The sequence below is a fragment of the Ictalurus furcatus genome, chromosome 29 (genome assembly GCF_023375685.1).
Source record: "Ictalurus furcatus strain D&B chromosome 29, Billie_1.0, whole genome shotgun sequence".
NCBI classification, from domain to species: Eukaryota; Metazoa; Chordata; class Actinopteri; order Siluriformes; family Ictaluridae; genus Ictalurus; species Ictalurus furcatus.
In genome coordinates, this window is record NC_071283.1 from 8,437,179 (window position 1) to 8,509,267 (window position 72,089).

Sequence of the window (72,089 nt, forward strand, 5' to 3'; positions counted from 1 at the left end):
CCAAAATCACACCTGAATACTGCGGCCCATTAATTTCTTCATACAGGAAGCGGCTTGAATCTGTCATTACAAACAAAGGCTTCTCCAGTAAGTATTAAATAAATTTCAGTTAGCGTGTTCAATACTGTGTCAATTCCTGTGTCATTCCCCTTCATTACACATAACTTCATTTGTGGACTTGTTTGGATTTCTTTATATGTGTGGATTTCTTGAGTTAATACCAAAGTCTGGTGAAAATTTCATGTGAATAGCCTCATTGGAAATATATTTACTGAGAACAGTGTTGACACATTAAATACTTATTTTCACCACTGTATAAGCATATTTTGGGGAAAAAAGTGTGATCAAATCTTTCGCAGTTTGATTAAAACAAATAGGATTGACATCTTTACACTTATTTGTGATGTTCATAGGATAACATGACAACTTAATAAGCTATTAATGACAACTGACATAAACCTACACAAGCATGTTTACATGCTTCTTCCAAGAAGTGTGAAGATGACACAATCTGTGCTTTTGCTGATTTTGAAGTTAAATTGATATAACACCGGGTTGATACTTTACAGGCTGACATTCAAACGTCATGATGACAAATGTCAGTAGATTAGTGTACTTCTAGTGTGGCAGTGTTGCATAACTGTGATAACGTGTCATATGAGATTACTAGAAAAATCACTTGCTAAAGATGCTCTGCAGTTTCTCAACTTGAAACTTGGTGAAAACCCGCTGTGTAACACTGCTGGGACAGTGTAATACCTTTTACAATCTTTAAAATGTTTATGCATATTTCCCTTTGCACTTAAGTAAAGTGTTTAATTTTACTATTTATAATATTACTATGAAAACCTATGTTACTGTCATGTCACCTGTTATGTATTTCTCGGACAGTAAATTAGAGTGATGCTGGTTCTGATGTTTGGCATGTCACATCATCACCATCATGTGACTCTGACACATCATCATCATGTGACTTTGACATACCAGAAAAATACTGAGCTACAAAGTCAGGTGCCTGATGTTCTTATATATGTTACTCTGAGAAGTGTACAACCTTATGTACACAAGGATCCGTCACTTTACTCAGATGTTATGTCAATTTAAACATGAACTGGTTGTTATAAATCTTCATAAAAGTTTATTTCAGTTCTCATAAGACATGATAGAATGCCTTTGAAGAAAAAGTGCTTTTTTCCCCCAATTCTGCCCCAGTAATTATTTAAATGGGTATAAATTGATCCATTTAAAAACCTTTACATGAAACTGGCTCTAGGAAAGTTACTGATTCAACAAATCAAATTATGTTCTGTTCTCTGTGTGAGGAAATTGTGGTTAATTATTCTCAAGCACAAAATTGGATGAGCTTCATTATTGTAATGATTAAGTACTTTAATTTGAGAAAAGACATGACATTGGCGAGACTGAATAAACTGAGAAGTTGGCAGTGGAGATGGCATTTACAGAAATGGCTAAATATAATTAAAGAATAATTCACTTCCATTTTGGACCATAACAGCATTTTACAGTGAGGGAAAAAAGTATTTGATCCCCTGCTGATTTTGTACGTTTGCCCACTGACAAAGAAATGATCAGTCTATAATTTTAATGGTAGATTTATTTGAACAGTGAGAGACAGAATAACAACAAGAAAATCCAGAAAAACGCATGTCAAAAATGTTATAAATTGATTTGCATTTTAATGAGGGAAATAAGTATTTGACCCCCTCTCAATCAGAAAGATTTCTGGCTTCCAGGTGTCTTTTATACAGGTAACGAGCTGAGATTAGGAGCACACTCTTAAAGGGAGTGCTCCTAATCTCAGCTTGTTACCTGTATAAAAGACACCTGTCCACAGAAGCAATCAATCAATCAGATTCCAAACTGTCCACCATGGCCAAGACCAAAGAGCTCTCCAAGGATGTCAGTGACAAGATTGTAGACCTACACAAGTCTGGAATGGGCTACAAGACCATTGCCAAGCAGCTTGGTGAGAAGGTGACAACAGTTGGTGCGATTATTCGCAAATGGAAGAAACACAAAAGAACTGTCAATCTCCCTCGGCCTGGGGCTCCATGCAAGATCTCACCTCGTGGAGTTGCAATGATCATGAGAACAGTGAGGAATCAGCCCAGAACTACACGGGAGGATCTTGTCAATGATCTCAAGGCAGCTGGGACCATAGTCACCAAGAAACAATTGGTAACACACTACGCCGTCAAGGACTGAAATCCTGCAGCGCCCGCAAGGTCCCCCTGCTCAAGAAAGCACATATACATGCCGTCTGAAGTTTGCCAATGAACATCTGAATGATTCAGAGGACAACTGGGTGAAAGTGTTGTGGTCAGATGAGACCAAAATGGAACTCTTTGGCATCAACTCAACTCACCATGTTTGGAGGAGGAGGAATGCTGCCTATGACCCCAAGAACATCATCCCCACCGTCAAACATGGAGGTGGAAACATTATGCTTTGGGGGTGTTTTTCTGCTAAGGGGACAGGACAACTTCACTGCATCAAAGTGACGATGGACGGGGCCATGTACCGTCAAATCTTGGGTGAGAACCTCCTTCCCTCAGCCAGGGCATTAAAAATGGGTCGTGGATGGGTATTCCAGCATGACAATGACCCAAAACACACGTCCAAGGCAACAAAGGAGTGGCTCAAGAAGAAGCACATTAAGGTCCTGGAGTGGCCTAGCCAGTCTCCAGACCTTAATCCCATAGAAAATCTGTGGAGGGAGCTGAAGGTTCAAGTTGCCAAACATCAGCCTCGAAACCTTAATGACTTGCAGAAGATCTGCAAAGAGGAGTGGGACAAAATCCCTCCTGAGATGTGTGCAAACCTGGTGGCCAACTACAAGAAACGTCTGACCTCTGTGATTGCCAACAAGGGTTTTGCCACCAAGTACTAAGTCATGTTTTGCAGAGGGGTCAAATACATATTTCCCTCATTAAAATGCAAATCAATTTATAACATTTTTCACATGCGTTTTTCTGATTTTTTTTGTTGTTATTCTGTCTCTCACTGTTCAAATAAATCTACCATTAAAATTATAGAATGATCATTTCTTTGTCAGTGGGCAAATGTACAAAATCAGCAGGGGATCAAATACTTCTTTCCCTCACTGTACCATGACTCATGGCATTCTCATTTGGGCAGAGATTTGGTCGGCTCCATATTATTTTTATTTAGAAGCAGAGAAAAGTGTTTCTCCGTAATAATGACACAGCCCACGTTCTGCTCATTTTAGTGCTTTTCAGGATTCAGCAATTACGTAAAACAGAGATCTCAAACATCTCCATAGTCTCGTGAAAGTTTTTTTTTTTTCTGGTGGTTTATGGCTGATAAGCTGTGGTAACTAGTGATCACACAACAGCAGAGCGAAGTTAAGCATTAACGGAATCTATGCTTATAAACTCCAAACCCTCATGAAAGGACTTCCAGAACCATATACCTGAGAAGCTGTAAGAATCGCGATCAGTTTGCTGCTTACTGGGAGCATCACCTCTATTCATACTGATCATTAGAGGTGAGAGAGGTGAAAATATGTCTGCTGCTCTGGATGAGTACTGTGGGTCAACTTTTTGGGTGAGCTTTGAAACAGTATTTCTATTTATGATAATTTGACCCTTTGGTTGTGTCTTTCTTTATAACTTTGTTTCTATTAAACATCTGTGCTATACTAGAGAAAAATGTATGTATTTACTACAAAAGAAGTGAAGGCCTCTAAATTATCTGCTTCTGTTCTGTTTTTTATTGAATACTTAACCAATGTAATAAGATGAAACCTAAAAAAATGACTAATTAGCAGTCCTGGTTGAGCAGAATGTGAAATGACTGATAAAATAGTGGTTCTTTCTATTGAGCTTCATTAATGCTTAGTTAGTAATTAGTAATTTAACCACATAATACACTTGAGTGTTTATGACTTCCTAGGAAATATCATTCATGTATATACAGATACTGATATCTACTTTAAATGAGAGTTCTGTGCATATATTGTGTTTTAAAGACTGAATATTGTCAATTAGACTAATTCACTGAAAATATGTATGGTTTTCTTGTTATGAGGTAATCTTGATATGAGGGTTGAATATAGTAACATAAGTTTTTATTTTGAAGCCATATTAAAATATATTATATACTATAGTTTATCATTTATGATTTAACACCCACCGATAGGAAGGTTTTTCTTCAATCAGTTAATTAATGTAACATCTTTAAAATGGTACTTTATATAAACATTTAAGTTAATAATCAACACATAATGTTTGCTTATGAAATTAGTTACATTTACAGTCATGAATGACCATGCAGGAGCCATGCTGTGTTACTGGTTATGACTTCACTGACTACCTTTGGACCATGATTTTCTAGTTTAGTGTACAATGAAAGCATACAAATCTCATGGTACTAAAACCACAGATTTTAAACCTACATTTCCTGCTGTATTCTAACTAGAGCCACAACAACTAATCGATAAAATCGATAATAATCGATTATGAAAATTGTTGCCAACGAATCTCATTATTGATTAGTTGTTCTGTGCACAGCACAGAGTACATTTACTCATTACATCAGTGGTTTTCAAAGTGGGGGGCGCCCGGGGGGCCTCAACAATTTGGTGTGCCCATCCCTCACATCCCTTATGTTTTCTCTTTCTCAATCTCAGACACACACACACACAATCAATTCCTAATGTAATGTAATGTAAAGATGTAAGATGTAATTATTAATAAAAAAAAAGGGGGATATATTCAGAAGTCTGTATTTTTAACGTGTTTTAAAGACATCTTGCAAAAGGGGGGCCTCGGTCAAATGTTAATGCCATTTTGGGGGCCCTGCCCTGGAAAAGTTTGGGAACCCCTGCGTTACGTTACTTCTGTTCCGAAAACACGCTTCGGAGAGTAAATACTAAAGTTTCATCCCAAATGAAGTACTATACACTTACTATGCACTATGTACTTTACCGTCTAGTGTATGGATTTTAGAAAGGTAATATCATCTCAAATGGAACACTAGTGCTTTTTTACTAACTGGAAGTATAAGCCAATTTCTAGTCAGTGGCGCATGATGTCATACACACGTAATGTGACGCCGCTAGCTTTAGCCTAATACCCAGCGTTACCGACGATGTCTTTTTTCAGTTTACTGTTTGTCAGCGTTACCTTTTATTCCCAACATGACCTCAGTCCTCATCAGACGGAGGTGAAATTGTCAAGTGACTGAGGAAGAAAGTGTGCGATTTAAATTTTTTTCATAAATCATTGCTATTGGTCACCCTTTACGTCTGCCAGTGGGTTTTACAAATATTTAACCAATGAAAAGCATGAAAAGAGTTTGTGTTCATTCTTGTAACTCCACTGGAAATTATTTTAAAAATACATGGTTTAGTTTCCTGAAAAGTAACAGTTTTGGACACACAAGGTTTCAGTCCGAGAACGATGATATAAAAAGAATTACATATGCAAGGAGTGATATTTTGAGCTCAAACATACATGGATGTATTTATGTTTATTTTAATTTAAGCATGTTTTTAGTAGAGTATTTTTTCCTACAAAAAATTCTTTCAAAATGATCAGCACCCTTACAGGTCCAAGACCCTTCGGGATCCACTCCTCAATATTTTAAGCTCTAGGGACTGAGATTATTAATAATTCATTTCTTTAACCATTTCTGCATTTATAGAAGTAAATTTGGCTCATCATCTTCTAGAAAGCTATGTCTACGTCTATGTCTGAACCTCATCATAATTCATAATGCCAATCTTAAAGATACCCTGAACAACCTGCTACAAAACAGCCACAAAGAATTAGACTAAGAAACACTTTATTGCCTATGAATTGTGCTCAAAGGAATTAGTTTTGGTTTGGTGCCAGTGTGCAACATTATACAGTATGTCAAACATACGTTGCAGCAACAACAACAGACAGTGCAACAAACAAATTGTCAGGTCGAGGAGATATAGCCGGATGCAACTGCAGGTATGTGTGCTAAAAACAGTGTTTATTAAATAATCCAGAGAAAAATCCAAAGGGCAACGCAGACTCATAAACAATGATCAGGCAATGGTCAGGCAATGAACAATCAGCCTAAACTAGACAAGGCACAAAAGAGAATCAAAAGGGCAGAAACAGGGTTCAAAACAGTGAAAGGCAAACATGAGAGAATCAAGGCTTGGTAATGACAGAACACAAGGTAACTGAGCATATATTTCACAAAGTTGTGCCCGATTAGAATGAAGGTGAGAGAACTTTCTGGGAATTATGGTCCAGGGCAGGCATGTTTGTAGCCTGTAGTGCAGGATGAGAAATGTAGTCTCTAGTCCCCTTTTTTCCAGTATTTCCCTGACATAAACAGTACAGCAGGATCACAGTGCAGTCGACAAAAATGATTACACAGAGAGGGGACAAGAGACACAAGACATGCTGTCAGTGTGTGCAAGGCATCACTGATTCACCAGCACATTTTACAGTGGGGTATCAGGTGCTTTCCCTTGTATGCAGTTACTTTTTTCAGCAAAACTGCTGATGATGTGCATAGGCGAGGCACGTTTATTGTATACCACATTTCATACACAGAGGTCATTACATTGGGAAAAAACAGATAAAGAGAAAGGCTGATTTAATACCCAATGCCAAGTAATCATGCTGCATTTTGAGAAATCTCTCTCTCACTCCAAATAGCACGTGAGATGCTCACTTCCAAACAGCTTGTTGCTCTGAAAGTAGTCTTTAACAGTTCATCTTGAATCCTTGACAACTGCAAGAATCAATTAAAATATGCAATCACAAGCTCTTATTTTCATGCCTTCACTATCCTCTTCACTGTCTGGGGTGCCAGTGTGCTCTCAAAACCTGTTTTTACTGTTTCAGATGTGAAATATATGCATAACCAACTCTATTTGCCTATAAAGTTTTGTTTTTACCCTTATGGCAATGATACAAAAGTGATTTTACACGTGTGCAACCACATATTTATACCCCAGGGAACCTTTACGAGGTTAAAGGCAACCATGTTGTTATTCAGATTTGTTAGAATAAAGATTTTTTCAATTGTTTGAGTGCAAACTGTTTACATACGTTTTCTAAGTTTACATATGCCTTGCAGATTCTGCAAATGTTCATAATAAAAAATAATAATACGAGGGATCATAAAAATTGCATCTTGTTGTTTATTTAGTACTGCCCTGAATAAGCTATTTCACATAACAGATGTTTACATATAGTCCACAAGACACAATAATAACTGAATTTACACAAATGCTAAAACTATGAGTACATAGTGAAATTACAGTGGGGTTCTGAGTCACACACTTTAATTATTTACATTTTCACATTCGGCTGATGTTTTTATCCAAAGCTTTTATCACAAGCCACGCAGATGAAAGTTAAAGGCTGCTTTTCAGCAGTTTAGTGGCACTGGGATTTGTGGTCCATAATCCAGAACTTAAATCACTAATCTAATACAGTCACTAATTTGACTAACCACCTACAGAAAATAATAAACACTACTTATAATGCATCATGTTAACGATTCATAATTCATAAAGCTAACTATAAAGTGTAAAGCATTTTCACGAGTAATTATAACAATGTGTATAATGCCATGTGAGGTGTTGCCATTTTTCTCCTTTGTTTTCAGGATGGATACAGCTCTGATCCTAACAGCTAATCTTTTAATGCTCCATGTTAAATTTGTTATTAATTATTGTTAAAAATTATTAATTATTTGACATCATATCATGTTGCCTTCTGTTGTATATTTTTTAATGTTAATATATACTTTAAAATCCAGTATACAAGATGTGTACCAGCAATGACTGGTTTTTACAACATATTTCATTAATCAGTAGTAGGCATTTTATGTACTACAAAATAAAGTGCTACTCTTGGGCTCCCAGTGATGTACAATAAGAAACGTTTAACAAAATCAGCAATTTAGGACTTCCTTTACAGGCTTCTAATGGCTGTGATTATAAATTTGCTTCACTGTAATATTTTGGTATAATTTGAGGAGTGTATTTTGTTCACATTTGTATATTTGCCCACTTTAGAATGACTCGTATCTGGATCGCATGGATCCGGACTTACCGGTGTGTGTGGAGAGAACGGTGTTGGTTTGGGTACCGCTGGGATTTCTGTGGCTTTGTGCTCCCGTACACTTGGTCAGACTCTTCAAGAAAAAAGCTCCCAAATCTCCATTCTCCAAACTCTACATCTGCAAGCAGGTAGAAGTTACCGAGTCTGCATTCATATGAATGAGCATCAGTTCTGCCTCCACAGAGAATATAGTGTGCACAATCACACAGGCCAGATGGGTCCCAGTCTACTGATGAATAATGTGACTTCTTCACAGTGAATTCAAATGATTTGGTCAACCTGAAAATGAAATGATCCTTATTCATTTTATCATTGCTCAAAAATCAAACAAATTCCATAAATATGGCGTGTGAAGACTTGTTTGGTGACATTTTGTTTATTACTCCTTCACTCTCAGGTCTGTGCAGCTACAACAAAAGCAAAAATTCATTTTGAATTATTCAGAAGCCTTTATTTTCGGACTTTACATTTCATTATTGTGAACATAATTTAGCATGACACTTTCTTTTCTGTTAAATGACCTAATCAAATTCCATTTTTTCATCAGGTCATGGCAGGACTTCTGTTCCTGACAGCTATTGCTGGACTTGCTGTCACACTTGCTGAAGATTACAGACCGATGGATAACTCATTGGTTAAAAAAAATCCTGCTGTGCTTTACGTTAATCCTGTCCTGTTTGGAGTCTCTTGGGTAAGCTGATCTTCAAATCCAGAGATTATTGTTGGGAACATTTGCCCCCTCTTCACTGCTGGTGTATTAAATTAGGATTATTACAGGATAAAGTTACTTCAAGATATAAGTTTTCTTTAAAAATTTGTTTTTTCCTTTTTTACTATGTATGACAATTGAATTCATTATTAGTGAGTCCATTATTATTATTATTATTATTATTATTATTATTATTATTATTATTATTATTATTGTTGTTGTTGTTGTTGTTCTTGTAGCAGTAGTATATGCATGACAAATTTCTTCAATCATCTACATTATACTTAGATCATTTTATATTGCTGCAGAAAACTTGCAAATGGTGTACAGTTGAATGCATCTGCAGACAAATGACATATTTTATTGATTTTTTCAAGTGAAAAGAAGTAAACACAACCTCTGCAGCAAAATATTTTAAAACTATTACATTTTCCTGCAAATGTTAATGCACAGTTACTGTCAATTTGGTTAACGTTAAAACAAAATTGGGTGAGGAAGGGGATCATAAGTTTATTTATTTAAATATTTTTTGCAATTTGGTCATGGGTGCCCAAACTGTTGCATAAAACTGTACAATGCACTACATTCTTACTAGGTGCTACAGTGTGTATGTAGCACCTGACAGTAGCACCTGGAAAAACCCTTCACATGTTGAAATATTGATATTTTCTTTTATATATAGTTTGGAAAACTATAGACTTTCCTAAAATGAAATATCTTTCTCTTTTCCATGTATCACAACCACATGTAATGCAGCTGTTTGAAGTCTGCTTACCCCCAAAAGTGAATAGTAAATTGCATTTAAAGATTTCATTTCCAACAGGATTTTGATAGAATTTATTAACATTATGTTTGCTTTGATTTGACATGTATGTATCCATCAACTTTATCAAAGCCTTAGATTCACTATGTGAAGAAATCACATTTAGCTAACAAATCTTTAGACAGCTTTATGCAAATTGACTATTTTTACCTCTGCTTTTGTTCAACTGGCCCCTTAGTAAACATGATCTTTGCAGGAAGATAGTATGGCATTGGCGAGGAGCATGTTTTACAAGGAAGCATCATTTAAATGGTGTATTTACTCTTTCATTAAAACAGTGAACACAAATCAATATTAAACTTTATGCTATTGTAACACCTAACACCTACTAAATACTAAGTCTATCAAATCCAGGATGTTAAATTATTACATTAATGGACACCTGCAGGGGCTCACAGGTATCCAAATTAGCACTCATTCAATGGAATCACAAGGATGCTAAAAATTGCCCATCACAGCCATATGTGGTTCTTCCCCAAATGGTTGCCACAAAATTGGAAGCACACAGTTGTCTAGAATGTCTTTGTGTGCTGTGCCATTAAGATTTCCCTTCACTGGAACTAAGATGCCCAAATCTGTTCCAGCATGTCAATGCCCCTATGCACAAAATGAACTCCATAAGAACATGTTGTGCCATGGTTGGAGTGGAAGAACTCGAGTGGCCTACACAGAGGCCTGACCTCAACCCCACTCAACCCCAGGCCTCCTCACCCAACATCAGTGCCTGACCTCACTAATGCTCTTGTGGCTCAATGATCGCAAATCCCCACAGCCATACTCCAAAATCTAGTGAAAAGACTTCCCAGAATAATGGAGCTTATTATAACAGCAAAGGAGGAACTACATGTGGAATGGGATATAAAGAAAACACTTGAGTGTTAGGGTCAGGTCTAGTCAAACGTTTGCCCATATATTTATAGTTTCTTGTCATATTTGGCTACTTGGCAGAATTCAGCCTCACTAATATCCGATTGATTTTCTCTGACTGCCACACATACAGTACTTTACTTTCACCAGAATAGCTTCTGCAGAAAAAAAAAAAAGATTTAAAAACCCAAAATATCTTGGTGCATTAGACATTTAGCAGCACTGGTCAATGCTAGCTCCTCACCTTCTGGCATATGCAAAATGTTTTTTACATTTTAAATGGTTTTTACACTATGAACACACTACCTGCACTAAAAGTACACTAAGTACACAATGTAAGATGTTAATCTTTGATTAAAGTAAATTGAATTGAAAGGTTATTGAATTTTGAAGTGTGTATGCTCATCATGCATGTGTTCAATTTGTAGGCTTTGGTGATGTTAATCCAGGAAGCTGTTCGACGCAAGGAGAGAACCGTCGATTCTGCAAGCCTCTTTCTGTTCTGGCTGCTGTTGGTCATCTGTGATATCTTTCCTTTCCAGACCCTTCTAAGAGATGCCTTAAAAGAGGTATGTTATAGACCATCAGTGCTTGTTCAAGGCTAAGACAATTTGTTATGGTTTTTGTGGTCACACGTCAATTTCTTTTCGTGTCTATCCTTTCAGGAGAACATAGCAGATCTTCCCAGGTTCTGTCTTTTCTACATAGCCTTTGCACTTCAGCTGGTCGCTTTGGTTTTATCAGCCATTGCTGATGTTCCACCTGAACTTAAGGAGGTGGTAAAAAAGGTAGATACTGCTTTTTATATAATTTGTATAAACTTCATTTTTATAAACATTTTGTGATTTTTATAAATATAGACTTGTTTGATTCATTTACATTTTGGATCTCACACCTGCAGAACGCTGAAGCTGGTGCTGCATTTCTTAGCAGAATCACTTTCAACTGGTTTAACTGGTAGGATTTCATTTCTTAAGATCTGCTTAATTTACGCAACAGCTTTTCTTGGCATGCTTTTGTTCCCCAACACAATGACACATGGCTGTGGTCACAGATAGTCACAGTTTTTTTAGTCAACTTATATGCACATAGTATATGCTTTTAGTATTATGGGAATGCCTAATAAATTTATCACTCACAGCAGAATGAGAAGGTTTCCTCAGGTTGCAGTAAATTAAGGATATTTTAAGGTTCAGTAGTAGGGCTGTAGTCCAAATTTTCTGGATTGACTTGGACATGTCCTGGATTTCTTGCCATTTGTGCTTGGACTTGTCTCTGTCTTGGGCATTGGTCTCACTATAGAGTTTACAGTGGTGCCTGAAAGTTTATGAACCCTTAAAAATTTTCTAGATATCTGCTTAAATATGACCTAAAACATCATCAGACATCATCAGAAGTCCTAAAAGTAGACAAAGCAATCCCAATTAAACAAATGAGACAAAATATTATACTTGGTTAATTTTCTTTGAGGAAAATGATCCAATATTACATATCTGTGAGTGGTAAATGTATGTGAACGTCTAGGATTAGCAGTTAATTTGAAGGTGAAATTAGAGTCAGGTGTTTTCAATCAATAGGATGACAATCATGTGTGAGTGAACACCCTGTTTTATTTAAAGAACAAGGATCTATCAGAGTCTGATCTTTACAACACATGTTTGTAGAAGTGTATAATGGATGAACAAAGGAGTTTTCTGAGGACCTAAAAAAAAAGAGTTGTTGATACTCATAAAGCTGGAAAAATTTACAAAACCATCTCTAAAGAGTTTGGACTCCACCAGTCCACAGTCAGACAGATTATGTACAAATGGAGGAAATTCCAGGCCATTGTTACCTTCCCCAGGAGTGTTCGACCAACAAAGGAATCCAGGGTAACTTCTAAGCAACTAAAGGCCTCTTTCACATTGACTGATCAACAGTTCAACGGGAAATGTTTAGTTGCAGTTATTGCTGCACAAGGGGCTCACACCAAATACTGAAAGCAAAGGTTCACATACTTTTGCCATTCATAGATATGCAACATTGGATAATTTTCCACAATAAATAAATGACTAACTTTAATATTTTTGTCTTATTTGTTTAATTGGGTTCTCTTTATCTACTTTTAGGACTTTCAAGCACCATTCTGTATGGTCTTTATACATCCGAGAATGTATAAGAATAATATTTAAATTGTCTGTAATTTGTGAATGTGTGTGTCTGATTGTGTCCTGCAGTGGGTTGGCACCCTGTATAGGGTCTCCCCCACTTTTTGTCCCTACCCGCAACCCTGTGTAGGATAAGTGGTAGGGAAAATTGATGGAAGGATAGGATAGATGTTGTCTTTTCTTTTCGCATTCACAAAGTTGACCAATAAGTAATTCCTTTTAGAAAACATCTTAATCATTGGCACAGTGCAGGAATGGAGCCAATTTTGAAGTAAAGGCATTAGGTTGAAAATGATTTGATGGTTTCTTGTTTCAATCTTAGTTCACTTTCATTTGAACTTGATCTTGACTTAAGACCTGGTCTTAACTTACTCTCTGCTAGTCTTGGTCTCGGACATGACAGCCCTAGTCAGTAGCAATGAAATACATGAAATTATACAAGATAGTACATAATGTCTTATACATTTTTTGCATAATAGGGCACACCCTGCTGAAACATACTGTATACATCATGACAGAATATATAAATCTTTCCATTCAAGGATGGTCATCAATGGCTACAAAAGGCCACTGATACAGGAGGACATGTGGGAGTTGAACGAGAAGGACAGCACGGACTGTATCAGCCAGAAGTTTGAGGGGATTATGAAGGATGAGCTAAGGAATGCTCGGCAAAAGCTACAGAAGAAACAGAGCAAGAATAAAAAAACTACACTGAAGCCTGATCGTGACCAGAATGGCCTGGCCAAGGGAGTCAGTCAGGATATCCTGGTCATGGTATGGAATTGTCTCACATAATTTATTTTACTACTACTACTACTACTACTACTACTACTACTTTTAAAGGAGAAGCAGTGTATTATGTTGCCAGAATACAGAATTCTGGGTCATATAAAAAATTTCTTTCGTATTTCTTTCGTAACTTGGGGAATGTTGCAGGTATTCAGTCAGGTTTAAGTTCACTTTCAATTCTTTTTATTCAGATCATGACAAATATACTTATTAAACCCCAAATATAATTGAAATTAATTGAAATACACACACACACACACACACACACACATATATATATATATATATATATATATATATATATATATATATATATATATATATAGTGCCCGCCACTAATATTGGTAAATTATCTTTGTTGTTTAACCTTTTGATCTTTTGTTAAAAAAATTCAAACATCAAACAACTTCAAACAAAACACAGGTTTATAAATAAATATCTTAAATATATGTGCTTTGTTAAATATATTTGTGCCACAATTAAGAAAAGAAGAAAGAAGCCTTTATTTGTCACATATGCATTAGAGCACAGTCAGAGCGCAGAGTCAGCCATGACACAGCACCCCTGGAGCAGAGAAGGTTAACCTTTGAGCCACCACCAATTTTTGTCACCCTTTTAGTCAATACTTTGTGCTACCTCCCTTTGCCAAGAAAACAGCTCTGAGTCTTCTCCTATAATGCCTGATGGGGTTGGAGAATACATGGCAAGGGATCTGAGACCATTCCTCCATACAGAATCTCTCCAGATCCTTCAAATTTGAGGTCCACGCTTGTGGACTCTCCTCTTCAGTTCACCCCACAGGTTTTCTATGAGTTTCAGGTCATGGGACTGGGATGGTCATGGCAGGACCTGGATTTTGTGCTCAGTAAACCATTTTTGTGTTGATTTTGATGTATGTTTGGATTATTGTCCTGCTGGAAGATCCAACCACGGCCCATTTTAAGCTTTCTCCCAGAGACAGTCAGGTTTTCATTTAATATCTGTTGATATTTGATAAGAGTCCATGATGCCATGTACCTTAAAAAAAAAAAGCCCCAAAACATTAAAGAGCCACCACCATATTTAACCGTGGGCATGATGTACCTTTCCATATGGCTACCTCTCTGTGTGTGCTAAAACAACCTCTGCTGTTTATTGCCAAAAAGCTCTATTTTGGTTTCATCTGACCATAGAACCCGATCCCATTTGAAGTTCCAGTAGTGTCTGGCAAACTGAAGACGCTTGAGTTTGTTTTTGGAGTAGAGTAGAGACTATTTTCTTGAAATCCTTCCAAACAACTTGTGGTGATTTACGTGACTTTGCATTGTAGTTTTGGAGACTTTCTGACCCCAAGCCGACTTTCTCCAGCTGTGATCCTTGGAGATTTTTTGCCCACTCGAACCGTCCTCTTCACAGTCTGTTGAGACGATATAGACACACATCCAGTTCCAGGTTGATTCATAACATTTCCAGTTGACTGGAACTTCTTAATTATTGCCCTGATGGTGGCAATGGGCATTTTCAATGCTTGTGTTATTTTCTTATAGCCACTTCCTATTTTGTGAAGCTCAACAACATTTTGCCGAAAATCACAGCTATTTTCCTTGGCCTTACCCATTGTTATAAACGACTAAGGGAATTTGGCCTATGTGTTACCTCATATTTATACCCCTGTGAAACAGGAAGTCATAGTTGAACAATTACATGTTCCTAGTCATTCAGATGTACTAATTTTTAAAAAAATATCAATTAGAATATACTTTTTAATATATTTTTCTCACATGAATTCATATATTTAACAAAGATTTTTTTATATATAAACCTGTGTTTCGTTTGCAATCGTTTGATATTCATGAGAGTATTTTTGTGTGAATATTTTTAGCAAAATATCAAAAGGTTAAACATTAAAGCCAGTTTTTCACAGCCTTCTTTGCTCACATTTACCAAGGGTGCCAATATTAGTGGAGGGCACTGCATATATATACACAACTCCAATTCCAAAAAAGTTGGGACACGGTGTAAAATTTAAATAAATGTAAATAAAAACAGAATGCAATGATTTGCAAATCTCATAAACCCATGTTTTTATTCACAATAGAACATAGAAAACATATCAAATGTTTAAACTGAGGAAATGTACCACTTTTAGAGAAAAAAAAAGGTAATTTTGAATTTGATGGCAAAAAAGTTGGGACAGCGCAACAAAAGGCTGGAAAAGTAAGTGTTACTAAAAAGAATTGCATATGGCAATTCTACACATTATAATTATTTTATGAAAAGGTATTACTGTTTACTGCAATGTTTAATACATTTAAAAATCAGAATACTTAACATAATGTGTTATAAACACTTATCAGTGCCAGAAAGAAATTCAGACCCAGTCTAAATTTGAAATGAATGAACCCTAGATAAATCATATCAGTTCTTTTTTCACCTTTGATATGGTAACAGTAAACATTACAATAACCTGGTTGTGTAAGTATGCACAGCCTTTTATAATAGGACATGTGACTGTGCTCACATTTAAGGAATTACATTCAGACTCATGTTTGAAAGTAATCATGATGCAGCGGTCATCAAAGAAGTGATTCTGAGCAACGCCAACTAAATATCAGTTGTTTCTTTAGGATTTTAGCATCTTGGTTTCATTCAACTGCTGAAGCCATGGACTGCAAAAATCTTACGAGGCATGTGTGGGATGTTATTGGGGAAATCGGTCAGAATAGGGATACAAAAGAATTTCCAAAACATTAGTTGTAGCAAGGAACACTGTGAAGCCCATCATCAACAACAACAAGTGGGGAAAATGGGACACCACAGTGACAGTTGGAGGCTGCCAAGGGACCTACAGCAACACTAAAAGAGCTGCAGAGATATCTGACAAAGTACTGGTCACTGGTCAGCGTCCTTCACAGGGCTAATGGAAATGGAAGAAATGGAAGCTGTTTCTCACCAAATAACAAAAACAAACGAACAAAAAAACAAGCCAGCCCAAATCACCCCACACCATGTGGAAAAATGTGTTATGGTCTGATGAAAACAAGCTAGTAATATATATTATAATCTGTAAATATAGTGTTAATTTTGTGTATAATAAAGACAGCAATATATTTTATGATTTTATGATGCCTTATGGATTCATTGTAATATATTAGAAATGTCTCAGTTAATTATGAATATAAATATAAATAATCTTCACAGAAAGTGTTACCAAAATTAAATTCAGATTAGCCTTACTGTCATTATTCTGTGTCTGATTTTGGTTTACAGATAAAGATCTTTACTCTGATTGAGCTAATAGTATAGGATTATGAACAGACTAGACGATTATATTTTTAAAATAAATTTGCTTTGCCAAATTGTTATATTCTTGAGGTATACAATAAATACCAGTGAATCTGAAATGAGGTTCAAATTATGCATTATTCTCCAGTGTAGTAGAAAAACCACTGACAACCTATTTTCAATCTAAGCACACAAAATACCTTCATATCACAGAACAGGTGTTAGCATATGACAGTAATACTAACCCATAGAGTGACATTCAGAACAATTCACAATGTTTAACAAAATTACTGGCATGGCAAAGTTAACCTGTCATTTTTGCTGTATTCAGGCATGTTTACAGTAAGATTACATAAGCCTTATGCAGGCTACTGTACAGACTTCAGTAGTTTGTTTTATTGCATTGTTGTGTGATAATGTTCTGAGCTTTAAAAGAGTTCACCTTCTTCATTTGATCTTTGCTTTTATTTTTGTGATTAGGAGGAGAGAGGAGAAAAGGCAGAAAAGAAGAAGGAAAAGAAGGAAAAAAAGGACAATGCTTCAGATTATCCTGACTCCTGGCTGGTGCCCACAATTATGAAAACCTTTAAATGGGCACTTATAGAGTCTGCTATCTTCAAACTATTACAAGACCTTCTTTCATTTGTGAGTCCACAGCTGCTCAAGTGAGTCACTTCATTTTCTTGATGGTTTACACACCTCTGAAATTTCAAAAAGATGCTATTCTTTTAGGGCATGTTTTGTAAAGCTTTCACAAAATGCCACTTGCATACAGACTCAGTGTTTAATTTTTATGGCATATTGCCTGTATTTTTTTGCTCAGTTTTGATGTTCTAGTGATTTGCCATGATATTTAATTTAATTTTTTTTTTTTTTTTTGTCACAGGGTCATGATATCCTTCACGCAGGACAAATCGATTTATATATGGTGGGGTTACATTTATGCTGTACTGCTCTTGATTGTGGCAATTCTTCAGTCCTTGTTCCTCCAACAGTATTTTCAGCGCTGTTTTGCTCTGGGTATGAAAGTACGCACAGCAATCATGGTAGTGGTGTATAAGAAGGTACGAGAATCTTTTATTAAATCATTTTTATATGCCATTTTATTTTGTCTTCATGAATGTTTTATTTTTATAACTTCACACCGTGCTTTGGTAGTTTTGTGCCCTGAGCGCTTTGTGTTGCACAGAGGAAAATAGAAAGTGAATTATCAAATTAATGTGTACGCACAACAGTACTAAAACATTGGTCATGAAACAAATGTAGTAATTTTTATTAAGTAATTTAAATTCCAAATTAAATTTCATTATGATAAAATAAAACATTAATCAATTATATTCTACTTATTCATACAATGTACTAAGTTAGTATTATTAGTTTTTTTTATTACTAATATTAATTATTAGTAATAATTAATTACCTCCAGGGTTGGAGGTTTCCTCTGCCCACTCTGGTTTCCTCCCCCAGTCCAAAGACATGCATTGTAGGCTGATTGGCATTTCCAAATGATCCATGGTGCATGAATAGGTTTGTGGTGTGTGACTGTGTCCTGCGATGGATTGGCACCCCATCCAGACTGTCCCCAGCCTTGTGCCCTGAGTCCCCTGCGATAGGCTCTAGACTCCCCACAAGCCTGTGTAGGATAATACCAATTATAGATATATACAGTATATACTAAGATTAATAGCCAGTAATCTAATTTGGCAATATTCAGAGTGGAGTTAGGTGCACACAATGAGGATTTGAAACCAAATTGTACTCATCAGTATTCAGACCTCAGACTTAATTAATGAAGTCTTACTTAACCTGAACTCAGAAGATAGACTAGAGTTACTCACACCGGAATTACGCACATCTAAAAGAAAACGGGTGTCTTAAGGGTGCGATTCTGCCCTTGGAGTGTTTTTTCTTAATTTTCTTCATATTCAGAGCCAATGTCTGACAGTTTGATGTAACCACAATATGCCAACTCTGAATATTGCCCATTATTAGTAGAAAATAATCCTTAAAATATTTTTCTTTCAACTTTCCAACCTTGCCAATCATTCAGAATTATTTGAAATTTAAATTTAAAATTTGTTTCCTGTATCCCATGTATATTTTTAACTTCTAGGTAATCAATCACTGTAATATTGAGGCATTGGTTGTGCAGTTTTATAACTTGTTCTCTCTTTCAGGCACTGGTCATGTCTAATAAAGCAAGGAAGGAGTCCACTGTAGGGGAAACAGTCAATCTGATGTCAGCCAATGCTCAGCGCTTCAATGATGTCACCAACTTTATCCACCTGTTGTGGTCGTGTCCACTGCAGATTGTTATGTCCATAGCATTTCTGTGGATTGAACTGGGGCCTTCTGTTCTCGCCGGTCTCTTGGTGATGTTGCTTATGGTTCCCATTAATGGGTTACTGGCCACCAAATCCAGGTCTTTGCAGGTACTTTGTTACTATTGTGAATTTTTCTTAGTCTGAAATTACCACACTGAATGTGGGTAAAATGTACTACAATCTTTTCATTTACTTGGTCTTATGGCACACTTCCTATGAAACATTCATGTTGAACACATTATAAATGCATTTATATATATATATATATATATATATATATATATATATATATATATATATATATATATATATATATATATATATATATTTGGCATTTGGCAGATGCCATTTATATGCAGATGCCATTTATAAAACTGACTGTGACAGTTGTCGTATCGTCACATCTTAGTCATGGAACAAAAAGGGGGTCGACGGACATTTTCCATTATAGTTTTTTTTTAAACGAAATTAATATTAATCAAATAATATAATACAGCTTTGCAGTAGTATTCATATTACAAGTGATAGTGCAGAACCTGTCTTAAACAGGTGCACCTCAAGAAATTTGAATATTGTGGAAAAGTTCATTTTTTCCTGTAATTTAAATAAAAAAGTGGAACTTTCATATATTCTAGATTCATTACACATAAAGTGAAATATATCAAGCCTTTTTTTTGTTTTAATCTTGATGATTATGGCTTACAGCTCATGGAAATCAAAAATCTAGTATCTCAAAATATTAGAATAAAGAATTTATAATACAGAAATGTCGACCTGAGAAGACTCCTTATTTGTTGGTTCGAGCCAAGCATTGCATATACTTTATAACACATTATAAATGCATTTATAAATTATTACAAATACCATTTTCATGGCTAGTTTTATTTTGTCTCCTTTATTTTCAATATATGCCATAAAATGCTGTGAGGTCCTTAAATAACTAAAGAAGTAACACACTTCTTTTACACTGTATGCGGCACACTGGAATTAAGTGGACCTTTACTTTAATATTAAGTGAAGAGGACCAGAATTAAGTAAATAAGTTTCTTGTCAAGTGAATGTTATTGCAGAATTAATTCATGCATAAGAGAACCTCCAAAATGTCTGGAGTTTATTCTAATTGAGTCATCTGCAGCTGGTGGGTTGTTTAATAAGGACAAAATATTCACAGAAATGGATTTGCTTTAAATGTCCCGTGCTGCACATTTAACCTGCTGCTCTAGTTCAAATCTAATGTGCTGGAGTACAGAGCCAACAGGGTTACTTATGCACTGAACTCTATATTCAAGCCAAGTTAAGTCCTGTGGGTTTTACATTGTCATTCCTCTCATATATAGCTCATATTTATTGGAACAAAATGTCATTTCGCCAGGCTCTTGGTTGAACATATAACAATGCAATAGCACAGTGCACAGGACTACACAAAGTGCACATATGCAACAGTGTGAGATGAAAAATATACATGTAAAAATATACTGTAAAATATACAATAAGTACACAGGACAGAACAGGGTTGAACCAGTGCAAAGAATTGTATGTAAGCTATTGACTATGCAGAGGGTGTTGAGAAGGGTTTGATTAGTGCAGCTGTGTTTTGGGAGGCAGTGGGGTGTTGAGTATTCTGACTGCCTGTGGGAAGAAGCTTTTGTGAAGTCTGGTGGAGGTAGCTGTGCTCTGGTACCTTTTGCCAGATGGCAGGAGGGTAAAGATTCCATAAGAAGTGTAGGAGGGGCCGCGTGTACAATGCTGGTTGCCTTATGGATGCAGTGGTTGTTGACAGAGGCATCAACGATGGGTAGAGAGACCCTAATGATCATCTTAGCTTTTGTCCGCTGTGGGATCTGTGCAGGTCCCATACCAGACAGTGAGACAGCTGGTCAGGATGCGCTCTATTGTCCTCTACTTCATAGATAGTTTCCTGCTTTTCAAAAAACATCAATTATCTCCATTTTTCATTCACAATGTTTCATTTTCAGATGGAAAACATGAAGTTTAAAGACAAACGCATGAAAATGATGACTGAAATCTTGAACGGCATCAAGGTAGGCAGTCTCTTTCATATCACATTGAATAAGCTGTTAATTATATAGTACTGGAGAGGAAATTTGATATTTTGGGGCGTTCAGGCAACGCAATGACAAATCCCTGAACCTAAACTAAAGCCATCATTTTTCGATTCAGAAAATTGGTCATATTGTGTCAGGTTGTTTACAAGGTGACTGCATAATGAATATGCTACACTGAAAGGGTGAGACCCTGCAATGACTTATTCTCAGTTTAAATATCGAGCTGTGAGCTGCTTTTATGTTGGACCCACCTGGGGTGCCTGGAGAATGCCTGAGTGTTTATCTCCTTTGTCCTTGTCTTTAACGTCCTTTTTTGCCCTTTCTTTTTCCTCTCTCACAACCCCCATTGTTTTGCAGATTCTTAAGCTTTATGCTTGGGAGCTCTCTTTCCAGGATCAAGTTCAAGACATTAGAGAGAAGGAGTTGAAGGTGATGAGGAAATTCGCCTACCTGTCGTCCGTCTCCACCTTTATCTTCTCCTGCGCTCCAGCTCTGGTGGGTGTGATGGGTTTCAAACAGGGTTCACATTTCACACATCTCATCTGCTTATATATGAATGTATTCTTTTGCTCTTTTTGCAAATAGGCAGTCTCTTAATTAATAATATGGCAAATAAGGAAAAGGTCCATCATTCTTGGTATAGTTTGTAATTATATTATTTATTTTAAATAAAAATATTTTAATTATTGTATGATTGATTGATTAGTGTTCAGTATTGATTTGTTGTTGTTTTTTAAAAAAAATGTATTTAAAAAATGTATAAATCAACAAAAAACCTCACTACAGGCCAAAGTATCACACTCTAGGTAAACTTTCTAAAATTTGTAAATACAACTACAATATATTTTTTGATGATTAATTTAGCTAAGTGAATTTTTCCAAAATATGTGGGGTTTTTCTCACCTTTAACTGCCATAAAGCAGAGAAGTTACAAGTGCAATGTAGCAAACAAACAAAAAGGCTAAGTAATACTCAAAAATGTCAGGCAGGCAAATGGTCAGATAATTAATCCACATGTAGGTGTAAACTAGATGAGGATAAATCAGGAAATGTGATGCAGGAAAACAGTCAAAACACATCAAAACAGAAACAGAACTAAGATTCATAGTCGTTACAGATACCTTCAGCAATACTGAAGTGAGACAGAAAAATCTGGATTGTTTGACTGGGGTTAGAAGCTTGACTAGAGGTCGTGGACTGATGGATTTCGTAGTTTGCAAACAATTTAGAAGGAAGTGCATATGACCCTATGTTTGAGTTGCTGTGAAATGTGTGTTTTTCAGGTATCATTGGCGACCTTTGCTGTTTTTGTGTCTGTGAGTCCGGATAACATCTTAGATGCACAGAAAGCTTTTACGTCCATCTCTCTCTTCAACATACTGCGTTTTCCTCTGGCCATGCTCCCCATGCTGATTTCCTCCATTGTACAGGTACCCAGTATGCGCACACATATTTTGGTGTCTCATGTAGTTTTGCAGATTTTTATTGTCTATGGATGCCCTGTTTTTTGTGTTTTCCATATATTATGCATATTGTATGTTATATATATATATATGTGTGTGTGTGTGTGTGTGTGTGTGTGTGTGTATGTATGTATGTATGTGTGTAGGGAGAATTAGCTGTTTAGATTAAGTTGTTGCATTCTCCACCATTATATGTAATGAAAGTTTACATATTTAGATTAAGTTACCTATATTCTGCATAAACTACGTAGGAGACACTAGCAGATTAGCTCGGAAGGGGAAATTTGGCTAATTTAGTATTTCTGATCAACTATTCATCCAGCCATAAGTTGAAATTAGTGTATTTATGCATTAGATATTACCTCCGTGGCCACTGGCAATAATCCATTCATCCATCCATCCATGTTCTACCGCTTACTCCTTCTTCAGGGTCGCGGGGTAACCTGGAGCCTATCCCAGGGAGCATCGGGCACAAGGCGGGGTACACCCTGGACAGGGTGCCAGTCCATCGCAGGGCACAATCACATACACACTCATTCATACACTACGGACACTTCAGACACGCCAGTCAGCCTACCATGCATGTCTTTGGACACCCGGAGGAAACCCCTGCAGCACGGGGAGAACATCACTGGCAATAATATCCTAGATATAGTGAAACATTATTTTAAGAGCACATAGCAAGATCGGCAGTTCAAGGCAATAGACTTCGTAAACAATAAGACACTTATGTTTAAGAACAGACGAGATTTTACTAACCTATTCTACGACATAGAAACTAATCTAACACACACACACACACACACACACACACACACACAAACATGGGTACAAATGGCTTTTAACAGAGTGAATTACATTCCAAGTTTATAGCACTGTATGTTATTTCACAGACCATGGTCTGAACGAAGCATCAACTTATTAATCTAATTTCACTTCTGTTTAAGGGCTTTAAACTTATTATAAGCACCAGTCTTAGCTAGATTCTGGGGTATTGTGCTTGCCAGTTGAGGGGATTTCCTCGTTACGTCGTGGTGTTGAGGGGATTCCCACGATGGTTATTTGTCTGTGGCCTGGTCGGCATTTGAGTAGCGTCTCAGAAGACCGATCTGAATGATGAATGAAATGGAGTCTAATATGAGGGATGTTTGAAGAACTGGTGGTGGGTCTCTGAGCAGATGTTGACTGGAGACTTTCCACTGCCTCTGTTCTTCTTCTGATGAGAAGAGATAAGAGATGAGCGAGAGCCAAAAGAGCACCAAGAGCAGAGAGAGCGTTTCTTTGGTGTCACTGGATTTTAACTCTTTCCGTCTAGGCCAGCCCCAGAATGTTTCCTTCAATCAAACATTGTTTTAGGGTGGGGTGTAAGCCATATTCTCCATTGTCTCTGCAGATGGGTGTTTCCACACTTTTCATGATGTGTGGAACAAACTTTGTTCAAAATATTAACCTGTACATATAGACATTCTACCTGAATTTCATTACTCTTATCCTTCAGGATCCTTCACTCAATGAACACACACATACCACACAAGACATATATTTAACTGTTGTTAAGTCCACACAATAATCATACTAGTACTACTACTTTATTTAATACATGCTAAATAAATCGAACAATTACTGGCAACTTAATGGTTATAAACATGAAGAAAACAGACGAAAGCATTTGCGAAAATAGGTGACTGCAGTTGTTTAAAGACGTATTAATCTTCACAGGCTTTGCTTCTGTAGGCTATGTGGAGTGCTCTGATTGTGAAATGTGTGAACATGGGGCTTTGTGTAGATCCTTTCCTGAGGGAGCAAAAGGTCTCATTTAAAGGGGTAGTTCCCCCCTTTCTTTCTTCCTGAAGTTATCACTTTTCTGGTGAGGATCCTTGAATTTATCTGTTGAGTAAGCCATCTGGTCTGGCCCAAAGGCCTAAATCACTGGATTTGACAGCAGTTTCTGTGTGTTAGATGGTTCAGCCCTGGGTCAGAGATGTCTGTAACACTTGCACTATTGTTGCAGATAAGGCAGACTCAAACAAGCCATACTTAAGTGGCTCCTCTGTGTTTGCTGAGTGAGGATTCAACTGAGTGCAGTCAGTTTATAACGTTTCCTCCAGAGATATTTGTTGGGTTTTCTCTCTGAGAGTGTCTATTTATGTGTTTTTCATTTTATGTGTCATTTTTTTCGTGGGTTATATATCCTGCTTGTGGTTCAGATCCTACATACACACACACACACGCGCGCACACACACAAACACATACACGCACACACATATATATATATACCCACTCACACACTTGTGTCACTGGGGACTGAAGAGCTTGCATTCATTGATTCAACCATGAATTTTGCATCATATAGAAGAGTGCTTGAAGATAATGTGAGGCCATCTGCCCAAACGTTGAAGTTGAACTGAAAGTGGACCTTTCAACAGGATATTGATCCTAACCACACTAGTAAATCCACCAAGGAATGGGTCAAAAAGAAGAAATGGAGGATTATGGAATGGCCTAGTCAAAGCCCAGATTTGAATCCCATTGAAATGTTGTGGGATTTGAAACAGGCAGTACATGCAAGAAAACCCTCAAACATCTTGTAACTGAAAGAATATTGCATGGAAAAGTAATAAAAATATTCCAGCAAGCCTGGTGGACAATTATGCAAAACACTTACAAGAAGTTATTTCTGCTAAAGGGTGCAATACTAGCTTCTGAGGATAAGGGTATACTTACTTTTTCCACAGACGAATATCACATCTATTGATATTTCTGTTGAATAAATGATTGAAAAAGCTAATTTTCCTTGTGGGTTTGTTAAAGTATATCAACTTTATTAATAGGCACTGTTTCAAAGATGATCAAATATTTGCTTTTCCAAATATGTCAAAAAAGCCAAAAGTTTCCATGGGGTGTACTTATTTTTTCACATGATTGTATTTATATAAAGCTATACATATTTCATGCAGTTGAAATCCCTTTTCCTTCTTTTCTTCATAGACAATCGTATCCAAAAAAAGGCTGGAGAAGTTTCTTGGTGCAGATGATTTGGACACAATGGCAGTGCAGCACAGCGACAACAAGGGTACTCATAATCAAGTTCTACATACTTGGCCGCTTTCAGAGAAAGTTACATATATTTAAAGATGTACAGTATTGCACCCCTTCTCGCTGTTGATTTTCAGGGCGTGCCATTTAGATGAACAAAATCACCTGCTTTTAGTTCATGTCTTTAAGGCTGCCAGATTTTTATTGATAAAAATGCAGATTAAAGAAGTTCTTCTTTTTTCATAATATTTTAATTCTTTTTAAAAGCATCTTTGCTTTACAGCATTTCTGAAGACCTTTGCACAGTACTAATATTAACTCCTGAGTATACACACTTAACTCTGAATACGGCCCAATGTCTCTGTCCTTTTATTAAACCGAGTTTTGTTATTATATGACATTGGTTACTGATTTACGAGCTCTTAATTTACCACCCTTGATTAGTTTAAAAAACATCATATAAATGTGAGAATTATTCATACATCAGGCATTTAAATGAAATATACAAAAACATAATAACTATTTTGCTGACATTGCTGCCCTCTGTAATGATGGTAATACATTAACGGTGAATTAATGGCGTTTTAACCATTAATTAACAACATGAATGGTGTTTTTGATGCTGTATATTTTTAATGTTAAAAATGACCAAAAAAAAAAAAAATGTTCAAAGCTAAGACTGTCATGTATTTTTCCTGTAATTGGAAGACTGCAGCTAACTGTATATGATTTTTTTTTTTTTTATTGACCAGGCACAGCAGTAAATGTGAGCAACGGCACTTTTACCTGGGGGACCGATTCCAACCCAGCTCTGAAGAAGTGTGTTTTTTTTTTTGTTCCTTCTGTCAGCCTGTGAGTCATAATAGTAAGTCATTAATTTCAGCAGACTTTGATTTCTGCTTGAAGATTTAGCTTTAGTTTCTGATATAAGGAAAATCTGCTACAAACCAAAGCAGAATGGAAGACTTAACCTGTGCTGAGATGACAGGCGAGATGATTAATAATAACAATAACATGCTTACTAATAAAGACATTTACTGACTAATTGTCTGCAGGGATACTGTATAACTGAATGCTCAATATATACTAAGCAAAGCCTTTATTTTTTCTCTTATTTAGTAAATGTTTCATGCCTTCTACTTACATCACATATAGGCACATGTTATATATGTGTAATGCATTTGCATGTAAAATCACATGTAAATTAAAATGTCAGCAATTACTTATCAGTTGTTGGCCTAATTGCAGCCCTGCAATTATGTTTGTTCAATTAAGTCTGCCAGTGTTGACATGTGTGCGTGAGTATGTGCTTTAACTGCTCAGCTGAGTCATACTGGAAAATCAGTACACCATTAAGATTCAGTCAGTGCAGTCTTTTGTGCTCAAATGTAACATATATACCTTTTACCTTTCAAAGACAACTCATGAACCTACATGTGTGATTGCAAATATTTGTATTTCCAAAAATGATTTTTCTATTGGTGTCTGCTGGTGTAAATGGGATTTCCTGTCTTTAATTTCGAGGGCAATGTGAATTAAGGTTTGGCCTGTTGACAGTTCAGTCAAAGTAATTGAAATGAAATAATGACAATATGACAGTGATGTACTGTAGGTAGCGTTGCATTTAAAACCATATCTCTGTGTTTTTTCCTCAGTGTGTCTCTGGATATTAAACCAGGTTGCCTTGTGGCTGTGGTGGGAGCAGTGGGTTCGGGCAAATCCTCTCTGATCTCAGCTCTGCTCGGGGAAATGCGCAACCTCTCTGGCTCAGTCCACATCAAGGTAGTGAGGCAGATCAATGGCTGCTATTTGTGCACTACTCTGCTTCCACCCAGCATGGAGATCTGTTGAAACCACAGGCACCTTCATTTTTTGCATTTGCCTTGAGCACACATGCCTCAATGTGCAGGGCTTCATAAAAATTAGAAGCCAATTAGCAGTGGAAATCACTAGAGATTCTTTTCAAGCTGATGTACGGGACAATGGTAGCTTAATGGTTAAGACGTTGGATTACTGCTCGGAAAATCGTGAATTCCAGCGCTGTCACTGGATAAGGGCATCTGCCAAATGCCATAAAATGTAAATGTACTATCAAATTTTGTTTCAGCTCAGGAATGCAGTTTATAATGATCAGTGTTTCTGAATCTTGGTCCTGGAGTACTACCGCCTAGTGCTTTCCTTAATCTAGCCCAGCCACTTCAACCTGATTTTGACTTGGTTAACAAACAAAAAACATCAATATGTTTTGGCAGACAAAAAACATCAATATGTACAGGGCAGTGGTACGGTATGACCAGGATTGATAAACACTGATATAGATCATTTGAGTCTATTCTTCTGTAAGTGCCAGTGCCAATATATAAGCTAAATTTGAGTTGATGTGTTGTTTTCAATAACACTCTGCTTTAGAGTGATGTTTATAAGGCTACATGAGATCTGCACAATCCCTCTATGACAACTGACCTAAGCCTACTGTATATTAACACGTATAGGCTAAAGGCTTAATCAAATAGGTTTCAGCTGTCATGAAGACTGCTTTCATCAGTTTTGATCAACATAGCACCTGAGTCACATGACACAGTATGTTGTTTTGGACTCCTTTCCATGCTGACTTATTGTACAAATTTATGAAAATTTAATTTGTAGCTCAGTACACTTCTCATATCACAGAATCACATAATGGTAATGATTTGCCATGTCACACATCAAAAGCAAACTCTAGCTAATTTACAGACAGTCAGATCAGTATTTCTGCTTGTAAGATTTTCATGATTACTAATAACAATGCCATGACACCATAATGACAAAGTGGTGTATACTTTCTTTTTTTGCCATTAAGTAAAGAGAGTCTAACTTTACCATTGACAAACCAAAAATGTTAGTCCAAGTCATTGTAGCAGCCTAACAACTGTCCTTCACCATATGCTCTGTAATGTAGTAATGAGGCGACCACAAGCTGAATTATTTTTTTAAATGAACACAGAAATACATAGATGTCACATTAGCTCATTTCCCTCTTACTCCTTATCATCATTCACAAGGCATCTGGGTCTCAAGGCAAATAAAGAGAGAGCTTTTAGAATTTTAAAATTCAACAGATGTCTTACCTTTAAAAAACGCAGAAATCCATGGGCATCACATCAGTTCATCTCCCTCTTATTTTTATTAAAACACTAGATCACATTAAATACTTTTGATCCCAATGGCTAATTACACATGTAATGGATGCACAATAGTTTTAACCAGAGAAATTACGTTCACTTAACTAAGAACACAGTATAAGTGGAGTGATAAAAATACTGATAAACTGATATTAATATGCTAAATATGCAAGCTCACATGCTAGCATGAGTCTTTATATTTATAGCAGCATTTCTTAGGTGCAAGTCTACAATGTCCAGGTGAGATTATCTACTGAAACAAGAGTAAAAGTTACCATCAACTGTTTTTGGGGGAGATCAATCATGTAGGACCATCCAGAACAGCATAAATCTATCACAAAAGCAGAATCTGTACTATTTTCAAAAAACAGTTAAAAACCCACCTCTTCCGTGAGCACTTAACTAACCCCTAAAATGCCAATCCCCACATTATTTATTAATAAATAAATAAATAAATAAATAAATAAACCTTACACTGGCTCTTACATTTCTACTCTGCGTACTTTGCTTCTCTAGAACTCAATTATAAATCCTGCATGGTAGCACTACTTGTATTGTTCTCCGCTTGATGTATCGCTTTGCTTGTATTTCCTTATTTATAAGACGCTTTGGATAAAAGTGTCTGCTAAATTAATAAATGTAAATGTATTGTAAATGTAAAGTGAGTCACAAATGCAGAAGCTCCAGGTTTCATATTACATGATTAACAAAAAAATTACACTGCATTGATAATATTCCACTTTTAAGTGTTTAAAAGGGAGAGCTGATGCATGTCTTATTAGGACTCACAATGAGTCTGTTCCTTGAGGCAAAAAAACACAGACAAATGTACACCCTGAGGTGTCGCACTAATTAATGCCACCACAGAAACCATACGTATGCCATACTACTAACTATGTATATTAAATACATTTTGGGGAAAATCACACAGATAAAACAATTACACCCCCCCCCCCCCCCCCAAACCCAAACAATTGTGATGACATAATTGCAAAACAAAAGACACTTTTTTTCTGGCTACATCATCAAAGTGAAGTTTGGGGTATTTTTTTATGACCATAAATTATTTTGGCTTTAATGTTTACATGTCACATTATTATCATTAATTGTTAAAACTTTCTGAAATATGTCAACCAGGAAAGGTCACAAAACAATCTTCCAAAAAACAATGTAATTTCACTCAGATCTAACATCAACTTGATGTCAGAATTGATAAATAGCCTTTATGATAACTAACACAAGAGAATAGGCCTTTAGAAATATGTAGGTAGGTTTGCCAATTGACAGAAAGAGCTAAATTAGACATCTAGCTACTGGAATGCAATCCTTAAATAAAGTGCTTCTTTGTTTTCTCTTCTCTCATTTTTCTCTCCTCTCCTATCTTCCCCCTGCCTGTTCAACTTTCACTTCACTCAGGGATCTGTAGCGTATGTGCCGCAGGAGGCCTGGATTCAGAACACTACTGTAAAGGATAACATCTTGTTTGGCTCAGATGAGGATGAGCAGAAGTTCCAGAGTGTAGTGGAAGCCTGTGCATTACAGCCAGACCTGGAATTACTTCCTGGTGGAGCTCAGACTGAAATCGGCGAGAAAGTAATGAAAAGTCTTTTGCTATGCTGATCAGTCGGAAGCTGTTGATTAATTTTCTATAACAGTAGCTCTATATAGTAACACCTCATTCAAAGAGACATGTATGGTGATTGATTTACATAATCTATGGCTAATAATAAACAGATACAGTAAAAATGTTGAATAATGGTGATATAGTGAAATTTTCTGTAAGGAGATTTTTATGGAACCTTTACGTAAGGAGTGTCAGGTGTCAGCGTTTTGTAATGGTCAGTACATTTCTGCCATGAAAACAAAACCGGTCAGGACAGAGGAGTTTGTACTTTCTGCTTTCTCAGTAACATGACGAACAACATTATTTTCTGTTTTAGTAACTTCCAGAGAGAGGAAAAGGTTCCACAACATAAAATGTAACTGTAAAAGGTTAAAAAGCACATATTGTTCATTAATAATTGAAAAATTGTAATCAATGGCAAATTGCCGGGATGTGATGTTATAGGAAAATCATCCAGTTCATGGTAACACAAGTGGTAGCAGTAACTTGACTTTGCATCAGGCCGTATCATACCCGTGTCATGTTTTATTCCTTACATATATGGAACATACATGAGTGACGGTATAGACAGGTTTGGAATCCTTAGTCATTAATAGTTTACACATCTGCCACAACTGAGTTATTTTCTGCATGAATGTGTCCTATTATAGTGTATTGTATGTAAATATATTGTGTGACATCTCATAAGCTGCTGTTGTGTTAAATATGTGCATATAATTCTTGATACTGTCTGATACTGAATTTCAAATCACACAGTAAGAGTATGAAAGGGTATAATGTAAGTCTGAAAGGGTTGAACCTTTTAAACCAAACAACTAGACTAGTTAGACTTTTTACACTTCCGTCTCAAGCAATCGGATCGTAAGTGATCACTGCGATACATTGTGCATTGTGACATTACATTTAATGTGGACATATGTGTAACTAACTAGTGATGTGTCATTTATGAACGAGTCAACTCTGTGAAACCTGGCAGCCTGACTTGTATAGCTAAAGAGCCGCAGCAAGTCCATCTGCTGAAAATGTATCAGTATTCTGTATTCATGACTCTCTAATGGTCATAGTCACACATGTCCTCTGTGATGTTCACCATTAATGAGACGTTGCCAGTCACATTAACAAATGCCGTCAAAATGCAGTGACAGAAAAATCTCTGGAATTCATGCAGAGGCAGGACTTTCCAGATTGTATATAGAACCAACAAATATGTAAATCACCAGACATGAGCCTGAAACCCTTCTGTTCTTGTGCTCGAGAAACACAAACTATATAGGCAAGCTACAATACAGGAACACTGTTATCACTATACTATATATGGAACCGTTTTAAAGGGTTCTAGGTATAGGCTATATATAGGCTAAATATGATATCTATGCAGTAGAGTCATACAAAACAAATAAACTAGAGCATAAATGTGTTTACTGCAGTGAGTCTGTAACCTGAACACTGACAGCACTCAGCAAATTAAGATTTGTCTGCAACTCAGATTTTACTTAATTTTTTACTTACTCTCTGTTTGTGTGATTAATGAATAAAGGGCATGAAATGTTTAGCTGAGAAAAATGCCATGCAGTCTGCCACTGATATCACATTCAAAGCTATTACTGACCAATCTGAAAGTCATTTTAATCAGGAAATGGCATGTTAAAGCTAAATATAGACTTTTTTTGAGCTTTAATATTAGGCTAGTCATGTTGGGGCTATTTTTTTTTTTTTAAAAGTGCATGTTGCTTGTGTCAAATTTGCCAAATCTATCTCACTCAAAACACATATACCAGGGGCTCTAGAGTACATTTCTTTGTAAACAACCATGCAGTCGTCTCTCCCAACTTTAGCTCCCTGTTTGGCAACACTGCTGTGTGTGATGTGCTTGCCATGTTTCCTGTTAAAGTCCATCAGCTTCCTGATCCAGCCGTGTGAATGATTTCAATACGTTCTTCTTTCATCAGGCATTCTTAAAGGGTATCTCAAAAATATATATTCAATATAAACTAAGTAGGAACACATTTTGGAAGGCATTTTGCTATAAAGTGTTAATCCCCTGTATGGAGACTTTTGGGACACCCTGTGGAGGGGGTTTTAAACTGTTAAAATATCTATATATGTCAATTGTGTGTTCTGAATTTGAATATTTGTAGCTCAGTTTGAGATTGCAATCAAATGAATCCCACTAATTGGTCCGAAATGAATTAGCCCCAAATTAGATTGTGCTCTAGGTGGTTCTTGACAATCAATTAATACACTGTACACCCTCAGGGCATCAATCTGAGTGGAGGGCAGAAACAGCGAGTGAGTCTGGCTCGAGCGGCCTACAGCTCTGCGGATGTGTTCCTGTTGGAAGACCCACTCTCTGCTGTTGATGCTCATGTGGGGAAACATCTGTTTGAGATGGTGATTGGACCCAATGGACTGCTTAAAGATAAGGTACTTGAATTAACGGGCGGTTGTGGCTCAGGTGGTAGAGCGGGTTGTCCACTAATCGTAGGGTTGGAGGTTCGACTCCTGGCCCACATGACTCCACATGCCGAAGTGTGCTTGGGCAAGACACTGAACCCCAAGTTGCTCCCAATGGCAAGTTAGCGCCTTGCATGGCAGCTCTGCTACCATTGGTGTGTGAGTGTGTGTGTGAATGGGTGAATGAGACACAATGTAAAGTGCTTTGGATAAAAGCGCTATATAAGTGCGTCATTTACCATTTACCATTTACTTCCGTCATTGGAGATTTGCTGAGTGTACTGCCACAGCTAAATAGGTGACTGAAAACTATACCTTTTAGCTGAATGATTTAGTTTTGCACTATAAGAGCTTTGTACCAACTTTGATCCAGCAACATGCTTAGCTACTGGGTTGAATGAGTAGCTGAAAAGATAGACGCTTTATGCAAATTATTGTGTTATTTGATACAATTAATATATCCTTGAAGTCTTTTGTTGTTGAAAAATGGTATTTGGACACTTGACCAATCACACCCATGTGCTTGTTAAACATCCCTTTTCAGATTTGGCCCTGCTTTGCTGTTATAATAGCCTTCACTCTTCAGCAAGATTTTGGGGCGTGGATGTGGAGATTTGTGCTCATTCAGCCATTTGAGCATTAGTGAGGTCAGGCAGGGATGTTTGGTGAGGAGGCCTGGTGCGCAGTCACTATTCTGATTCATCCCAAATGTGTTCAGTGGGGTTGAGGTCAAGGCTCTGTGCAGGACACTCAAATTCTTCTTCATTAAGCTTGGCAAACCTTGTCTTTATGGAGCTTGCTTTGTGCATAGAGGCAATGTGATTTGGGACAGGTTTGGGCCTCTTAGTTCCAGTGAAGGGAAATTGTAATGCTACAGCATGCAAAAACACAATTGTGTGCTTCCAAGTTTGTGTCAACTGTTTTGGGAAGATCCACATATGGGTGTGATGGTCAGGTCAGGTGTCCAAATACCTTTGGCCATATAGTGTGTGTGTATGTTTGTGTGTGTGTGTGTGTGTGTGTGTGTGTGTGTGTAAGGTTAGGGTTAGGTAACAGTAAGTATAACATATATAACAAATAACATATGAATGCTAGTAGTTCCTATTTCATCTGAACATATAAGGCTTATTACATATCTTAATTTTGGTAAGAGTTATAACCAAGAGAAAGGTTTGTAATATGAGTGATTTGAAGATTTCTACATATTGGTCTTGTACAGGAGATTTTTCTGTTCAGACTATTTATTCTATTTATTCTATAAAAATGTTATTCTGACACTATTCTTTGCTTTGTTTTTCAGACTCGTATCCTGGTAACTCATGGGATCAGCTTTCTGCGACATGTTGATGAAATAGTTGTCTTAGTGGATGGCGTTGTGTCAGAAGTTGGGTCGTTCGACAGTTTGCGTGCCAGCAAGGGAGCTTTCTCTGAGTTCTTGGACACATATTCTAAAGAGGAGAACAAATCTAGTGCACAAAAGGGTAAGCTCTTCTATGGATTAGTGTGGCAAACAAACATCCAATTAAATTAAAGTGTAATTTCACCCAGAGTTGGACTCCTATACACCTATAGGTCCACCTAAACACATTTCATGACATTTTATACCAAGGTTGGACTAATCGGTAGCCCGGGCACCTGGCACATGTAGGTTTCATGTCCAAGCTATAGTTTTGTTATTAGTAGTTGGCTGTTGGACAAGTCGGTTCACAGAAGAAAGAAAAACCCTACATCATGTCGACTTTTGCAACACAAAATATTTAATTTTCTATGAATATTTAAACATAACACGCTTCACGGTGGTATGACACACCTCAATGCCGTAACTGTAGGGCATGCTACACTTTCTGAGTCACCTGCTGCGCTACACAAATAGGCAAAAATGCTGTCTAGTTGTAAGTAAAACAGCTTTTGCTTGGCAAATTAACTAGCATACAAGGATGCAGGAAAATCATTTTGGTGTGAGAGTGGTTAGCGGAAAGCGTTCATATACTGTAACCCTCCTGCGACATGCAGTCACTTTGCAATTAAACATATAAAGAAAAAATAGATGCTAGGCAGGCATGAATAATACCTTGTGTATAACAATAATACTGTGTGATGCTAGGAAACTCAGAAATGAAATATTGGTTGACTTTTTGTTGGGTGCACAAACATGATGAGCTGCATCTGAAACTTCTTTTAGAAGAGGATAAGGACTAAGGCAACATGAAGACTTTCTCATATGTGTTTGTTTTCCTAATGCACTTAACTGTAAGTCACTTTGGATAAAAGCGTCTGCTAAATTAATAAATGTAAATGTAAATGTAACTGGCTAACTAGCTTACCATATATTATTACATTCAATTAGCTACCATTTCTTAGCTTAGCAAATTAGGTTTCTGGGCAAACTGGGCAGCCCATTGGAGCTTATACATTTCTGGTGGGCTACTTTAATGATTTTTCTTTATTATTTGTCCACACCTGTATACCCTGTGCACAAACAATCCTATTAAAACAATGTGGTGATAATGCAGGTAGAAAGTACATAGGAATTTATATATATTTAATAAATCCATAACTTGTCCTAGATTTTCTGGGGGTACAGCTTTCCTAATACATTTATGAGGTATTTAATCTCCAAACAAGAATTATTATTTGATGTCTTCTTCCATTCAGAACCATTCAAGGACAAGATGGTTGAATTGTCCCTTTAAAGAAATTCCAGGAAGTCCTTGAGTTTATTTCTGTTTGGTTCCACTTGATGATACTTCATTGATTTTTATTCATTTTCTTAGAATCAGCTTCAGATATTGAGGAGGTTGAAATTGTTCCTGAGAGTCACGAGCCACAACCTGACAGTCCTGCTGAGGATGTAGTCGCTGTCATGTTGAAGAGAGAAAACAGCTTACGTCACAGCCAGCGTCATACAATGCGCAATGGCAGGTTTGTTTAGACTCCACATGCTAGTCTACTAGTCACTAGTCACATCTGAGTGTAAAATATAGAGAAATACAGCAACCTTCTATTTGTCAAACAAAAACAGATGCTAAACGCTTGGGGTAGGTTACCAAGCAACAGGTTTTGGCATTTACAGTCCTTCTCCTCCCAACACGCACTACTTAAAAGTGTCTAACAGTGCTTTCACTCAGATACTCTCATTTCAACATACTGCGAATTCCTCACACTTAATATGAACTTCACATGCGTCTCTCTCAATGGAACATTCTATGAATAATCTGTGGACCAGCAGCAAACCAGTGCATAATGTTTGTTATCATGTAATAAATTGTGTCCCCTTCAATTAGCCTAAAAGTAAGAAGGAACAGTTCAGCTAGACCTACAAAAGCTACAGAAGAGTCCAAGAAGGGGCAGAGGCTGATTGAAAAGGAAACAATGGAGACTGGAAAGGTATGTAAAAATCTAAATGTCCCAAAAATTAACCTTAATTTTGTTTCTAAGAAAACTCGTAAAGCTCTGGACTTGAGTTGTTTCAACCAAGAGAGGCTTGTTCATGAAGTCAAAGCTCAGGTATGATTCGATATGTAAGTATTGGGACGTTGTGCAGTTTCTGATGTTTAAGTTTTGTCCTCCAGTGCAAATATTTTGATATAAAAATAATTACTATGATGTTAAACTGCAGACTGTGATATTAACATGTACAGTATAGTAAAATTAGAAATACTGAAATCGCTGCATTATACTATGGAATCTTTCAGTTGGTCCAACAGAAGTTTTAAATGCATACTTCAGAAGTTACCTGGCTAACCTTGGCCAGCAGCATATAATTAATAACTAGATGGCAACAACATCAACCAGTTTTTCAATCCTTTGCCTCTAAGGTGATACTCGTATATGAAGCACATGGAGTATATAAGCATGTTTTGCTCTCATTTAGGACATGCTTACAGTGGACGAGATGATCCCCATGTCTTTCCGTTCTTGGATCCTCTGTCTGTTTGGCGTCCTTGGCACCTTATTTGTCATCTGTCTTGCCACTCCAATTTTCACAGCAGTCATTGTACCTCTTGCTGTGGTCTATTTCTTTGTGCAGGTAATATAATAACCTATTTACAATAGAGTCCAAATTTGACAATGTTTCTAGTGTATGCCAAATAGACTTGACATTTAGCAAGGTTGATTTTGGTAACACTGGCCAAAATGTTACATTCACATATCTTCACAGCTTCTAAACTCCTTGAAGATTTGTGAAGATAATGCCAAAACTATGTGAAATAATTAGGCATTTCTCTTTTTATTTAATCTGACCAAGTATTTTTCTATAGATATTCTTGAATCAGGATAACAGTATGTTTGTATTAGCATGGCAGAATGTCTCTATGTTCTTCCATGTTGTTTTGTTTTGCAGAGGTTCTATGTGGCCACTTCAAGGCAGCTGAGGCGATTAGACTCTGTTTCCCGTTCTCCCATCTACTCCCATTTTGGTGAAACGGTATCTGGCCTTTCTGTCATTCAAGCTTATAGACATCAGGATCGCTTTCTGGAACACAACAAAGTCACTATTGATAACAACCTCAAGAGCAACTACCCTTGGATTGTTTCTAATAGGTCTTTACCTTTGAAATTTGTGTTATATTTACAATATTTATATGAAAATGGTTCCTCCATTTTCTAATCATCTTCTCTGAGTTCTATTTTTTGACTGTTGCATGTTGAATTTGAAATTGCAGATGGCTAGCCATCCGACTGGAGTTCCTGGGTAATCTGGTGGTGTTTTTCTCAGCATTGTTTGCCGTGATATCTCGAGATTCCCTGGACAGTGGGTTGGTTGGACTGTCAATCTCCTATGCCTTAAATGTGAGACCACCACTAATACAACATTTGTGAGAACAATTTTCATGGTACCCATTTGAAGTTACACTAGGCTAGACACATAAACATAGTTTTGGCAAAAAGATTTTTAGAATTGCAATTGGAAGTTTGCAACTGGAATTTACACAAATCCAGTGGGTAGACTTTAAATTAGCCTGCTATAAAGTGTGAACATTTTCATCACATGAACATTGTTCATCACATGAACATGAACAATGAACATGAACATGAACATGAACATTGTTCATCACATGAACATTGATGTTCAATCACATGTTCATGTGATTGAACATCATAACTATGTATCATTTGTTTTTATTTTTATATTTTTGTCAAATATTTTAAGCATTTCATAGTAATCTCACATCCAACATAAAAAAATATATATATTCTAATGCATGGATTTTGCTCACTATTTTTTTCTTTTCATTTATCTTTTGAGCGGGTACCAGTTGCTTAAGTGTGGGTGTTTGTTTATTCTTATTTCTTTGTGGGCATTCATCACAAAGATATCTTATTTTTTTAACTTCTCTCTTGAAAACCCTTTAGGTGACTCAGACACTGAACTGGCTTGTGAGAATGACTTCGGAGCTGGAGACGAACATCGTTGCAGTGGAAAGGGTCAGCGAATACACAGAGATTAAAAATGAGGTAGTGTTTAAGTGGTTATCTTATTTACCACAGAAGTAAATATAGAAATTTTTAAAAAATATACTGAGGCATTCATTCATTTTTTCATTCCTTCATTAGCAGTTGGTGAGAGTCTATCCCAGAAACAATGGGTGCAAGGATGCTCAGTGTTCATACAAACAAATTACTCTTAATGACTCTTAATCTTTTTCTGCCCAAATCAGCTGTTTGCTGATTATTTAAGTGTGATAAATTATGGTTACTTGCTGTGCTGTGATATTAATTCAGTTCAATTCAATTTTATTTGTATAGCACTTTTAGCAATGGACATTGTCTCAAAGCAGCTTTACAGAAATATATAAACACAGGATACAGATTTTAAGTGTGTGAATTTATCCCTATTGACCAAGTCGGTAGCGATGATGACAAGGAAAAACTCGTAAGATAATATGAGGAAGAAACCTTGAGAGGAACCAGACTCAGAAGGGAACCCATCCTCATCCGGGTAACAACGGACAGTGTGAAAGTAAAAGAAAGTTCATTATGGTTTTAACATGAAGTCTGTTTGTTGAACTAGTCCACTGTTCACTAAAGGAGACCTGAGTGCAAAACTGCATGTAGTAATTGCAATCCCAAGGCCATAATAGCAATCATAGTCCCAGCAACCACAGCGCGAATGTTCATGTGGAATTGAGGTCCAAAACCATTTCCATGGTACTTCAAGTGGTACCATCCTAAACAATCTCCAGGCTGTTCCATAACTGTGGGGCTTTGTAAGAGAAAGCTCTTCCCCCTGCTGTAACCTTCACTATTCGAGGTACCAACAAATAGCCTGCACCTTTTGATCTAAGTAGGCGTGGCGGATCATAGAAGACTAAAATTTCGAGACCGTTTAGTGCTTTATAGGTCAATAATAGTATCTTATAATCAATGTGAAATTTTACTGGGAGCCAATACAGTGTTGATAAGATCAGGGTGATGTGGTCATACTTCATGGTTCTAGTAAGGACTCTTGCAGCTGCATTCTGGACTAATTGGAGCTTGTTTATGCTCCTACTGGAACATCCAGACAGTAAAGCATTACAATAATCTAGCCTAGAGGTGACAAAAGCATGAGCTAATATTTCTGCATCATGTAGTGACAATATATTTCTTATCTTAGCAATATTTCTGAGATAAAAGAAGGCTATCCTAGTAATATTATCTACATGAGCGTCAAATGAAAGTCTAGAGTCAATAATCACACCAAGGTCTTTTACTGCTGTACATGATGAAACAGAAAGTCCATCCAGAGTTACTGTGTAAATAGAAATCTTACTTCTAGCTATGTTGTCCTAGTACAAGTACTTCTGTCTTGTCAGAAATAAGTAAAAGGAAGTTAATAAGCATCCTAATGTCCTTCACACATTCCTCAACTTTATGCAGCTGCTGTCTGTTGTCTGGCTTTGCTGAAACATACAACTGTGTATCATCAGCATAACAGTGGAAGCTAATTCCATATGTACGAATAATTTGACCCAGACGTAGCATATATGAAGTAAAAAGCAGTGGGCCTGAAACAGAACCTTGTGGAACACCAAATTTAACCTCGGTATGCGTGGAGAAGTTGCCATTTACATCTACGAACTGATAGCGATCGGTCAGATAAGACCTAAGCCAAGAGAGGACTGTATGCCAACAACATTTTCTAATCTATCAAGGAGAATAGTATGATCTATAGTATCAAAAGCTGCACTAAGGTCAAGTAACACAAGCAAGGAGACACAACCATGATCAGAGATAGCTCGAGATTCCCTGGAATATTAACACCTGGGACAGAATATCACTTATTTTCTGACTGTTTTATTGGTGTCTTTCATTCCCCTCATTTACTGTGTGTAAATACAAAGGCTATTAGTAGCATATATGCAAATATAGTAGAGCAATATGTATAAGTATGATTGTACTGAATTGTTCTGTGTGATATTCTTTATTGCTGTCTAGAGACTCTAAGGAAAAGGGTCTAAAGATGTCTTGATATGGACTTACAAAATGATTTAGGCCTATTTTCTTTTTAATTTCTGTGTCCAGGCTCCATGGCTCACAGATAAATGTCCTCCAAACGATTGGCCCACTGCAGGGAAGATTCGGTTTGAGGACTACAAGGTCCGATACCGACTGGAGCTGGAGCTTGTTCTTCATGGCATCACCTGCAACATTGAAAACACTGAAAAGGTAAAGCATGCTTAAGTTGAGGATTGTAACGATACACCGGTTGTTGGTGATACAGCAGTGTTGTATTTTTTTCCTCTTTTTAAAAAATGTTTGGAAATGCATGGAGGCACAAAAAGTATTTATGCATTATTTTTTATGGATGCACAAAAAGCACTGAATTAAACTATAGTCCTGAATTAATAATATATATTCTAGTGTGTGTGTGTGTGTGTGTGTGTGTGTGTGTATTGGGTTCTTTTCAGTCCTATATAATTGGATTTTTGTAACACTCAGTTTGTGGATTTTATTTTAAATAAAAGAACAATTGGTATTGAAAGTTTGCCCCCCATCCGATTAATTAATCAATTTAAAAAAAATAATCGACCAACTAATTGATTTTGAAAAAAAATTGTTAGTTACAGCCCTAGTATTCAGCTACATGAGTGGATTTTGTCACGAAGCACTGCAATATAACTATGTTTTCCCATTTTTTCACAACTATGGAATGATGCATGCTTTAGTTACTACTTCAGAAAGTAGGAGAAAGTAACTTTTGTGATCTGCAGGGTTAAACTGGACATTATAATGAACTATAGTAGGTATAAAGTCCTGCAATTTATATTCAAATATAACACATCATTTGTTTTTGTATTCACATATAACACATCATCAGTTGTGTTGTTTGTTTATACTCGGTGTTCAGTGAGAATTTATAGAGGATCAATTAAAAGCCACCAGTCTGAGAAACTAACATAGTGAATATGTCAAAACTGAGGTTTTTACAAGGTGTTTTTCATCAATATCTATTGCAAGCTCTTTTAAGATTTCTTTACCAGAAATCTTTAACAGCAATTTTATTTTATTGTTTCATGAATTTTATTGTTTATACTTTATTGTTTAGTATTTTACCGCTTGCACTCCAGATGTATTTTGAACAATACTACTCCTGAATTAAACAAATGTATTCTTCATTTGATTAAACACATGCAAGAAATGCCATGCCAGCAGAGGTTACAGTCCCCAGCATTCAGACACAACCTCTGCCAAACATTTCCAGTTTAGATTCTTGGAATATAAGCTCAAAATCATTCATCCATTGCAAAGTCTTGCCAAAGATTGTGGTTTTGTACATTTGGAACCTTGTTATCCTACTGATGGTCTATGATGAGTTTGACCATCTATCTCGGTCTCTTGATTTAACCTTTTGGATTTTCCTTTGGTACAATGATTATACAGAATCTACTCATTATCTTGACCTCACTGTACTACATTTACATTTACATTTATTCATTTAGCAAATGCTTTTATCCAAAGTCTTTTTGTATAGGGGAATGAATACTCCTTCCAATACTGCCCTTATCCTGACACCCCTGATGTGAATTTGGGTGAGGATTCATTTGCAAGAGGTTTAAAGGTTCATAATTTGCATCACCTCTTTTTCTCAGTGTCACAAACAACGCGCTCAAGGATCTGTTGATCCTAAACTCCTCCTTTCAAAGAGCCTACTCTGCTCTGATTTTTCAGATCTCCCAGTGTATTAGATTAGTCTACTGCTTACAACGCGTGTCGGAAAAGAAACAACCATTACCGTATCTGAATTTCAGCTATGTAATAATGTCATTGGTTTTACGTTATCAATTTGAGCCCAAGTCCAATAGTGATACATCAGTAGATCAACCCGAACCACATTCGCAAACACGGCAAGAACAGGACATGCAAATTGGCTTTGTTTTTGCAGTGCAGAAAACGTCTTCCAGATATGGTGACAACAGAGACCTAACTCTTTCAGGGCAACTACAACTGTAGCGTTTGAGGTAGGCTCAAAGTACACGTTGTTCGTGAACAGACAATGAAGACCAGAGGTGGGTTTTTTGTTACAAACCTACATAGGTTTGTGCAGGAAGTAAGTCTGGAATTACTAACGACTCTTTTCGGGCTGTTCAGAATCGGTTCTTTCTTTTGGGAGTCAATAACTCCATTTGTCGTGTACTTTGATTTTTTTAAACTTTGCAGACTTTTTACATTCACAAGCAGCTACATAACACACTACATGAAAGATAATATCTGAAAAAGCATAATAGGGGCACTTTAATAAAGCTTGCAACAAACAAAATGAAATCGCAGTCCAAATATCCACAATAAGTCAGGCAGAGGTCAAAATACAGTGACGTTCAACAAGGCCAGTGAGTACTCCACTGACAGGTCTGATAAAGAAAACAAAGATTCAATGCAGAAAAAGGCAATCACATATAACAAGACTCAGAACTCTGGCAAGCACTGAGATTGGCAAGACTTGATGATTGGCAATGATACAATGAACTACTTAAATGCTATAAAACCAGGATGTCTGGATGTTTAATCAAAATTGTGAACATTCTCCTGGTCTGAGGTATAGAACTGTTCTGAGTACATGTACAAAACACATACTTTATGTGGATTATTGTTACTTTTTTATGTCCTGGTTGCTGTATCAACTATATAATTAAACTAATTATGTATATTTGTCAGATATGTTTTGAATCTGACACGGACAATTTCAGCATCAACTGAGCAAAAGGTATGACTCAGTGCATGCTAGTGACTGATACTGTGACTGAAAAACACTGAATTGCTTGTGAGAGAAATATATCTGCCATGTGCAGTGTATCTTAATTGAGCTAATCCAGATATCAGGGTTAGGCGAGGCAGCACTCCAAATCACAATATGTAAAATAAAATGTGAAGTGAAGACCAGGAGACATATCTAAAGTGTCATGTCTTCACAAATGTATGCAGATAATGAGTCTTTATTCTAATAAGCAGTTGAGAGAGAGGGATCATGGGGTCAAATACCCAACCACACAGCAGTCATTCCAGTTAAAATCATTATCATGAGAATTAATCAGTGCAAAAGTAGACTGTATTATATGACTGTTTTACAGATTGGCATTGTTGGCCGAACAGGAGCAGGCAAGTCAAGCCTGACCAACTGTCTGTTCCGCATCATGGAGGCAGCTGAGGGACATATCATAATAGACGGAATCGACATCTCCACCCTGGGCCTCCACACTGTCAGGAGCCGATTAACAATTATTCCACAGGTAATTCATAGATTCCTTGTCCATGTATATTCCGTTAAAAATATACATGAAAAGCCTGATCTTGAATAATCAGAATCTGATTTCTGCATTTACTAAAATAATAAAGTGGTCACATAAACAGCAGACACCAATATTTTATATAGGATTAAAGCCACTACAGACATCTGGATCTTAGCCCATGCAATTTGTTATTTAGAGAATGTATTCTGTTAATCTGATATCTTCTGTTCTTCTAATTTTGTGCATGTGTTCAAACATAACCAAATGTCTCAGATGCTGTAAACACCATAGATGTACAGTATCTCACAAAAGTGAGTACACCCCTAACATTTTTGTAAATATTTGATTATATCTTTTAATGTGACAACAGTGAAGAAATGACACTTTGTTACAATGTAAAGTAGTGAGTGTACAGCTTGTATAACAGTGTAAATTTGCTGTCCCCTCAAAATAACTCAACACATAGCCATTAATGTCGAAACTACTGGCAACAAAAGTGAGTACACCCCTAAGTGAAAATGTCCAAATTGGGCCCAAAGTGTGAATATTTTGTGTGGCCACCATTATTTTCCAGCACTGCCTTAACCCTCTTGGGCATGGAGTTCACCAGAGCTTCACAGGTTGCCACTGGAGTCCTCTTCCACTCCTCCATGACGACATCACGGAGCTGGTGGATGTTAGAGACCTTGTGCTCCTCCACCTTCCGTTTGAGGATGCCCCACAGATGCTCAATAGGGTTTAGGTCTGGAGACATGCTTGGCCAGTCCATCACCTTCACCCTCAGCTTCTTTAGCAAGGCAGTGGTCATCTTGGAGGTGTGTTTGGGGTCCTTACCATCCTGGAATACTGCATACTGATCATGCGCTGCTTCAGTATGTCACAGAACATGTTGGCATTCATGGTTCCCTCAGTGAACTGTAGCTCCCCAGTGCCGGCAGCACTCATGCAGCCCCAGACCATGACACTCCCACCACCATGCTTGACTGTAGGCAAGACACACTTGTCTTTGTACTCCTCACCTGGTTGCAGCCACACACGCTTGACACCATCTGAACCAAATAAGTTTATCTTGGTCTCATCAGACCACAGGACATGGTTCCAGTAATCCATGTCTTTAGTCTGCTTGTCTTCAGCAAACTGTTTGCGGGCTTTCTTGTGCATCATCTTTAGAAGAGGCTTCCTTCTGGGATGACAGCCATGCAGACAAATTTTATGCAGTGTGCCATGCTGGCAGCACTCATACATCTTTTTCCCAAAGACAACCTCTGGATATGACGCTGAGCACGTGCACTCAACTTCTTTGGTCGACCATGACGAGGCCTGTTCTGAGTGGAACCTGTCCTGTTAAACAGCTGTATGGTCTTGGCCACCGTGCTTCAGCTCAGTGTCAGGGTCTTGGCAATCTTCTTATAGCCTAGGTCATCTTTATGTAGAGCAAAAATTCTTTTTTTCAGATCCTCAGAAAGTTCTTTGCCATAAGGTGCCATGTTGAACTTCCAGTGACCAGTATGAGGGAGTGTGAGAGCGATGACACCAAATTGAACACACCTGCTCCCCATTCACACCTGAGACCTTGTAACACTAACAAGTCACATGACAGCAGGGAGGAAAAATGGTTAATTGGGCCCAATTTGGACATTTTCACTTAGGGGTGTACTCACTTTTGTTGCCAGCGGTTTAGACATTAATGGCTGTGTGTTGAGTTATTTTGAGGGGACAGCAAATTTACACTGTTATACAAGCTGTACACTCACTACTTTACATTGTAGCAAAGTGTCATTTCTTCAGTGTTGTCACATGAAAAGATATAAACAAATATTTACAAAAATGTGAGGGGTGTACTCACTTTTGTGAGATACTGTAATCCAGAACTACACTTGCAAAATCACAAAATTGCAATGTTTTATTTTAAAACAAAATCCTAAATCAATACACACTCCTAATGAAGGCTTAGTTGTTAAGACTCTAGTCTACTTTGCCAGTGAAGTTAAGAATGTTCAGAAAAGCATGCCAATAATGACTTGTTTGATGGGTTTATTAGCAAGTTGCAATGTAACTGTAGAGGTGCTTAGATCATGTATTTTAAAAAAGATTAAAGACATTCAAGAGTATATTGTCAAATGCAGAGGAAACAGTCTGATGGCACAGTACAATGAAATTCTTACTCTGCAAATACTCCCAGCAACCTCTGACACAATTTAAACGGGACATAAGGAAAATACTAGGGATGCACCGAAATGAAAATTCTTGGCCGAAGCCAAAACCGAATATAATGAAAAGCTTGGCCGAAAGCCAAAGGCTGAAACCGAACACATTTTTTTCACGTTTTTTCCATTTATTTTGCCATTTTTTTCACCATTGCATAAATTAAATAGTCAAAATGTGCTTTTTACTATTTTGTCTTGCTTTTCAAAGAAAAAAATCAATTACAAAAACTACAATTTCAAAATATTTTTTTTAACACTGAACATTTTTTTTATTCCAGCAGGCATAGGCTACCAACAAGGCACAATATAACTTTAAATAAATAAATGAGTAAAATAAAAATATTTGGATGTGGTCATCTTTGAGCCCCCCTTGAATAGCCTATGTTAGGCCTATAACGGACTGCTGAAACAGTGGAACACTCTGAAGCCTACAACTAAAAAGTGCATTAAAAAGTGCATTGACAAGAGTGCAAAAAATGGTTCTATTCGGTTATATACTGCTGATTATATTGGGGATATATACTGCTCGCGTCCCTGTACACCTCGCGGAGTATTATAGTAGATATAGTAGAGTTAGATATGTTGTTAATGTTATGTTCCCTTAAATAACTACGTCTTTACCTGCTTCCGTACTCTACTCCCTTACGTCTCGCGACGTGACAGAATACTCCGGAACAGAAACAAAACAAACGCACGTGTCCACAGTAAGCAATGTCACGGTTGTCAACATCTGAAGGGCATGCGCTCGTGCACGTAGCACGTGCATGCGTGCGCCCACTCGTCGCTCCAAACGCGCTGCCGGAAGTGGAGGTCGTGAAATTTGCGCATCTCACTCTGGTTGCTAGGCTATTTGGCGCGTCATCAAACACGTCATTGTTTGGTCAAATTTATTCGGCCTTTTCACTTATTCGACCAAACACCGAAAATGCTTTTTTTGCTATTTTCGGTCGAATAATTTCGGTTGCTGAACATTCGGTGCATCCCTAGAAAATACATAAACATAAATTAAAATACAATTTAAAAAGTACACAAGTGCCTGTAAACATTTTTGGATGAATGTATTCAAGTATGCTTTACAGTTTCTGATTTATTTATTTATTTATTTATTTACGTTCATATGGAATTTAAGTAATTGACATGGATGCTAAGAATGATTAGCATTACTGTAGTATAATTCATAGAAGTTGTTGAATTAAATGCATAGACTAAAAGGCATATATTTAAAGGAGATACCAGAAGACTACAGTGGACTACAGAATAAAATGTATTAGAACATCCCATCAATGATTAATTGCCTCACTGCAGGAGATCATATGAATGCTTGTGGATTCATCCCTGTGTGTGATTTTTAACCAAGTAACTATCACTGTTAAGTTTCCAAGCTTTGACACCGCTTTTCCAAGCTTTTTATTCATTTGGCAAAAACTTTATGCCAGAGCAACCTATGAGTAAGGCAGAATACATTGAGTGAAAATTATTTTTGGAAAAGTATTAATTAACAAGTCCTCTAGAACTTAATATGCACTAACTATGACCAGAAGCAAATGTACTATCTTTTTAAAAGAATTTGTAAGTGAGAAGTCTTGACTGACCTTCTCAGCCTGTTGCCACTGCAATCCCCATCAACCATAGTGAAATTAATTAATTAAGTAAGTAAGTAATGTAAATTTGCATCGGCAGGACCCTGTGTTGTTCTCTGGAACTCTACGGATGAATCTAGACCCTTTTGAGGTGTTTAGTGATGAGGAGATATGGAACGTTTTAGAACTGGCTCACCTGAAGGATCATGTGGTGACTCTAGCAGCAGGGCTGCAGCATTAAGTCGCAGAAGGAGGAGAGAATCTTAGGTTGGGCTAAACCTGACCATTTGAATGAGGGATGTAGTGTGCATGCCTCATCATACAGTATATCTGTATCTGTTTAGTACTCCAAATATATGTAATTTGATTTAAACCTGAAGTGAACTAGATTTTTCAATTAAATATGAACCAAGTTGTCCTTCCTTGGACCACTTTTGGTAGGTAGTAACCACTGAATACCGGGAACACCTCAAAAAGCCTACTGTTTTTGAGATTCTCTGACCCAGTCTTCTAACCATCACAGTTTGGTGCTTGTCAAAGTCTCTCAGATCCTTACGCTCGCCCATTGTTCCTGCTTTCAATACATCAACTTCAAGAACTGACTGTTCACTTGCTGTTTAATATATCCCAGCCCTTGGCACTGTAATGAGATAATCAATGCTATTCACTTTACCTGTCAGTGGTTTTAATTTTATGGCTGATCGGTGTGTGTATTTTTCAGTGCACAGCAATTACTATTTTTATGTGTGTGTGTGTGTGTGTGTGTGTGTGTGTGTGTGTGTGTATATATATATATATATATATATATATATATATATATATATATATATATATATATATATACACGCATATAGATATATGTATACATATATAAGTGTATACACACACACACATATCACACACACACACACACACACACACACACACATACACACATATATATATATATATACATACATACAAACACACACTCACTCACTCACATAAAAATCATGTCAAATAATTGCTGTGCACTGAAAAATACACACACCGAACAGTGTTCTGCCTTAGGTAATCATCATTTACTGTCAGTCACAAGAGCATGGCATGTCAGACACAATGAGAGATTCAGTTACCTTGCAGAAATAAAACAAACAAACAAAACAATAAGGACTTGTGTAGGCTGTACAATTTCTCATCCAAAAGATGAGAGATCTAAGTATGTGAATCATTTCATTTAGGTCATGTCAGATGAATGTCTTCTAAACTGAGAGCTGTAAAAGTATGTGGAGTAATTACTGTATATTCTATGCACTTGGAGCACATGACCAGTAGTTAGAGACTGAGCATATCTCCACAGTGCAAATCTGTGCAACTCTGTAATTTTGTAATCCCACTGCCTATTGTAACTTTCAAATCCCACCGCCTACACACATCAGCGGAGGCATGATCTATTTAAGGCTGGAATGCTTAGGCTAATTAATTAGCATGTTCAGATGGCAAATAATCTTTTCAGAATCAGGAACATACAGATATGTGGAAACACTGATGAAACTGATGAGGTGAGGACTATGACTACACAATTGTCCCCTCATCAGGAATTCATATACTTGTTAATATCCCTTCATTTGTAATAATGAACTTAATTGGCTAACTAGCTTGTCATAGATCATTACATTTTCTTAGCTACTAATTTTTAGCCTGGTCCATTAGGTTTTCCATGACTGGGCAGGGAACTTAATGGATTTATCATTTCTTAACCCTTGCATTTAAAAGAGCATGCCTCTTGCAATGATTAAAAAAGTAGCAGGGTCTTCAGATGTAATACATTTCTTCTGAGGAAGAATTATTTGGGCATTTCGATTTGATCAGTGGTACAGGGTCTGTATGTATCCCAATATAAATGAAATTGCATTAAACAAACTGTGATGCAATATACTGTAGTTATGTCTATTAAGATATTTTGGTTTGGAGCTGAGTGGCCCATGTCATTTATGGATTTAAGGTATTACTGTTGAAATGTTGTATAAAGGTCTCCAAACTTAATGTAAATAAAAGGAATATCCGATTTGTGGATTGATTATTACCCAGGACCGATGAATTAAAAGTTAAAAGCTGAATGCTAGCCTTCTTTTATGCTCTCTTTTCCATGTGCTATATATGAGGGGAAAAATGCTTTTGTACCAGAAGTGAAAAAGCATCCAGAGGATGGGACTGTGCAGCACAGTGATGAATCTACTGTACTTGTCTAGTGGGCTAGCTACTGCATTTATGATTTGCCCACATCCTGGTCTGGAATAATATTGGAGGGATGATTTTTTGATGATGGCAGAGCATGGTGTCTATCACATCAGTTCATAGGTGTTCAATTGGGCTGAGATCTTGGGACCCATATCACACCAGTGACTGGTGGCCATAGCATGTGATTTATGTCCTTTCAATCAATGAGCCCATGGGTCCTGTGGATAGGGGCTGGAGTCATCTACTCCCACCAGGACAGAAACGTTGGAAATCATGGAATAAAGCAGATCAGACAGAATAACTTTTATATTGATTTGCAGTGATCCTGCTCTCTAATGGGAACCCATGTCAGAAAAATGACATAGCAGAGACTACTATGTTTTATCTTTAATTCATAACCTGTCTGAATGTGTGCACACTCTGACACTCTGTGGACAGCTAATGAGATTGTAACCTTCAAGGCTCTGTGTCTAGAATAAGTATCAGACGCTGTGTCAGTATCAGAGAACTTTTCATCACATTGCCTTTAGTCATTTGAATCATTTTTCATTGATCTCCCACTCAACAGTAATGCACTGAATTGTTAAAAACCAGATGTTAGAAGTGGAAGTGGATCATTATTTTCAGTTGGAGTCAGCAGTGTTATGTATCATTCATGTTGTATGGAATTATATATAAAACATGCATAGTTCATCAAAGGTTATTACATAAAAAGTAGTGTCAAACAGATTAATTAACCTAACCATTAAATGTATGTTGTCACATTGTAAAAAAGCCATAAACGGCATTTGTGGAATATTTTCATTTTATATTTCCATAGACTAAATTCATTCTGTCATGGTCAAATTTTGCAACACTTGGAGAAAAATGAGGACATAAAACAGCTGTTCAGATTGGTGTCTTGGATATGTCCATTTTACTTTAATTTTGTATGTCTTGAATTAATATGTTTACAATATGTTTTTATTCATTTTGTGGACTTTTAACTTGTTATATCCAGTCTCAGGACATGGGCTTTTCTATACTACCTAGAAATTTAAAGTGCAGTTTAAAGTGCAGGAAGAACTCTCCTCGTTTCATACTAAGAATGTATATTTCTAAGAATGGATAATTCTCACCTGCCTAAAGAGGATTTACTTGGAAGCCTTTTCCCCAGGGGAAATCAAACACCACTTTAGGGGTCTGAGTCACTGAGTCCCTCTACCTGTCATGTGTATATATGAATTTATAATGTTGTATGTTTTTAATATATTTTTTTGTTGCATTTTTCCCCTCATGCTTATTATTCAATACTATTTATTAGTTTATGAATACAATTATTCATTTACTTAAATTGTTAAATGAAAATTGACATGGACAGAATGTACTTACTTACTCCCAAATGTGGGAGGATAACTCATATGTCTATTGAACAGTCACTATTAGATTTAGAAAATTTGTGTCTTATTTATTTTTTTACAGTGTGGGCCAGAGGCAGCTGCTGTGTCTGGCTAGGGCTTTGCTACGGAAGTCAAAGATCCTGATCCTGGATGAGGCCACTGCCGCTGTTGATTTAGAGACCGATGAACTGATTCAGAGCACCATCAACCGAGAGTTCTCCCAATGCACTGTTCTCACCATCGCTCACCGCATTCACACCATCCTGAACAGCACACGGTAAAATCTAACAGTGGAAATGGTTAAAGAAATGAGTACTGACTACTCAAATATATTCAACGGTCATTTTTATTATCTGAATTAAGTTACAAGAAATCTTTTATGTCATTTGTGTGTGAAATTTTACGTAAGCACAATTCATGTGACACAAGTTTTAGATACTCACATAATAATAGTTCAAACCAAGAACAAACCTTCTTATTTAAATTTTCTTCCAAAACACCCCATACAAAACACACACACACACTTCACACAGAAAATACAAATAGTCAACAATATAGGTCAGAGTTATTCAACAGAAATGTCACGTTTCTTAAAAAGGTCAAGTTTCTTAAAATTCCTTCCTTATGGTCTGAATGAGTTCTGAAAAAGGCTGCTAATCATATAAATAAGACCATCACATACGGCTGTTTTATTTTGGTGCAGGGCGTGGTACTGCACCTGGTAGTGTTGCAGTATCACAGCTCCAGGATAAAAGTTTCCTCTGGGTTCTCAGGTTTCCTCCCACCTCCCAAAAACATGCCAGTGGGTGGACTGGTAAAGACAAATTGCTCCTACAGTATGTGGACTTGGTGGCTGTATTTCTACCTCACACCCAGTGTTCCTGGGATAGATCCATGAGGCCCTGATAGGGATAAAGCAGTTAATGAAAGGGAGTGAGTGAGTGAGCATTTTAAAATTGAATTATTTCTTTCTTTAAACTTAGCTTTGTGAATTTTATGTAGGTGTAAACAAAAGAATATGTTAAGTGAACTTAAATGTTTATAAGTTACCTGTACTCAAAGCAATACATTTTTATACTTAAACAATTTAATGCAATCAGTTTCCTTAATTGATTTAGGTAAACTTAATCCGTCAGGTTTTACTATGTAGCAATAGTTTGCTAGTTCCTGTCAACTTGGGATAGCTACTTTGACTCGTAAATTGATTTTAAAAAAGAAAGGTTTCAAAGTTATAAAAAGCTAAATATTTGGATGTTTTATTTCACCTTGTAACTCTCAGGATAAAACTGTCTGAACATAAATTTGATTATGTAGTTGATGTGTGGTGAGAATACAGCTTGGTTGGGATACCAGTCCATTGCAACACACACACATACACACACACACACACACACACACACACACACACACATATTCACACATTTATTCAAACCTAGGGGCAATTTAGCACACTGTGATTTGCACACTGTGTATTTAGAATACTGTGTATTCTGTGAAATAATACACAGACAGTAACCCAAGCACAGGGTCAAATTAGACACTTTGAAGCTACGAAGTAGCAATGTTACCTTCTGCACCACCTTCCAGCCTCTGTGTTATAATTCAGTCCCTTCAGGATTTTGCAATCGCAGAAATTAACGCAAAATAAAGGAAACTCCGTAATATTTGCAGGAGCTTGCAATTTTTCAAAATTATAGCAGATTTTCTGTTGATTTGGGCCAAGGGGCATCATGTAACGTCAGGGCAAATGCCATTCAGCCAAAGTGCCCTTCGATTCACTTGAGTCGAACATGAGTACAGCTAAAAGGTCTCATTTACCAACAAACATCACTGCGAAAGACCATGCAAAACAATTTCATGCAATTGCAGTTTCGCCAATTCAAGTAGGTTTCCGCAAAATTGCACAAAGTACACTGCAGATTTAGAAAAAAAAGCCGCAGCAAAATCAAGCATTTTGGCTGCAACAATCACAAAAAACTCCACGAAATCCTGTATGGATTGATAATTGCAATTTAATTTAAAAGATAATTTTCTTGTTTTGATTGGCATATTTTAAAAATCATCTTAAGAAAAAAAACATTTTAAGATGGGTAATTTAAAACATAAAATAAGGGGGGTGTTTAAACCTCCATGCTGAGTGGGATGAGGTAATTCTCTGGGAAGTGCATACAGAGTTTTACACTGTGACACTCAGGCCTTAATTTAAGATCCAAAATCAAAAGTGCAATGGAGCATACCAGGGCAGCCCTCGAGAGATCTGAGTGTGCGCATTGTGAACGCCTTACAATTAGGCATCTCCACTTGTGGCTAGCTCTCTTTGCTGCCGAAGGGAGTTGGGTTTCAAAGTCTCGCATATCTGGGCTGGCCGCTGCATATAAAGAGCTGTTTGAAGTGATTACTAAGGCTTGATGAGCTTTTTTCTCTCCAGTGAAAATAAATCTCCCTCACACTGCAGAAAACTCCCCTTTTTTCCAGAAGTGAAAGACAAAATATCACGCTTCTTGGGAAAACCATACATGCCGTATTTATAACTCCGTGATGCCGGATTATTCGCCCATTGTGGGGAATGAACGGCATGGCTATTTAGCTATGCTGAAGGTGAAGGAGGTGCTTGCGGGGGACATAAGGTTGTTAGGGCAGTTAGCCCCCAGTACTATTGTAGGGCCCCCCCTAGCCAAGGCTGTCCCAAGTTTTCAGTGTTCTCTGGTCAGCGAGCTGTCACTGGGCAACAAAAATCTGATCCTTTCCCTCCAATAGAATGTGGAAAAGTTAGCGTCACTAAAAGACCATCTGGCAGCATGGAAACTACTGCCGAATGTGTCTCCATGGGTTCTGTCTACCGTCTTCTTCTTTTCGTGTCGAGGTTCCATTTCATATTAGTTTCTCCCAGTAGGCAGCGGTCTCGATAGTCCTGTCCGTCGTGTCGCACAGGTCACGCGCCATGCAGGAATGTGGAATGAATCAATTGGCCAGGAAGCAGTCCCCATCTGGCCATATTCTCCCTGCAGTGGCCGACTTGTGTTCTTAAAACACTCTCTACTGTAGAAAAGGGTTACTGGGTCTAGTTCAGAGCTTGACACCCCCAGTTCAGAAGTGTGCTCACCACAGTACTCAACACAGAGCAGAGCATTAGGTTAGTGCAGGAAGTAAGATCCCATAGAAAATGTACCTCATTCCATGAGGGAGGGAGGTTTATACAGCCATTATTTCCTGGTCCGCAAAAAAGATGGGAGTATGCGGCCAATTTTAGATCTGCATCATCTGAACCGTACTCTTCAGACATACAGGTTCAAGATGCTGATGCTCAAACTTATCATTCCACAGATTCAGTTTGAGGACTGGTTTGTGACGATAGATCTAAAAGACACATATTTCCACATAGAAATATCGCCCAGTCACAGGAAGTTCCTGAGGTTTGCGTTTGGAGGCAATACATACCAATATTGGGTTTTTCCCTTCAGGCTAGCTTTATCCCCTCGCACCTTCACAAAGTGCATGGATGCCATTCTGGCTCCATTGCGACTCAAGAACAAAACCTCTGAGATTAATCAGTGTCACGTAGCGATGCCTACATGCTCTGAGAATTTGGAGGTGTCCCGGTTTCTAGCCTTGGGGCATTGCCTTATCACAAGACAGTAATGACAGACACCTCCCTCATGGGTTGGGGTGCAGTCTTAGATGGCTCTCCAACTCACGGTCTCAGGAGTGGCCCTCATCTGGAGTAGCATATAAATATATGGTATTTATATATATAGTAATGCAGGCCATGTTTCTAGCACTGGAATTATTTCTTCCTCAATTGAGAGGTCACCATGTGTTAGTTGTGACAGAGAACACAACGGTGGTGTCATATATCAACCATAGGGAGGATTATGTTCAACTAATGCAACTAATTCTTCTCTGGGCAGAGGGAAAGTTTTTGTCAGTGAGTGCAATGCACATTCTGGTCAACTGGAATATGGGGGCAGACATCTTGTTGAGGCAGGGGCTGAGGCCCAGGGATTGGAGGCTCCATCCACAAGTGGTGAAGTCCATATGGCAGAGGTTTGGCCAAGCATAAGGGGATGTGTTCGCCTCCGAGGAGACAACACATTGCTCAATGTGGTTGGCCCTCTCTCCTCCCACACAACTGGGGCTGGACACCGTGGTGCACATGTGGCCCAGGTTACATCTGTACATTTTTCTTGTGATCGCTCTGGTCCTGCAAGTTCTAGCGAGAGTTTGCGAAGATTGTCCACGTCTGCTGCTAGTAGCACCTTATTGGCCAGCTCGAATATGGTTCTCAGAGATAATATCTCTACTGGACGGCACTCCTTGGGAGATTCCCATCGGCAGGGATCTACTGTCTCAAGCCAAAGGGCTGATTTATCACCCTCGGCTGGAACTGTGAAAACTATGGGCCTGGCCCCTGAGGGGCACCAGCTCATAGATTCTGGTCTCGAAATTGAGGGTGTAGAAACCATGTTGAATGCTAAAGCACCATCCACACGGGAATTGTATGCACTCAAGTGGTGACTTTTTTTCTCGTGGTGTGAGGAACATCAGCTAGACCCATTGAACTGTGCAATAGCTACAGTCCTGGAGTTCTTACAAGGATGTTTCTCAGCAGGGTTGGCTCCTACAGTCAGGATCTACATGGCTGCCATTTCGGTCAGCCACGCCCCTATTGATGGAGCTTCTGTGGGGCAACGTCTTCTAACTTCGAGGTTTATGCATGGTGTCAGGCAGCAGAGGCCCATCTGCAGAACATGCATACCTTCCTTGGACCTTTCTGTGGTCCTGTAAGGTCTGTCAGGTGCCCCATTTGAGCCCTTAGAGTCAGCCTCAGAGAAGCTTCTGACTCTAAAGGTAGCTCTTCTGCTGGCCCTGGCATATCTCAAGCTAGTAGGAGATCTTCAAGCGCTCTCTCTTGCCCCTTCCTGCCTTGACTTTGCCCCTGTATTAGCCAAGGCCTTCTGAAATCCTAGGCTGGATTATATTCCTAAAGTGCCTACATCTGCTGCCCAGCCAGTAGTGCTGCAGGCTTTCTGCCCTCCTCTGTCCCTCACACCAGAACAAGATAAATTGCACCTACTGTGTCCAGTAAGAACTCTCTGTACTTACGTCCACAGCTCAGGCCAGTGAGGTAAATTGGAGCAGCTGCTGCTCTGCTTTGGTGGCAACAGTAGAGGTCATGCTGTGTCTAAGCAGCGCATCTCTAATTGGATAGTGGAAGCAATCTCTATCACTAATGAGGCATGCAGTCTCGCTATGCCTCTGGGCAAAAGAGCTCATTCCACTAAGGGTGTCGCCTCCTCAAAGGCTTTATCCAGAGGGGTACACTTACAGGATGTGTCTGCTGCAGCAAGGGGGTCTACGCCACACACATTCATTCAATATTAAAGCCTGGATATACATTCCACCCCAGGCTCGAGTGTCTTGCAGTGACCCTTGTTCTCGGCTTTTTTTGTACAGGCCATACCCTCAGAATGACGGAGTGGGTATTGTCATTCCCACAGCATGGAGTTCACGTAACGTTGAGTTCCCTTTGAAAGGGAACATCTGGGTTATGCATATAACCCTGTTCCTTGAGAAGGGAACGAGATGCTGCGTAGCTTTGTTATACTGGGGCATGCCTGTGAATTGCATCTTCATTTCAGATAATAGAGGCTGACAGCACGGTTCATAGGTGCCGTTTTTATATCACGTGATGTGCTTAATTTCCACGTCACCTGATCATGGCAGGCCTATAAATAGGCAAGATGTTACACAAGCTCATTCCCTTCTCAGGGAAAAGGGTTATATGTGTAACCCAGTTGTTTTTGCATACACTAAATGTTGCTACCATGGTTAGTTTGTATCTTAAAGAACAACTTGAAGGAACAGATCAAGCTGTAATCAGTATTCTAATCTTGGCTGCTAGCATGTCAGCATAATCTCTTTCTCTTGTTTTCCACAGGGTGATGGTTCTGGATGCTGGGAAAATAGTGGAGTTTGATTCCCCAGCTGTACTATTTGAGAAGAACGGCCACTTTCATGCCCTGGCCAGAGAAGCTGGAATCTCAGCGATACAGTACTCAGTGCTGTGAACTTTATAGCAGTGCCTGAATTGGACATTGCACTTGACTTGGAAGTGAGAAGGTGCAGCTTTCATGTAACTGTCCTTGTGTGGATGTTTACAATATAGACAGCAAAGTTCATGTTTGCCTCTTTGTGTGTAAGATCTGTGCATGTTAATGTGCATGTTTATGTGTTTCCTTTTGCATAGACTGTAAACAGGGTAGGCTATATGTATGCAAGTAATGCAACATGTTTGTGTAGTGCTACAGCGGAATGTGCCCAAACATGTATAAACTGCAAAAACGCATTCATCTCAATATTTTTTTTTCAATATCTGCATTATTTATAAATTGTTCCTCTTTTTCGATAAGCCGTTACTTCAATAAATTGTTTAAATTTAGTCAGTTAAACAAAATTTCCTTTTAATAAATGGCATCTATGTTCTTTCCTTTTTTTAAACGTTATTCTTGATAGTGATCTTTGCAGTATTCATTCCTTACAAGTGTTCATAGTATTCTGTTAAAGATGTAACCAAACACATTATTCAGAATGAACAGATACTGTTTCTAAACAGATGCAAATACAGATTTAAAAAAAAAAAAGAGCTAGTTTAAAAGGTTCACCGAGCACGAGACCAGAGGTGCACATCAGGACTGAGATCTGCGGGTTGCAGCAAAAATGCTTCACATGAGTTTTTTACATTCCTGTGTGCAAAAGGGAGCTGTCAGATATGAAGCTTGCAAGGCAAAGAAAGACCCTGTCCATTAACATAAACATGCAGAACTCCTGTGTATTTAAAGCATTCATTCATCTTTAGTAGCTGATTTCTACATGACCATTTCTCCATCTCCTTAGCATTGCTGCTTTATACCAGTCCTATTTGCTTTGATATTAATACAACCTGATACCTCCACTGCTATGTGGTGTGTAAGTCTTACATATAGATTGAATTTATAAAGAAGAATTAATGCTAATCATTAATATAAGTGCAACTGAGTCCAGGTGATCGAGACACAGTATGACTGTAAAGAGAATAGTTTTTGTTATTTGTAATATATAGCATCTCTATTTATCATATCCATATACTGTATGCTAGAGTATCAACTGCTAAGTATATATGTTCTTGGCTGACCAGACTGGAACCTAATGTGGTCTTTGAGGTTGTAGTCCATCTGCCTCAAGGTTCAACATGTAGTGTTTTCTGAATTGCAGCATCCCAAATAGTCTACATGCTTATTTGTTTATTTACTGTATTTATTTCTAAATGTCACAACCAGGTTGGTTAAATTGTAATAGAAACTAAACAATGCAGCAGGACATCTGTTTGAACTATTGCTTCTTCCATTCACAGCTAATAAAAAGCTACAGATTTCCAACCTATTCGTTTTGTCACCTTGCTGGTTTAAACTCAAAGAATGCACTGAGAACTTATTTCTGGTGTAATTAATTTGGATCATTTATTCTTCAATGACTAGGACAGGTTATTACGGTTTTCTGAATAAGATGCAGCAATGGTCTTTCATCATAGCCTAGCTTTGATGTTCAATTTATCTATCTTCCATGTCCTAAGAGCCTGTTGAGAGAACACACGCAAAGTAACCTAAACTGCACTCAGCTACAACCATTTCCATAGACGTGCAACCATTTCCATAGACTCCTTGCTTCTATTTATAATTCAGCACTCAGGGGTTTATTCCAATTATTAATAAAGGAGTGTATAATGTAATTAATGTATAAATAAAGGAGATTCCACGTTGACATACTTGTTTATACTGTGATATATTTTACATTTTCAAAGGGTAAAAATAATCCTGAAAATATTAACCCATTTATGAAATCGAATTAATCCAGCATTTTTGTAAAAATGAAACCATCCCTTGGGTTGAAAAGCAACCCCTTTGCTGGGTTAAAATTAACAACCCAACTTGGCGGGTTAGTTTAGCCTGTCCTATATTTACCCAGCCGCTGGGCTAAAAATAACTCAATTTTGGTGTTTGTTAGAGTGTGTGCATGGAAGCTCTAAAAAAGGTAACATCCTTCTGTCTCCATGAAGATATTTACTTTATAAATAACTGGTAGTACTTCAGGTTTACATGAAAAACACCTGTAGGGAGAGAAAGGCTGAGAAATGGATTTCTGAAAAGTTACATAACAGCCAACACAGAAATGTATCATTTATTCATTCATTGATTTTCATTAACTGCTTACTCTTGGTCTGGATCACTGTGGATCCACAACTTATCAGACTTTATCCCTGAAGCCATGGATGACTGCAGAGGTGTGTGCACTGCAGAGGACCCGAGACTCCAACTTCAGGGTAGGTGACAAGCCCTCAAAACAGCGAAGGCCTAATTGTCCTTGGCCATCATAGAGGCAAAGCACACACATGCCCAGAAAATCCACAGTAACTTCACGGATAGCAGTGACACGCAATGCATGTTGTAGGGCATTCAGGCCATCAGCAACTACAGGACAACATCATCCGCCTGTGACAGTGTTGCCTCCCTTCCAGATGCGCTGAAACTCCTACGCTCGGTTTGAGGCACAGGATGACGTGGCAGCGAGGAAGACCACCCCTCTTCCCAACGACCAGGTGCTGTGTCTAAGCACGGCTGATCTGAGGAAAACTATGTAGAGTCAACCCACGGAAAGCTGCTGGACCAGACAACATTCCTGGCAGAGTGATCAGAGGATGTGCAGACAGCTGGCAGTTGTTTTCACTGACATCTTCAACATCTCTACATCTCTCTGGGGGTCATATTGACTCATACTGATGGCCTGATCTGAAAATAGTTCCTCTGGAACACTGTGCTCTTTTATATACTGTTCACATAACAGCTGTGCCACTGTGCTGGCTTTCTGATCTACCATGGAATATGCATTGACATATTTAGTGAAGTGATCTTGTACTACCAAAACATATCTATTTCTTCTGGAAGTACACACCAACAGGCTTACTAGCACTAATAGATTGAAGGGGTGCCCATCGTTGAGAAACCGGCTTTCTCTTAAATTCACAAGCTTCACATGACTCACAATATCGCTCAATTGCACCTCTCATTCCTGGCCAAAAACACCAACTCTGAGCTCTTTTGAGTATGCGCTCAGCACTGTAGTGTCCAGCACAAGGATCACCATGTAAATAATACAAGGTGTCTTGAATGAGAGCTTCAGGAATGACTACTTGGTAAGTTTCAGGTTGACCTGGCACCTGGGGAGCTGTACTACAAAGCACGTCACCACTTAACACCATGCGAGGAAATTGCCACTAGAGTCTTATTTTCCCTGTAACATGCCTCAGATTAGGTCTCTTTTGGATCTGAACCCAACTATACACCTGTGAGAGATGAGGATCTATCTGTGTGATTGACTCCAGAAGAAACACCTGTCTGAGACATAGCAGGTAAATCTCCTGTCTGAATAGCCACCTTTTTTGTTACAGGTTCCTGTCCTTAAGATGAAACCACAGGAATTCTAGACATAGTGACCGCATTAGTGTGTTTCCATCCTTCCTTGTGTATCAATCACCCATTCGTTCAGATTTAGTTCCATAGGCCACCAACCTCTACGTCCTGTGGGATCAATGTCTAAATTCAGTTTTCTGAGAGCAACAAGAGGTTTGTGATTGGTGACAATTGTAAAAGGGCAGTTGCTCAAGTAATGACAAAAATGCCTAAACGGCCAAATTATTGCCCACAATTCTTTGTCATATGTAGACCATTTTCATTCAATATGAGATAGTACATGGCTAGCATATGCAACGACACGTTCTTTGCCATTTTGAATTTGAGACAAAACAGCACCAATTGCCATATTAGATGCATCTGTACTCAGTGTGAATGGTTGGTCAAAGTTAGGAAATGCCATGACAGGAGGCGATGCCAGAGCATCTTTCAGCTGCTGAAATGCTACTGAGCAGTCACCTGTCCATTCATTGAGGACATCCTTATGAGTCAGTCTGTGTAATGGTTGTTCTTTAAAGACATAATTTGGAACTAATCGCCCATGAAAACTACAGAACACCAGAAATGCTTGTACCTCAGTGGGAGACCTAGATATTGGCCAATCTCTAACTCACCGACTATGAGCTGGGTCAAGAGCCAAACTCTACTTTGAAACAATGTGAGCCATGTACTTTACAGATGCTTGCCAAAACTGACATTTTTTAGGGTTGAGCTTGAGACCTGCTTCTCTGAGCCTGGTCAAAATCTCTGTGAGATTCTTCATATGATCCTTAAAATCTTTTCCCATGCAAATTAAGTCATCTAGATAAATGACACACTTTATCCAATGCAGTCCTCTGAGGACAAGTTCCATCAACCTTTGGAATGTGGGTGGCCTATTCTTCAGACCCATAGGCATAACCTTAAATTGATATAGGCTATCACCTGTGGTAAAGGCAGTTTTCTGTCTGTCATTTGCATCTAACTCTACCTGCCAGTAACCAGAAGACATGTCCATGGAAGAAAAATACTGAGACCCTGATAAAGCATCCAGATTATCATCCACCCGAGGTAATGGGTGTGCATCACTGATAGTTACTGAATTTAATCTATGATAGTCGACACTAAATCTGTAAATGTTGTCTTTCTTCTTTACCATAACTTTTGGACTCGCCCAAGGGTTTTCACTATCTTCAACCACATCGTGTGCTTTGAGTTTTTCTACCTGACGGTGAGTTTTTGCCTTGAAGCAGGAGAAGTCAAGTATGTTCGCTGAGAAATGGGAATGTCATCTTTGGTCCTGATTTTGTGGGTGACCTTGCTTGTACTACTGGCACCCTGTCCAGGGTGTACCCCGCCTTGTGCCTGATGCTCCCTGGGATAGGCTCCAGGTTCCCCCGCGACCCTGAAGAAGGAGTAAGTGGTAGAAGATGGATGGATGGATGGATGGATGGACCTTGCTTGTACTACCATAGTGATGCGCATGCTGACTGAAAATATCAGAAAAGGAAGTTAACAACTCTTTCAAACTATTTTGTTGTACCATAGACAATTCAGTACCAGAGAGATCTGGCAGTACAGGCAATTTGGGTATTGACATTGAGTTAAACCTACAAGCATCCTGCATGTTAACATTATTCACACAACTATTCGGATTTCTTTAAAAAAGCTATATTTTTTTCAGTAAGTCATCAATGAGCTGAGTTTCGTCTCTCAGTTCTCTTCAGGGCAGCCATTACTGAGCCATGATACTCCAAAAACAGTACACAAAAACCTTTATTTTTTTATTCTATTAGACTATTTTGAAACAGCAGGACTGAGTGCTCACAGTGGCATTTGTTATTCTTGTTTCACTGAGGCTCATTGATCAAATTTTCTTGTTTAGTGGGCCTATCAGCATGTGGCTGCTCGCTGATGTTAAAATGTTGTTATGGTCCAGAATGGAAGTGAATTATTCTTTAATTATATTTAGCCATTTCTGTAAATGCCATCTCCTCTGCCAACTTCTCAATTTATTCAGTATCGCCAATGTCATGTCCTTTCTAAAATTAAAGTACTCAATTATTATGATAATGAAGCTCATCCAGTTTTGTGCCAAAAATTCCTCACACAGGGAACAGAACATAACTTGATTTGGTGAATAAGTAACTTTTCTAGAGCCAGTTTCGTGTTAAGGTTATTTAAATGAATCAATTTATACCCATTTAATTAATTACTTGAAATAATTACAGAATTGAAAAACTGAAATTAACTTAAATAAACATTTATGAAAATTTATAACAACCAGTTCATGTTTAAATTGACATAACATCTGAGTAACCTGACTTTGTAGCTCAGTGTTTTTCTGGTATGTCAGAGTCACATGATGGTGATGATGTGACAAAGTCACATGATGGTGATGTGACATGCCAAACATAAGAACCAGCATCACTCTAATTTACTGTCCGAGAAATACATAACAGGTGACATGACAGTAACATAGGTTTTCATAGTAATATTATAAATAGTAAAATTAAACACTTTACTTAAGTGCAAAGGGAAATATGCATAAACATTTTAAAGATTGTTAAAGGTATTACACTGTCCCAGCAGTGTTACACAGCGGGTTTTCACCAAGTTTCAAATTGAGAAACTGCAGAGCATCTTTAGGAAGTGATTTTTCTAGCAATCTCATATGACACGTTATCACAGTTATGCAACACTGCCACACTAGAAGTACACTAATCTACTGACATTTGTCATCATGACGTTTGAATGTCAGCCTGTAAAGTGTCATAACCCAAGTGTTATATCAATTTAACTTCAAAATCAGCAAAAGCACAGATTGCAGATTGTGTCATCTTCACACTTCTTGGAAGAAGCATTTAAACATGCTTATGTAGGTTTACGTCAGTTGTCATTAATAGCTTTTTAGGGTGTCATGTTACCCTATGAACATCACAAATAGGTGTAATGGGGTAAATCCTATTTGGTTTAAAGAACGTGCTAAAGATTTGATCACACTTTTTCCCCCCATATATGCTAATATATATGCCAATTTCTTTAAGTTAGACCTGGGAGAAATATAAACAATTTGATTAAAATGTTGAAAAAAAAGGATCTTGCAAATAATTATTTTTAATGCCATGATTCTTATCAAAAAAACATTTCCCATATTTGCATTTAGATTTAATTTGGATTTACAAATTAAAGGATTAATTAATTCCAGGATTTATGATGCTTTAGAAATGTGTCACAGACTGTGTCCCACACAGTCTTTTACTGTGATCCACTAAATATTTTGTCAAAACAGTACACCATCTACTATAACTATTGGCCTACTGTTCAGTATATCATGCGATTTGAACCAAAGTCCATGTAACTGTACCTTTTCTCAGATCATACTTATATTTAAATGAAAGCAAATCTGAAATAATCTGGTTTGGGACTCTTGACCCCCCAAATTTCTCTGATTTGTGCAATTTGGCCCCCTTGGTCATTTGATGACACTCTGAAATTTGATAAACAGGTTAATTCTGTGGTCAAATCCTGTTTCTTTTTGTCTGAGACAAATAGCAAAGGTTAAACCATTTTTGTCATCTAATAATTTTGAGAAGATTATTCATGCTTTCATCTCTGTTAGACTGGATTATTGTAATTCTCTATATGTGGGTGTGAGCCAATCAGTGAAATCGTCTTTAATTGGTCCAGAATGCTGCTGCTAGACTTTTAAAAGATACTCTTAAGAAGCAGCATATAACACCTATTTTAGCCTCACTTCACTAGTTGCTGTCACATAATGGAGGCTGAGACGGAAGCAAGTGCGGGTTAGGTAGTTTAATACAATAGTCCAAAGGATCAGAGAGACATCAAGGTACATAGGCAGGTAAGGGTCAATCGAACATGCAAACAGTCCAAACTAGGCAAGGCAAAGAGACAAGGCCATAAATGAGAACAAGGTCAAAACCAGAATAAACAAACACGATATCAAGGCTTGTTAACATCAGAGACGGAAGGCAACTGAGCGTATACTCACAAAGAGTGAATGCATAGGAAGTCCTTTTAAACTGTGGTTTTGATTGTACTGTGAATTGGATACAGGTGTGCATGATTAGAATGAAGGTGAATGTTTTTGGAATTGCGGTCCATGGTGGCCGTGTTTGTAGGCCGCAGTGTAGATGGGAAATGTAGTCACTGGTTTGCTGTGATATGACAGAACCCAAGGGTGCATCTCCCGAAGTGCCAAAATACACTCCTTTCCCTGGTGGTCCTGGCCCTCTGGGCAATTTGTTCAAACAGCCCCTCAGGTTCCACTGCAGGCATTGTCCAACAAGTAGCAGGTTCCTCAAGGAGCCAAAGAGCAGACATGAAGCTGGGGCTGGTTCGCCGGGGTCATTAGGCAAGACCCAGGCTTGGGAAGTTGTGTCATCAGCATTAGACAGGGAATAACTTGGTGGGCCATCTCGTCAGCCTTTCTTGAGTGTGGAGTGATGTCTTCTGTGGAGCAAAGAGGCAGAATGATGTCCTCCATGGAGCAGAACGTCAGAGCGATGTCCTCAGCGGCACAGGAAAGTGGAGTGATGTCTATATAGAATCCTGGCGTCTGGCATCCAAGGCAGAATAGGGAAGCAAAGCGGAGCTCTTGGCTGCAACAAGAGGCGGAGAAACTTCCTCAGCTGAACAGGGATGCTGAGTGGCATCCCCAGTCATGCAGAGAGGCTGAGCGTCGTTCTCCATCGACTTTGCAGGCTGAACTTGGTTCGCCGTGTCGTCAGTCTCAAGCATACGCAGAGCTTGGTTTGAGGTGTCGTCAGCCTCAAGCGTACGCACAGCTTGGTTCACTGTGTTGTCAGCCTCAAATGTACGCATAGCTTGGTTCGCCGTGTTGTCAGCCTCAAGCGTACGCAGAGCTTGGTTCGCCGTGTCGTCAGCCTCAAGCATGAGCAGAGCTTGGTTCACCATGTCGTGAGCCTCAAGCATGAGCAGAGCTTGGCTGGTCATGACATCAGCTTCAGGCATGACGAGACCTTGTTTGTGCATGTCAGCAGACTCGGGCATGAGGAGAACTTGGTTGTGCATGTCAGCAGACTTGGGCATGAGGACAACTTGGTTGTGCGTGTCAGTAGACTCGGGCATAAGGACAACTTGGTTGTGCATGTCAGCAGACTTGGGCATGAGGAGAACTTGGTTTTGCGTGTCAGCAGACTCGGGCATGAGGAGAAGTTGGTTGTCCATGTCAGCAGACTCGGGCATGAGGAGAAGTTGGTTGTGCGTGTCAGCAGACTCGGGCATGAGAAGAACTTGGTTTTGCGTGTCAGCAGACTCGGCCATGAGGAGAACTTGGTTGTGCGTGTCAGCAGACTCGGGCATGAGGAGAAGTTGGTTGTGAAGTATAAACTGTGGTTGTGATTGTGTTGTGAATTGGATGCAGGTGTGCATGATTAGAATGAAGGCGTGTGTTCTTGGAATTGTGGTCCATGGCGGCCATGTTTGTAGGCCACAATGCTCCTCAAGGAGCCAAGGAGCAGGCATGAGGCTGGGGCAGGTTCGCCGGGGTCCCTAGGTAGCACCCAGGAATGGAAAGCTGAATCCTCCGCTTCGGCAAAACAGGAAGGCAGAATGACATCCTAAGCGGAACAGGAAGGCAGAGTGATGTCCTCAGCGGAACAGGAAGGCAGAGCGATGTCCTCAGTGGAGCAGAAAGGCAGAGCGATATCCTTAGCAGAGCAGGAAAGCAGAGCGGCATCCTTAGTGGAGCAGGAAAGCAGAGCAATGTCCTCAGGGGAGCAGGAAGGCAGAGCAACGTCCTCAGGGGAATAGGATGGCAGAACTTGTTTGGCCGTGTCAGCAGACTCACGCGTGAGCAGAACTTGGTTGGCCGTGTCATCAGACTCAGGCATGAGTAGAACTTGGTTGAACATGATGTCAACCTCAGACAGGAATAGGGTTTGCAAGGCTGTCTCTTTGACCTCAGACTGCAATTGAGCATAGGAGGTTACCTCATTTTCCTCTAGCAGGAACTTGACTTGAAAGGCCGTCTCGTTGACCTCGGACAAGAACATGGCTTGAGAGGCCGTCTCTTGGAGCTCAGACAGCAACTTGGCTGGGAAGGCAGTCTCTTCGACCTCAGAGAGGAACTTGGCTTGGGAGGCCGTCCCGTCAGCCGTCAACTGGAACTCGATGTGGGAGGTCACCTCGTTGACCTCCGACAGAGGCTCTACAGGTGAGACCATCTCATGGGTCTCAGGTTGGAGCTCTGGAGATGAGGTCACCACGTTGACCTCCAGCTGGAGCTCAGCAGGTGAGACCACCTCGTGGGTCTCAGGTTGGAGCTCTGGAGATGAGGTTGCTATGTTGACATCTGGCTGGAGCTCTGCAGGTGAGACCACCTCATGGGTTTCAGGTTGTAGCTCTGGAGATGAGGTCGCCACATGGACCTCTGACTGGAGCTGTGCAGAGGAGGCCTCTGCATTGACCTCTCGCTGGAGCTCTGCAGGGGAGACCACCTTGTGGGTCTCAAGCTGGAGCTCTGCTCTTGCTCTCTTGTGGAGCCGTTTGTGGGTACGCCAGTTGCTTTTGAAACATTCCTGGGAGCGGAAATATGATCCGTGGATCCCGGGTTTACTGTACATTGGACACTGGTGGTTGGCTTCTTTACTGCAGCCCTCAGACTTAGATGCCTATGGCACCCCCACTCATAAAAGGGTAACGCCAGATCCAGCTTGCTCGTCATGCTGATTCCTCTCAAAAGTTGATCCAGGTTGTAGTTCCGCCCCGGACTGCCAAACGCTTTCATAAATAGTTCCGCAAACTGAGCTACATTGTTGACGGCACTGGACCCTGTACTGGCCAGATGCTCCACCCACTCGTGGGCTGGGCCATAAAGCTGGGACACAATGAACCCAAGCCACTGCTTCCTGTCTGACTTGGGGTTTGTCAGGCTCAAAAAGTACATTTGGCAGTGGAACATGAACTGCCTCAGGTAGTCGAACAATCTATAATTCCAGTCTGTGATGTCTATGGCTGTCCACTGGGGAAACTGGACTGACATGAATGGTGGCCAGACATTCCTTGGTAAGCTGGCATGACACTGTCCTCGCTCTCCTGCTGATTCCATGTTGTGGCGAAGTATTCTGTCATGAAATGAAGGAAGAGGATGGATGAAAGTGCAGATGCTTTATTTTAAACGAGATAGACAGACAAATCCAAATCGTGAAACACAGGCGTGGTCAGAACAGGCAAAGGGTCAGGCAATTGGCAAATGGGAATGAAACAAGCAAGGCAAAGCACAAAACAAGTAACGAGAAACAATATCAAAAACCATGAACTGCAAAACAAGGAACAAAATGCAAAGGCTTGGTATGGTGGTAACAATCACAATACTTTGTGCCGAACATAGACACACAAGGGGTTGAAATAACAAACACAATCAAGGGGGAAACATAAATGTCATAACCTGTCATAATGTGTCATATTATGTCATAATGTGTCATAACCTGAGACACATTAAGAGACAACCAATGACATAACAGGGGTGGAGACATGACATAAACCATAACAAACACACGTGTCAAAAGTAAACAAACTTTACTTTCGCACCTCGGGCTTCAGAGTGCGCTGCGTGCTCCAGCGCTCTGTGTGAGGGGAAATCTCTGACAGCAGGACTTTTGAACTTCAGTGGGGTTAGATTATGTGCTTTGGTACCACAGCCCTCCCCTATTCCAGAAGTGACATACTAAGTCCTGGTCAGTATGCAAGGGGGTTTACAGTATATCAGGCCTTGGGTTGTGATCCACCAAAGCTAGATTCAAGACAAGGTCAGGGAAAGGTATTTTGAGGTAAAGCTGAGGTAGGTGAAGTGCACACAAATTAGTTGAAACCACTTGAAATTTAATTCACAGTATGAGCCAAAAGTATAAAACAATAGTGGCAGTTCATCCCCACCGTTCCCACCCAATCGCTTTGGGAATGGATTGGCTGGGGTTTCTTCCGTTAGCAGTGGACTAAGGACTGGGTGGGTCTTCCAGATACACTTCCAGTTCCTGTTGCTGAGCAGGGCAAGCGGCAGGGTGACAGGACCACTGTGTCTCACAGAAGTGAGAATTGAAGAATGCTTTTAAGCAAATCGCTGTGATCAGATTTTGAATTGCTCAAGTTGGAGTTCTGTTAACCTTTTCCCACTTCTCAACTCCCAGGTAAGGATCGTGAAAGAGATCCTAACTGATTTGGGCACATTATTTATGTCATGTACACTAAAAAAAGATTGTTGACAGGAAAATCACAGCAAATTTGCCATATCAAGCTCCTGCAATAGTTGAGAGAGGCAACCCTCAAGCAATGGCAGTGTCAGAGTGAAATCAGCTGGTACTGAAGTTCTCAAAAACATCAAATCCCACCTTGATCCTACTTGGGAAGATGTTGCATGTATTACGCAATTATATTTAATGATTAAGCAAACAGTTTCACCTCTGGTACAAATGCCATAAAAATTGCTTGTCTTATGAACTTGGATTTTACATAGACACCCTCAAAGTAGAGTTATTAATTTCTTTTAGCCAATTTTGTAGTAGGTGACAATTAGTTGTACTAATTGTGTACTTGGATGAACATACATCTGTGAACATATATTTAAATCTCTTACAGTTCTCTTCTTTTCTGAACTGAAGATCATTTTGAACCACTGTTATAAGAGCTCTGCATATTTCTATTATTCATGAACAATCTTAATTTTTGATGCGCACACAGACACACACAAAAATATTTGCTAAATATTTAGCATTTAATAAAATGGGGTTTTGTTTAAATCTTGTTTATTTAAAAGTTATACTATTTTGTTAAGTAGAAACTTGTGTATCTTGCCATATGTAGTATCCACAATGCCCAATCTGGTGAAGTCTACAAAAGAATCATAATTTCATTTGAATGAAAATTACGTTTAGCAATTTTTGGAATGACGAAATGTAGTTATATTATTTTATGTATTATTCCACTTTAATTTAATGCAGCTCTATAATAATGGTTAATAATGGAATTATATATATCTTCTATGGCCAGGGTATAAAGATAATGACATCTATTCCCATAGATAATAGTAAAAATTCGTTTGATCATATTGAGGAGTGAACCAGTAATGCAGGATGAATGAGGAAGAGTCAGTGTAAAACCTGACCTCGAACTAAAATGTAACTGTTTCATATTTTAATGAGTTTTCATTTCGAAAGAAAGTAAGCATAGGCCAGTTTGAAATTAGAAATTTCCATAAAAGTGCAAAGACCGTAGTTGCAAGGAGTAAAAAAGAATTAATTCTTCGATACGCCTATTCCCTAAAATAATAAAACAAATTATTATTAAGTAATTTGAAGTGGAAAAAAAATGTAACATTTTATTTTTAAAAGTTAATGAAGAAACATTTCTAACTTCAGATTCAGTGTTGATAACAAATTGTAACAAGAATATATTGCGTAAATTGCATTCATTGCTCATTTGAGGTTCATGTCATATTTTTTGAGGTCATACACATTCACAAAAGTCCTTAAAGGGACCCACACATTAACACACACCTACATACACATTGAGGCCAAGCAGTATATCCAGTGATTCTACAAAAAACAAAAACAAACAAAAAGTCCAAGCATTGGAAACAGAAAACTGAAGACAGAAATATAACATTACTAAATAAAACATTAAGTCACATACATATACTTTCGTATTAATAGAATCTTATTTTGAAATGCTCTGGTTAATTCCAGATGTATCTAAATGATATCTTCCCAGCTCAGATATACAACATGAGAGAAGGACAGCTAGATTATTTAAGCCACATACTTCATATTACGCATTGTTTAGTACTTCATATCACTTTTTTTTTTTAAATAAGATGTTTCAATAGATCTTAGAGACTATAAGCTATTTACTCTATCTGGGTTCAAGAAATGTGGTACCAGTTTTTATCATTTCAAAGATAGAAGTCTATAAAATTACATTAACCATTAATTGGAGCTATTATAGTCTTCGTCCAAAAGCAGTCATGCAAGCCCAAACCATGACACTACCTCCACCATGCTTGACTGATGAGCTTGTATGTCTTGAATCATGATCAGATCCTTTTGTCTCCCTTTTTTCCTCCTTTCCATCACTTTTGTAGAGGTTCATCTTGGTTTCAGAACTTCTGGGGCTCATCTCTGTATTTCTTTGTGATTTCAGATCTGGCCTTCCATTTCTTACTGCTGATGACTGGCTTACATCTTGTGGTATGGCCTCTATATTACTGATCTCAAGTCTTTGAAAAGTGTATTTTGATGCCTTCACCTCTGCCCTGTGGAAACTGTTGATGATGTCACTGATTGTTGTTTTTGGATTTATCTTTATAGCTCTCACAATGTTTCTGTCATTAGCTGCTGTTGTTTTCCTTGGCTGACCTGTTTGTTGTCTGGTTTTCAGTACAACAGTGGCTTCTTTATTTTTCAGGACATTCCAATTTGTTGTATTGGCTATGCCCAATACTTGTGCAATGCCTCTGACTTTCCTTCTTTTCTCAGGTTCAAAATAGCTTGCATTTCTCCCATAGACAGCTCTCTGGTCTTCATGTTGTTTTATCCTTTTTGCTTTATAAGACAAATGAAGTCTTCGGAGGTGAAACCCAACTAAACAAAAGTAGACAATCAGAGCAATTCAAATCAGAGTAGACAATTGTTTAAACAATCAATTTAACAGGGCACACATGCGAAACAAGAAATATATATTGTCTTATATTCATCTTTTGATCTCAAACCCAAATGTCTTCAGTGTATAGCAAGAACTGACCTTGCTGTTCCAGTACTTTCAGGTGGAACTGTATTATCTTCTGCTTTGTGTCAGTTCATCATGACATAGGGAAGGTTTTATTATAACATGTCCTTTTGTACCTTAAACTGTGTCATTCTCAAAGATATGAGGTAAGTAGTTATGAGCATACAGTAGTCATGGACCACAAAATAGTAATAATTTTATTTCTGACAGAGGATGATGATGACTTGGTTTCATCCTCAAAGATTTGATGCAAGTAATTATGAACCATAGAATAGTGTGCATTCAGTACTCAATAATATTTTGGGATTTTGGATTTGGGCAAGTCCTGCTGGTCAAATCTGCAAATATATATAGAGACCAATGTTTATATAATTTCTAAAGTGCATTTAAAGGTAACGAAGAGAATGCGCAGTGAATTGGTGATGATTGTCTAGGAATAAACTAAATGGTTTATTCCTTGACAATCATGACCAATTCACTACACAGTCTATTCATTACCTTTAAATGCATTTTAAAGTAAAGTAAATCATCATTTACTATTTTATCGTAAATGAATGTTTTCCTCTTCTGAAATAAAAGTGTGGGGGTTTTTTTTGGCTAAGAAGGGAAGAAGCCCTCCACCCAAAGCCCTGAAGCTCTGATGCTTCATGTTGAAGAGGAGAAGTGAATAACAGACATTCTCTCTCTCTCTCTCTCTCTCTCTCTCTCTCTCTCTCTCTCTCTTTCTCATTCTCTCTCCCTCTTTCTCTCTCTCTCTTTCACTTGCTCCCCCTTCCTCTCATGCAAACATCCTTTTGATCTTTAAATTGCTGAGCTGCAAAAACATACCATGACAGATGGCATGCTCCTTTGGGCAGGGATTTGGTTGCCTCCATATTATTTTTATTTAGAAGCTGGGAAAAGTGTTTC

At 38.2% G+C, this 72,089-nt stretch overlaps 1 protein-coding gene across 1 annotated transcript; it reads left to right on the plus strand.

Annotated features, from left to right (window-relative positions):
* Positions 1–3,471: 3,471 nt before the first annotated feature.
* Positions 3,472–58,345, plus strand: LOC128604023 (ATP-binding cassette sub-family C member 2-like). The gene is given in 30 exon segments (XM_053618794.1): positions 3,472–3,588; positions 8,057–8,230; positions 8,650–8,793; positions 10,930–11,070; positions 11,167–11,289; positions 11,403–11,458; positions 13,191–13,425; positions 17,185–17,369; positions 17,591–17,768; positions 18,882–19,136; positions 21,005–21,070; positions 21,452–21,589; positions 22,378–22,524; positions 25,547–25,631; positions 26,347–26,413; positions 27,250–27,376; positions 30,172–30,348; positions 32,636–32,803; positions 34,134–34,314; positions 35,608–35,755; positions 36,118–36,220; positions 36,708–36,863; positions 37,179–37,378; positions 37,501–37,627; positions 38,192–38,293; positions 40,343–40,486; positions 43,387–43,545; positions 47,433–47,599; positions 51,014–51,208; positions 56,870–58,345. Coding segments are annotated over 30 exon segments (4,320 nt in total). The 5' UTR covers positions 3,472–3,546; the 3' UTR covers positions 57,000–58,345.
* Positions 58,346–72,089: the final 13,744 nt, after the last annotated feature.